Source organism: Lotus japonicus, chromosome 2 (assembly GCF_012489685.1).
Source record: "Lotus japonicus ecotype B-129 chromosome 2, LjGifu_v1.2".
NCBI classification, from domain to species: domain Eukaryota; kingdom Viridiplantae; phylum Streptophyta; class Magnoliopsida; order Fabales; family Fabaceae; genus Lotus; species Lotus japonicus.
The window spans coordinates 11,645,557-11,717,393 of NC_080042.1; the positions used below are offsets into that span (position 1 = coordinate 11,645,557).

At 41.0% G+C, this 71,837-nt stretch overlaps 4 protein-coding genes across 4 annotated transcripts; 2 read left to right on the top strand and 2 right to left on the bottom strand.

Moving 5' to 3' along the window:
- Positions 1 to 14,123: 14,123 nt before the first annotated feature.
- LOC130736057 (protein GAMETE EXPRESSED 3) lies at positions 14,124 to 20,209 on the top strand. The gene is made up of 10 exons (XM_057587910.1): positions 14,124 to 14,354; positions 14,914 to 15,039; positions 15,283 to 15,612; positions 16,616 to 16,862; positions 17,402 to 17,686; positions 17,777 to 17,863; positions 18,065 to 18,097; positions 19,136 to 19,195; positions 19,271 to 19,413; positions 19,532 to 20,209. Exons 1-10 carry the CDS (start codon positions 14,124 to 14,126, stop codon positions 19,967 to 19,969), a joined length of 1,980 nt encoding a protein of 659 aa, XP_057443893.1. The 3' UTR covers positions 19,970 to 20,209.
- Positions 20,210 to 20,725: 516 nt separating this feature from the next.
- On the bottom strand, positions 20,726 to 31,439 carry LOC130737588 (isoprenylcysteine alpha-carbonyl methylesterase ICME-like). The gene is made up of 11 exons (XM_057589402.1): positions 31,075 to 31,439; positions 29,654 to 29,730; positions 29,248 to 29,317; positions 29,080 to 29,160; positions 28,209 to 28,283; positions 27,642 to 27,743; positions 27,403 to 27,543; positions 25,998 to 26,063; positions 25,768 to 25,911; positions 25,219 to 25,309; positions 20,726 to 23,886 (listed from the first exon to the last, which is right to left on the bottom strand). Exons 1-11 carry the CDS (start codon positions 31,311 to 31,313, stop codon positions 23,725 to 23,727), a joined length of 1,248 nt encoding a protein of 415 aa, XP_057445385.1. The 5' UTR covers positions 31,314 to 31,439; the 3' UTR covers positions 20,726 to 23,724.
- A 9,467-nt stretch (positions 31,440 to 40,906) lies between these two features.
- LOC130736058 (uncharacterized) lies at positions 40,907 to 42,634 on the bottom strand. Its single transcript, XM_057587911.1, has one exon. It carries the CDS (start codon positions 42,632 to 42,634, stop codon positions 40,907 to 40,909), a length of 1,728 nt encoding a protein of 575 aa, XP_057443894.1.
- A 24,662-nt stretch (positions 42,635 to 67,296) lies between these two features.
- LOC130736059 (uncharacterized) lies at positions 67,297 to 68,169 on the top strand. The gene has a single exon (XM_057587913.1). The coding sequence runs from the start codon at positions 67,297 to 67,299 to the stop codon at positions 68,167 to 68,169; it is 873 nt and encodes a 290-aa protein (XP_057443896.1).
- The last annotated feature ends 3,668 nt before the right edge of the window (positions 68,170 to 71,837 follow it).

Here is a 71,837-nt window from a genome sequence, read left to right on the forward strand (position 1 = left end):
TGGTGGCTTATGCTTCGAGACAGTTGAAGACGCATGAGAGGAACTATCCGACTCATGATTTGGAGTTAGCTGCCATTGTGTTTGCGCTGAAGATCTGGAGACATTACCTCTATGGTTGTACTTTCACGATATTTAGCGATCACAAGAGTCTTAAATACTTGTTTGATCAGAAGGAGCTGAACATGAGGCAACGAAGATGGATGGAGTTCATCAAAGACTATGAGTTTACGTTGCAATATCACCCTGGGAAGGCGAATGTAGTTGCTGATGCTTTGAGCAGAAAGATGCATGTCTCGTCAATGATGGTTAAAGAGCTGGAGTTACTGGAACAATTTCGAGATATGAGTCTAGGTGTGACACCGTCTGAGGGAAAGTTGAAGTTCGGTATGATCAGAATTGCCAGTGGACTGATGGAAGAGATTAGAGAGCAACAACTGCAAGATGAGTTTCTGCTGGAGAAGAGGAACTTAGTGATTCAAGGGAAAGACCCGGAATTCAAGATCGGAACTGACGATATCTTAAGATGCAAGGACAGAGTGTGTGTACCCAATAATCCAGAATTGAGAAGGCTGATCATGGATGAAGGGCACAAGAGCAAATGGAGTATTCATCCGGGAATGACCAAGATGTATCAAGATTTGAAGCTGAATTTCTGGTGGCCAGGAATGAAGAAACAAGTGGCCGAGTATGTAGCTGCATGTTTGACTTGTCAGAAGGCCAAGGTAGAGCATCAAAGACCTGCTGGTATGCTACAGAGCTTAGACGTGCCAGAATGGAAATGGGATAGTATATCCATGGATTTTGTGGTGGCTTTGCCAAGAACACAGAAGAGACACGATTCGATTTGGGTGATTGTGGATCGTTTGACCAAGTCAGCGCATTTTCTACCAGTAAGAACTACCTACAATGTGGAGAAGTTGGCTGAGATCTATGTGGCGGAGATTGTGAGACTACATGGAGTTCCGACAAGTATTGTGTCTGATCGGGATCCAAAGTTTACTTCGCACTTTTGGGGAGCTCTTCATGATGCGTTAGGAACCAAGCTGAGGTTGAGTTCGGCGTATCATCCACAAACGGATGGGCAAACAGAGAGAACTATTCAGTCGCTAGAGGATCTACTACGGGCTTGTGTGCTAGATAACAGAGGAAGCTGGGATGATCTTCTGCCATTGGTTGAATTCACCTACAACAATAGTTTCCATGCGAGCATTGGGATGGCACCGTATGAAGCTTTGTATGGTCGGAAGTGTAGGACACCTTTGTGTTGGTATCAAGATGGGGAGAGTTTGTTGATTGGGCCAGAAATGCTGCAACAGACGACTGAGAAGGTTAAGCAGATCAGAGAACAGATGAGAGCTTCACAGAGCAGACAGAAGAGCTATGCTGATCAGAGACGTAGAACCCTAGAGTTTGAGGAAGGTGACCATGTGTTTCTACGAGTTACTCAGACTACGGGAGTTGGACGAGCTATTAAGTCAAGGAAGCTTGCGCCAAAGTTTATTGGGCCTTATCAAATCACTCGACGTGTTGGACCAGTTGCATATCAGATTGCACTACCGCCATTTCTTTCCAACATTCATGATGTATTTCATGTGTCACAGTTGAGGAAGTACATTCCAGACCCGACTCATGTGATCGTGCCAGACAACGTTGAACTGAAGGATGATTTGACCTTTGAGGCACCGCCAGTGAGTATTGGGGATAGGAGAGTGAAACAGCTGAGGGGAAAGCAGATTTCGTTGGTAAAAGTGATATGGAACAAGGATACGGGAGATGCTACATGGGAATTGGAAGATAAGATTAAGGAATTGTACCCCGCACTTTTTGCTGAACTCTGAGTTTCGAGGACGAAACTTTCTTTTTGGAGGGGAGTATTGTAAGACCTGAATTTTCAGAACAAGCTAGTTTCCGATTCACGCGTAGGATCAGTGTAAGCGTGACAGGAGTTTGATGTTTGAGGAAGATTAATGAAGAAGAAAGTTCAGGAATTGCTTGAGGAATGTTGCGTAGTTGTTTTCGGAGTTAGTGCGAGTCGTCTGCACACCTGCCTTATGGCGAGCGTGTCCAGAATAGGCTATTTCGCTCTTAAAGCAACGTTTTGAGTGAGATTTCGAACCCTCGGAAAATTTAAAGATTCTCTTTATTTTTCCATCGACCAGCGTTTCATTTCGGAACTCTGGACTGTACGCACGATAGGTTTCACTTTTCGGATGTCCGCCGATGCTAATTTCCTTGCTTCGAAACCCTATTTTCGAGCAATGGATGAAGACTTTTTCTATTCGGGACTTCTAACGAAGATTCCGTCCGCGTTGCCAGACTTGTTTCGACATTTCCAATCTTTCTTCTGTTGGAAGTTTTGTCGTCTGAGCATCACAGCAAAAAGTAGTTTTTCGGGGCAGATTAACCGACACCGCTTTTGAGTTTTTCGATATCGTTTTTCCCAAATCTTAGATGTTTGTTTTGAGTTCTGGATTTCTGACGCCAGAATCTCTCTTAGAATTTCTCGGTGATCGTGCTGCAAAAATCGGAATCGCGAAATTTTCATTTTCCCGCGATTTCGCCCGCCTATAAATAGGCGAAAAAGCTAATATCCTCTTCATTTTCACCATTTTGGCCGAGATTGTGGAGAGCTTGGGGGGAGAAGGAGATTTCGCGAAACCTTGACCAATCTTCGTGCAGTTCGTCCCTACTTATAGGTATCGAGGTAACTATCATGAATCCTGCCTCTGATTGTTGTTTCTGTTGCGTTTCTGAAGCCGTTTCTGTGCTCTAAGTTTTGAGCTTTTTCTAAAATTGTCCGATTTCTCTGATTTCTCGCTTGGGTTATGTTCCTTATGTTTCCCTGAGTCTAAAACCTCTGTCAGTAAACTCTGATTGCGATTCATTTGTCCAGGATCTGAAAAATTGACTCAAAACTCTTTTTGTCTCACATTTCGAAACTTTATTGTCGTAAAGACTTAATCTGACTTCGTGCCTTTAGGATTTGTTGTCACGGATGTCATGAGGATCGTTGCTGTCAAATTTGTTTTCAGAACTGATAACTTTGAAGTTTTGAGCCTTTATTTTGGACCAAAATGCCCCTGCGTAGTCGTATTTCGACCCGATTGTCCGAAAATTGTTCTGACAGTTTCTTTGCCTTAGTTTTACCCTAAAACTACCTTGTAAACTGATTTGATCGAAGAAAAAGAGCCGAAGCCCTTTTCTCCTTATGGCCGTGGGTTTTCCTAAGGGGAGGGAAGTTTTTCGGTTTCGAAAACTTGTCTTTTCGTACCTGATTGTCGTATTCTGAAGCTTTAATGCTTTGTCTATCGTTTATGTATTGTTTTGCGATCGAGCTAATCGATTTTGTTTGGATTCTGCTTTGTTTTTCTCCGAGGTTCAGTTGAAGGAACTTTGGAAGACTCAGAGCTATTGTTTGAGGAGAACCTTGATTTCGAAGCTGGAACAGCTCGAGGTTAGGGCAACTTACTATATATTAGCTATGAATGCATGATAGGCGTCGATCAATTCGACTTATGCTTTACTTTGATGTTGATTATGTTGATGAACTGATGTTGTGATGTTGTGCTTTGTTGGATTGTGCGTTTTGACGCGACTTCGGAGTGGAGATTCATTGATCTGGTGATCTTTGATGTTTCGGGTTGGATGAACAACCCTAGGCAAGTCCAAATGTGGGGTTTGAGACTTAGCCATATGTTGGAATTCTTAGACTTTCCCCGGGAAATGTATTTTGGGTGGTTGATCTTTGAAAACTTAGAATGATAGAGCTTTGAAAAACTAAAGACTTGGGAAACTTAGACTTTGAGAAATAAACTCATAACTTGACTAATTCGAATTGAAACAATTTTTATTAACGTTTAAGCATAGGAGAACTGAAGGGGAAAATATTTACGAAAGACGGGGAAAAGTCGACCTTTGCTGAGAGTTATCGGAATTGGGGGAAAGCCACTAAGGTGAGCTATGGTGATGATTGAAGTCACCGAGTACTTTAGTACTCTTGGGGAGTGTTGTGGAGCCGTGTTGTATTGACCGACACCTAGTGCTCTTGTTGTTTGGGCTGTGTTGTATTGACCGACACTAGACCCTTGTGTTTTCTTGTTGGAGTTGTGTTGTATTGACCGACACTTACTCCGAGTTGTGTTGTATTGACCGACACTAACTCATTGGGTTTGGTTGAGATTGGGTTGTGAGCTAGACACTTTCGTGGTAAGGGCGATTCGTTGTTTGGCTAACCACGTTGCATTCAATCGGGTGAATAACGGGAATGGTTCACCTGTGCATATCATGGTGAATAACGGGAATGGTTCACCTTGCATTAATGATGAATAACGGGAATGGTTCATCATTCGGTGAATAACGGGAATGGTTCACCAAGGATGAATAACGGGAATGGTTCATCCAGGATGGATTTCATCCAGGATGGATAACGGGAATGGTCCATCCATAGTGAAAATGCTTCACTTGTGGCGAACGGGAACGCGTCACAAATCCGGATTCATATTGTGCATTCACGCATACATTCATGCTGACTGAGACTGTGTGCTGTTTGTTTATTGAAGTAATGTTAGAGCCATAACATGCTAGGATTACTTATATGCTTATATAACAACTTATATATATATATATATATACCCTGTCACATGTTGTGTGTATATGTACTTATTGCTGTGAGTTGACCCTAGCGCCTTGGCTTTGTTTGTATGTTTGTCTTTGGGCGGTCGGCCTGCTGCCAGATGTCGATGGCCGACTGGTTCTCGACGGTCTCTCCCTCGGGGGGGATCAGATATGAGTTGCTGGATAGGGATGCCCCCACCGCTTGGGTGATCGATGTGGCTGGTCACCGGGCGACGTATAGGGGAAGGGTCATGGAGGACCGGACGGATGAGCGAGGACGCCTGACGAGCGGAGTGTTACGGCGTATGGAGCTGAGTTTTGACTTGCCGCCCTCAGTTCATTGTGGACCAGGCACTGGACATGCACCACCTGCACCACCTCCGACTTCACCTTCTGTTGAGGAGGACCCAGAGGAGATCGAGCCTGCTGCTGCTTCTACACCTGTTGTGCCACCTCCGGCTACTGCCATCGCTTCTACCGACGTGGCGTCGTCCTCTAGGCTCGTACAGCCGAGGAGGGAGTCTGTTGTCCCATCTGTCTCACGTCTCTTATCTTTCTCTTCACCGCACGGCTACCGTGTGGACCCCTTGATGAGGGTGGAGGAGGAGGATGTTCTCACAGGAGAGGTGGATGTGGAGACCGGCTCGACTAGGGCGGTGCGCAGGACAGTGAGGAGGGAGGTTATGGATTTGGACACCGAGATGATTACGGTGGATTCCGACTCTGACTCCGAGAGCAGTGGGGAGAGCTACTCGCCGAGCAGCGATGAGGAGGAGGATGATTGGTGAGCTGAGCTGGGAGGGTAGGTTAGGATTAGCGACATTTTTGTGTAGAGCTCTGATCGTCAGTTTCTTTTTGGGACAGGGTAGGTTCCGATGTGTGGCTTTTTGTGTGGTTCTTTTGAGGAGGATCACAGAGAGTCTGTCGGAGTATAGGGGTCTTCCTTTCAGGCCATTTTTGAGTGCCGACTTTCTCTTGGATAACTGTATTTTTGATACTTTTTCTCACAGTTCTGGTTTGTATATTTGCCTGCGGGCGTACTACTTTGGAGTCACTGCGGCTTCGCGTGACATGGAGTGCAGCCGAGGCTGTACAGATGTATATATATTTGTATATCGGTTAGTTTAGTTGTTGGGTATTGTCTCTACTTCTTTATCGCTTTGATTTAAAGGAAAGAAAAAAAAAATTACCTGTTTTTCCGCGTAAAGTTTATTTTTGGTTACTAAAGTGACACCTGGAAATCGGGTTGTTACACCGCTATTGCCACCGTCACTACCACCACCACTATTATCACCACCACCTACCATCACTACCCTTCGGCATCGCCACTGCTTCCACACCTCCCTACATTCTGCCACCACCGCCACCACTACTGTCATCGCCTCCACCACCACCTTCACCACTGCCTCTATAACATCCCAACTTTTGGGTGTCACAAAAGTAACATGTCCTAAACTATGTGCGGAAAATGCAAGTAATTATTTTCGTTTTCTTTTCCTTTTAAAACAAAATACTTGTCCAAAACAAGGACTCAACTCTAAAGCGTATAACATAACCTGATATACCATATATGTACAGCCCCCGGTGTAACCAAAAGTGTCACAAATACCTGCAAGTGACAGAAAGTGAGCCCGAAGGCAAATATGTACACGTTCAGTGCTTAGTATGTAAGAGTAGTTATAATTACATTTCTCCAAAGTGTGGGAGAGTCAGCCCAAAACGGCCTCCTCCATACCTCATAACGTCCAACTACTCTCTATGATCCCCTTGTCAGAGAACTACACAAAAAGCAAAATGTCGGGGACCTACCTTGCCCCAAAATATACAAATGACGAATCAGAGCTACAACTAATGACACCTACTCGAATCACCCAAGGAAGCGGGTCTCCCAACCCTCCTCCTCCTCACTAGTGTATTCATACTCGGTGTCGGAATCCACAACAATCACCTCAACATCCAAATCCATAACCTCTCACCTCACAGTCATGCTCACCGCCCTAGTCAAGCCCGTCTCCATGTCAACCACGTCAGTGAGAATGTCCTCCTCCATCACGTGAACCAAAGGTTTCATGCGATAACCACGAGAGGAAGAAGACGCACCCAAACAGATGGAAGGTGTGGCGACTGGCTCCGTCTTTGGCTCTACGAGCCTCGAGGAAGACACAATGTATGTAGGGTCGATGGCAGCAGGAGAGGTCGGTCCATGGAGTGCTCACGTAGCAGCGTCAAGCTCAGACGGATCCTCCTCCTCAGAAGACAACAGTGGTGAAGGGAATCACATCCCACGGCCGGGTCCATAGCGCACCAAAGGTGGCAGGTCAAAGCTCAGTGTCAATTTTCGTAACACTCCCTTCGTCAAATCTCCATGCTCGTTAATTTGATCCTCCATTAGTCTCCCCATGTAAGTCATTCGGTGACCGGCGGGGTCAGTCACCCAGGCGGCGGGGTCAATTCTATCAATCATCTCGTAGCGAATCCCCCCGAAGGGTGAACCGTCGAGAACCAATCTCCCAGTGCACCGACCGCCCAAACACAAACAGACAAACAAGGCAAGGTGAGAGGGTCAACTCACAGAATAGATTAGATAATACAACCAACATGCAAATATAAGGAGGTATATACATATATAGGTTCTTCATGGCCTATCCTAGTGTATATACATAGCATGTTATTAAGTCACCAATAACAATTCAATCTTCAATGCATCAAAAAATATAGTAGGTTCTTCATGACTTATCCTAGGGTGAATGATATGTCATGCAATGCTGTATTCAAAATGTTCCGAACAAATGGGTTGGGCACCATCGAGTCATTCCTAACACTGGCCTAGTGTTTTACCTTTTCCGCTCAGGTGTCACTTACAAATCCCTGATATAGTCGGATCAGCCCTAACCCCTCCAGGTTTAACCTTTTTCGCCCGCTATGCCGAAGAGACACTCCTGGTGTTCTTCAGTGAAGGCCTGATCCTCCGACCGTCTCAACTTCACCGAGGCTCGATCCTCCGATCGTCTCAACCCCGAATGTATGAATGATGTAATATGGTTAGCCAAACAACGTATCGTCCTCACAACGCAAAGTGTCTAGCTAAGAATATTGACTCCAAGAAAACCCGAAGGTTAATGTCGACTCTACGACTGAAGCTTCAACAAGCAAGAGTACTGATCGTACTCAGTGACTTCTCTCATCTTTATGGCTCATCCTCGTGATGTCCAAACAAGCTACTCAAAGAGTGAAAGAAAGTACTACCCGCACTTAATGAATTTTCTAGTCTTATTGGCTCATCCTCTTAATGGCCAAACAAATAGCTCAACGAGCAAACGGAAGTACTACCCGCACTTAAGTTTCCTCAACTCTTGGAACATCGACTTTTCCCGTTTTTCAAACTCATTTGCAACTCCTAAGTTTCCTTAAAGGGGTCTCATTGATTATTAAAAGCGTTCTAAGTTGAATTAGTTCATTATGAATTTTATTGTCAAAATCTGAGTTCCATTTATCTCTTAGTTTCAAAATTCTAACTACTCAAAGATTCCCAAAATCCCACCAAGTGTAATCCCCGGAAAAATTCTTGAACCTCAACATGGCAATAGCTCAGACCTCTTGTCAGAGCATGCCTAGAATTCCTCTCAAAACCCTGTCATTAACCTGACATAACTAGTGCTTCCCACACTCCGCAATCGCGTAAACATGCATTATCTCAAATCAGTACAATCCAATAGAGCATATGCAAAACATCATAAAACTCAGCATGAATAATAGCATATAACTTAGCTCAACACAAGTCATATCAACAGCCGAAGCCTCAACAATAACCAATGGCTGAAGCCTCAGAAAACGGAGACACGAGTCTCAAGGTTTAACAATGACCTAAGCCTCAGAAAACATTTTCCAATTCAACTCAATAATCAAAATTATAAACAATAAGCAAGTCGAAGTTATCGACGCCTAAATCATAAACTAGCAAGTAAGTTGCCCTCACCTCCAAATTGTCCAGCTTCACAATGTAGGGTTTCCTCACTTGCTTCCTCGCTTTCTCCCAAGGTTCCAAAATCCAAACCTTTGAGCAAACACAACATCATTCAATCAAAACAAGTCAATACAATCTAAACAGTATTAACTAACGTCAGACAAAGCTTCAAAAGCTCAAGAGTACGACAACCTAACACGAAAGGAAGAGTTTTCGTGAAAAAGAATTCCCCCCCTCCCTAAAGGTGCTCTCGACCACTCCGCCATCTTTAGGTTTCCGACGCCTTTTCTTCGATCTCATTTAATTCCTAGGTAATCTTAGGTCACAACTAGGGTAAAACAAAGCTCGGAAAAATTATAGGGTTTGAAATGCAAATAGGAGTATTTGGGTCAAGATTTTAGACTCAAAAACTCAAAGTTGAAATTTTGAAAAAGTAAACCGATAGAGTTTTAGACAATGCCTTTTATAGCAACTAATCATAAAGGCACTAAGTTAGGTCGGAACTTTTTGGTCAAAAAAGTAAACTCGGTGTGAAATGGGCTTTTGAGTTAGATTTTCAGATCTACAACGGTGAAAATCCGAGCGCACCGACGGTGAATATGGAATGCATGGAAGGTATATATGATGATTGAAAGAAGAAATCGAATTAAAAGGACATTTTTGCATAAAGCTCAGAACTTTGAGCACATAAAGACATAGGGAAAAGCATCAGAAAGAAGAAACATCGGTAAGAAGTAAGAAGGTTACCTCACTAGCAATCCAACGCAACAGAAATCGGGACAATCGGGCAAGAACTGAGAAATTTCTCTCCCTCTTTCTCTCTCTACCCGCGGGCTGTTTGGGAATAATGGGGAGGGTTTTGTGATTTTCCCCTTTTATAGGGTAGGGAAAATGAGGAAAAATAAAGATTTCGCAGGTCAGGTCATTTTGGTTCTTTCATCTGCTGATTAAATGTGAGTATTTGGCGACAGACTGCCAAAACTCAAAACGAGGTTCTTTAAATTGAAGAAAACGAGTCAAACGCAGTATGGATCAAAATACGCCGAAAAATTACTTTTTGCAGTTGGCGTCAGATAAAGAAACTTCCTTCTAAGAAAAGATCGCAAACGTTGAAAGAAATGAGACATCATGGATGGAAACTTCGTTAGAAGCTCCGAATAGAAAAACTTTTCATCCAGGGTCGTAATTAAAGTCCTCGAGAAGATAAAGTCTAGCTCCGACGGACTTCTGGGAAGCCAAACCTATTGTGTGTACAGTCCAGAGTTCCGTAACGAAACACTACTCATGGGAAAGATGCCCTGAGGTTCCTATTCTTCTAACGATTTTGAATTTCTCTTACACAGTACTTTAGGAGCGGAAATAGCATTTTTCGGACACTCTCAACTGTAGTCGTGTGTGAAAATGGCTCGAGCTATCACTTAAACTAGCTACAGTACTATCCTTAGTCATTTCCTGAACTTTCTTCTTCATTAAGTTATCCAAATTAGCAAACACTTGTTCAGGTTCCTTTCACGCTACATTGAAACCTAGGCGTGAGTTGGAATTTAATTTATTTAATCTATGTCTAAAAACCTAGGTCTTACAGCCTCCATCACAATCTACCACCGCCAACCACCAACACTGCCATTGCCGCCACCACCCTAGCACCACAATCATCGCCCACCACCACCATCATCACCACCACCCTCACAAAGCATATGATTGTATTAATTTAAACGACATGATAAATTATACAGTATACGACCAAACGTTTGATAATATTAAATTTTTATCAAACTTTATCCTTTCAGGCTTCGTACTATCAGATTTATAATATACAACATACTAGATGAGCCCTAATTTCTGGGTCTGAAGATGAAGGAATTGAGAATGAGTTTTGAAACTTTCTCTCTTAATTTAGTTTGGTCTTAAGTTAGGTTAGAGTTGGGGTTATTTAGGTTTAATTTTGTGTTAATGTTATTGACGAGGGAATGATTGAAATACATAAAAAAGATTAAAAACTACACATCAACCTCATTTGACACATAGACATGCCCCACAAGTCTCATTTTTTTTTTTGATAAGCCAAATTGTATTGAATAGGAAGTATAAGGGGTACTTCAACCCAATACACAAGAGAATCAAAAGCAAAGAAAAGAAAAATAAAACAAAAGCAAAGACAAGACAAACAAGCCACAAGACTAGAAAAGAGAGTCATAAGCTCCAACACACAGCAACAACGAACTACATAGCTTGGATGCAAAGCAGCGGATTGTTTAGTCACTCAAACCAAGAGTAGCAGAACCCCCTCCGTCTCACTTTAACCCACTGCCAAGCTCTCCACTTTACCAACTCTAGAGTCTCTCAAACATCCCGTTGCCCTCCATTAAAGATCCTGTCATTTCTCTGAAGCCAAAGACTCCACACTCCAGCAACCCATATAGAACTCAGAATTACATTTTGACTATTGTCTATTTTCTGAAACAGATGATACTGTAACTGTAAGACTAAAATCATATTTTACTTATTTAATTACAGGAACTAGGAACTAGAAATATGGTTTTTCTTTGTACAATAAACTAGAAATATAGTTAACCCTTCCTTCTATGATTCATCCTTTCTTTCTTTCTTTTGATAATGATGATTCATCCTTTCTGTTTCCTTCCATGTATTTTCCCTTCATTCCAAACGCAACATTAGTCATTTTATTTAGGCTTAATTGCACTTTTGGTCCCCCAATTTATGCCTTCCTGCGAAAATCATCCCCAAACTTTAAAATTAGCAAAAAACGTCCCTAACGTTTACACTCGGTTGCAAAATTGGTTTTCCGTCCAATTCCATCAAAAAACTAACGGAATATTCCTCAAAAAATTAATTAAAAAATTTAGTATATTTTTTTGAAAATTAAATTCTGTCAAATATGTTCATCTTTATCTTCACAATATTCTCCTTCCACTCTCCCTCTCTTCCCCAAACTGCAAGATCAGAAATCAATCTCTCCTACACGTGAACCACCAACAAAGTTCAGTCCAAGGAAATAAAATAAAAAACAAAGAGAAGAGATGAAACAGAGAGATGGTGAAACTGAGAAGAAGAAGAGATCAAGCAGTCGTCGCTCCAGATCTAACCGTCGTCGCTTCAGATTGACCCGCCATTGTTACAAATCAACAGTTGTCGCTTCAGATTGAGCCACCATCTCTCCAGACCGAATAGTTCTCTCTCTCGCTCACTGACCCTCTCCCTCTCTTTAAAAGCCACAACTCGGAACGAAGACCACCGCCACTCCAAGTTGCAAACCCTCTGGTGTGGTGGCGTAGAAAGAGGCGGTGGTGATTGTGGGGGTGGGTTCTGGGTTGGGGATGGGTTTTGGGTTGGGGGTGGGTTCTGGGTTCTTTTTTTGAAATCCTCTTCTCTGAATCCCTTCCAGATCAAATAAGGAGTTCATAATTTGAAATTTATTTGATTAGGATGCAAAATTTACTATAATTTTTCAATATCTTTGGTGTGGTTGGAAGGAATGATGAAGCGAGAGATCATGGTGTTTGGCTATAAATTGTTGTTGGAAGCCTTGAATCAGTCCCCGTACAGTTACACAGATGAGGGAATTCACTTTTGTGTTGTTTTGCCAAGAAGGTGAAGTTGCGGCATCCTGTACAGGGGTTCCAGGGAGGGTCTTCAATTGATGGTTGATTTGAGATCTGAAATTGATGTTTAGGGTGAGGTTGATGATTTTTTTGGTTTGCTTCTGGGTTTTCTAGAGAAGAATATGAAGAGGATGATGAGTGTTCTTTGAAGAAGATGAACATTCATCAATTTCTAGGTTTTTGTTATACTTTCTAATTTTTTTTAAATTTTTATCCCAGAATTCGTTAAATATTGGATGGAATTGGACGGAAAACCAATTTTGCAACTGAGTGTAAACGTTAGGGACGTTTTTTGCTAATTTTAAAGTTTGGGGACGATTTTCGCAGGAAGGCCGAAGTTGGGGGACCAAAAGTGCAATTAAGCCTTTTATTTATTATTTAGAGTAAAATACACTCACCCCCCTCAAGGTTTGCAAGAATGACACTCCACCCCATTGTTTTTTAAAATCTACACTCCACCCCATTTTTTATAAAGGCAAAATTTAGTGACGAAAACAAATTCGTCACTAATAAAAAATAATTACTAATTAGTTAAAATTTATATAAATTAAATGCATATACACTATCATACATCAATTTATGAAAATAATTTTACTGAATTAAATTTAAAAAAACCATCCACTCTGCCTGTTAAGTCCACGTCTCATCTATCTCCAAATCGTATTTCTCACCACAAACGGTCACCACCAAACCTTTGCTCCCTTTAACACGACGACCACCATCCCAGAATGTGAAACCCCATGGCACCACCATGCCTCAAAGTTTTGTTGTGACCTGAACCCCAGAACGTGAATCGCACATCCCCAAAGCCACTTGTTCAACTACTTGTTGTGAACTTCACCCCTTTAAGTTGTGAGCGAACACTTTGTTGGTTTAAGATGTTGTTGAATTTTGTTAAAAACGGTGCTCCACCGCATCGTTGGGTTCTAATAACCTCTGATCCACTTCATATTTCTTAATTTTGTTTCTCTATTTTCTTCACCACCCATTTGTGTTGCTTTTTGGAACGGGAGGCAGTAGTGGGGAATTTTCCGCAATGGGCGAAAGCCTGACGGAACAATGCCGCGTGGAGGTAGAGGGCCTACGGGTCGTGAACTTCTTTTCCAGGAGAAGAAGCAATGACGGTATCCGGGGAATAAGCATCGGCTAACTCTGTGCCAGCAGCCGCGGTAAGACAGAGGATGCAAGCGTTATCCGGATACAATCCAATTTTAAAAATTGGAGGTATAAATAGATTATTTTGATTAAAATTGAATTATTACCAAATATGAAAACACAAGCATGTTTCACTATGTTCGAGATATGGTTTGTCAACCGGTCATGTGTGCTATTGCAGAATTTGCATTGTGAATTTACGGAGGAAGAACGCGATTGAGAGAATGAGGAGGACTGTGATGTTTTCATTTTTATATTTATTGGATTATATTGAAAATATTTTTTGAAATTATTGATTCACAATTTAAATAATAACTAATTATTAATGAAGAATATTTTTCGTCACTAAATTGGCCTCTATATAAAATGGGGTGGGGTGTAGATTTTAGATAAGAATGAGGTGGAGTGTTATTCTAACAAAATTTGAGGGGGGTGAGTGTACTTTACTCTATTATTTATTTTACTCTATTATTTATTTTGTTTTCATAGGCACTAATAACTATCGAAACTTCCCACTAAAACTTCAAACTCTTTGTTCTCAACCTCCCCTCCCCTCTCCAGTGAATTGCTCCATTACCATCTCCGGCATTCGTCAACCACCCACAACCGGCGACCCACTCCGTCCGCCTCCGTTCTCCGGCAACCTTCCTTTTTCCGGCGAACCAAGCATTTCCTTCCTCTTCCCCCTTTGCGGTTAACAAACTGTCACCATGCTCACTTGATTGTTTCTCTCTTGTAACATCAACATAGTACTCACAATTTCTCTCATGTTTCTCAAACTTTCCCTCCTCGTATTGGCATTGCTTGCTGCACTGTCTTCTGTCTCTGCGCGTTATTGGCTTTCCAAACCTCTTATTGGAGATGATGATGGAAGGGTCTATGCTTGTTCTGAGAAGAGCTTTTTTGCTTTTGAAAGCAATGGTAGCATTGCATGGTCTCTTCATGTTGACTATAAATGCAACTTGGGTATCGCTCCTGTCCATGGTGGTCCTGGAAAGGTGAACCCCTCTTGTCTGAATGTAATTTTGTGTTGAATATGGTTACACTGTTATAAATGGAATGTGGGTATGGATTTTGATCTTCTGTTCTGCCCTTGGTGAGGGAAATGACACAATTTTTATGATGTTAAGGAATAACCTACTAGTGTTTTGTAGGATCGATTAGTTATTAGTTATATTAAAAAAATGTGTACTTTTCTCTCTAATTGAACTACACTAATGTTATGTTCACACCCAATTTTCATCCACTCTTAGAGGGAGAAGAAAGAAAAAGAGAGAAAAATGAGAGATATGGGAGATAATGTGATGAGAAAAGGAGTGAAATGAGAAGAAAAAAGAGGTGAAATTGAGATGGAAAAGAAATTGGGTGTAAATGTATCAAAGTTGATTGAACTATATCCTCTTATTCAAGAATGATTGATGATCCAAATCGCTCTGTTTTGTGTTTCGGTTACATGTTTATGTTGCTGTCTGTGGCTTCACATATATATCATTTTTCATAGATGAATATCATTTTTCTTTTGCATTTATAGTTTTGAGTTTTTGTGTTTGGATGAAGGGATTTCAAGGAGGTAGTATGGATTTTCGAGATGGATTTAATTTCGTTATGATAAAAGCCAAGCCATTGATGCCAGCTTCTTCACTATTAGTTCTTGTTTCATCCACTGATGCTCACCCTTTTTTGGTCAATTTGGTGTGGTTTTGTGTCTGTAAATTTACTTTATTTTGCTTGCTCTATTTCTGTTTGACAAATGAATTGACTGCTTCTTATCGACAATTCTAGGAGAGTTTGTAGTTCGTCATCAAATATGGGGTCCTTCTATTTGTAATAATATGGTAGAAACAATTGATCCATGCATATGATCCCACCTAGTGACAACAGAATATTGAGGATGTTGGTTATTTAGTCTTTGTAAGACACTTGCAGATATACTATGTAGCCGATAACAGAATATTGAGGATTAATTACGGATACATTGGAAATTCTGAGCCTAAAGCAGAAGTTTTCTTTGGCCCGGAGCAAGGTCAACAGACAGAGGCTCAAATTATTGGGCTCTCAGTAAGCACATTAACCTCAACTGTATTTATCAACATCAAGAATCAAGGGCTCTTTGGGTATCTGTCACGTGGACGTTTACTTTGGAGTGTAGGACCTGTACTTTACCAATTTGGCTACCGTCAAGGATGCAGAAAAAACCTTACAGATTGTTACTTCGCATCAGTTCCTGTGCTTGATCAATGCGAGGCTAATATTTATGTAAGGTTCCCTCATCCTTAATTTATTGTAACATTTATTTGTTCTTTGGCTCTAGCAGTGAAGTACCTGTTGGATAATGGTTTTTGGAACAATGTGGTGTTGATGCCTGCGAAAACGTTGTATTTGATATATCTTGATGGGGGTAGACATAGGAAATTGTGAAATTTTATGTTATTGAGATATGAAACCATTCATGTACTTTTACCTAATAGCTTAAGCTTTTCACAATAGTTAGTTCATTATATGGTATCAGATCTGTATCACTGGATAACCCTAGAGTTTGATCCGGTACATTGCCCACTTTTAAGGCCCAGGGCTTTTCATTTATTGGGCATGATTGATATGAAATCATTAATGTGCTATTAGCTAGTAACTTATGCTTTTAGGAGAGTTGATTCGCAACGTGTTACAGTTCATTAATATTGATTAAGAGTTTGAAACTGTAATTGACATGCGTCCTGAAATGGCAGCTGGCAAAGCTGTTACTTTTTGGGTTCGTAGTTTTTTTAGCTACTAGCTAAATGTGTAATGTGTAGTTTTTCTCTCTTAGATTGAATTGTTAATTTCCCAGGAATAATATGGTTTTTTAAAAGTATACATGTTCTGTTAGGATGCTAAATCCCAACAAGTAAACAGTCAGGAAAAACACCAAAAGACTCAATGTAGATTGCTTATTAATGTGTGAAAGGGAAAATTACAGAGAAGGAATGGTATTCCAATCCTGACCAGAGCACTGCTCCTAAGGAAGCTACAGCTTCCTTTCCATGACTCAATTTAGCTCAAAAGATTCGATAACCTCTCAACCTCTCTCTATTCTCCTTATAGTATGACGTTGCAACCTTTCTCACTCTCTCTCCATTCTGTTAACCATCTACCCTGCTATTCCCTTCCTACCCCTTCTAGAATAAACTCTCCAAACCCTTGGCCCACTTGGTCCATAATGAATCAATGCATCCTCTGGCCCATTTGCAGAACCAGTCCTAACATGTTCTTACATTTGCAGATTGCAAACACAGAAGGAGAGCTCTATTGTTTGTCAGTTCGTAGCCGCCACTTTAGATGGATACAGGATTTTAGCTCATTAGACACGAACTTCACCGTAACTCCAGGAAACAATGGTCATCTGTATGTTACAGTTCCAGCGAGGGCTCTTGTACTTGCACTGGATGTATTTTCGGGTAATATCTTGTGGCAGGGAAGTATTGGACCATTAAGCAAAGTTGACTGCACTCCAATTGTAGACTCTAATGGTAACTAATTTTCTCTTAGCAGATTGATCATTGATTAGTATTAACTTTTAAGATTCATTGCAGAAAATATAATTTCGTCATGAATTTTGATTTGTTTTATTTGACTCTTTCAAATGTATAGGCAGGTCAATTTTATAACAAATATCCGTGAAAATTTTGTAAGGGAAGTTAAAAAATTTCTTGGCTTGAAGCAAATAGATTATTTAATGGTACACTGTTTCTTCTCACCTTACCTTACTTTCTTCATTTAGGACTCCCTTGTGAACTCCTCTAAATACATAAATTGAGACCTAAATCAGAATTTCATATTATTCTATGATAAATGCAACAGTCGTATCTAACTTCTCTTCCTAGAACTTTCTGATCCATCTGGACAATTTATCCATAATTGTGCAGCATCATATTGCTTCATAGTTGCCTTTGGTATTTTTAGTGTTTGCGTGTAATGTATAAATGCTTGCATTAATCTGAAATATCTACAAAACCAATTATTTGTGGTACATAAACAACTTAATTTACTAACTCCCATGATGTAACAGGATGGATATCTATTGGTTCATTGGATGGATTTCTTTACTCATTTTCACCAACTGGGGTTCTCAAGAAATTCTCAAGAAAAAATGCAATGAACTCTATAGTTCAAGTTGGCCCTTTTCTTGATTGCTCTGGATTTGCAGTCTACTGTTCACAGATAGAGATGGAAGGAAAAGTTAGCCATACAATTGGTGAATACACTGTTGTTTCGGCAAGTCGACCAAAAGCTGCAATGTTCACTATGTTGGTTCCTGCAACTGGGTCAATCTATTGGTCCGAAGGCTATCCCGGTACATGTTTTCTTTGTCATTTCCTTATTACTCTTAGTGTTGGAAATAATGCCTCAAACTATCTAATTTCTGAGTGGTTTATTCAACCAGGTCAGCTCTTAACTTCAATATCCAAGAATGATCTAAGTCAGTTTATCGTGAACGAGGAGATTCTTCTTACTTTCCTTGCTGCCTCAAGTAAGAGTACACTCTCTTAGCTAATTATAATTGAACATTTGCCTGTGGCATTTTGCTGGAACCCGGAAGATAATTATTCATTTAAGTAACGTACTGCATAGCTCAAAAGATCCTGGAAATTGTACTTTTGGAAAATGTGTGTTTTTAATGAAGTAGTTTGATTGAATGAACTAACGGGCATGGTCATGATATTCAATGCAGAGATTGGCACCCTGCTTCAATGCCGCAGTGCAGGTACAGATAATTTCAACAACTACCTTTAGATAAATAATCAGGTTTTTAACCTCTTCTACATTTAAAAATCTGAAATACAGCTGTTGTATCATGTATCAGTCTTTGATCCTCAAATGCCATCTATTATTGATGAGAATTCCTTCTAGCTTATTATAAGACTATGCTTGTTTTCTTTCTTGATACTGGAAAACCAGTTAAGTATTTCAGGCAATATTTAAAAAAAAAAAATTTAAATACTCTCTAGTTGATAACATTTGAATGTCAGGCAATTGTATTTCTGAAATAATTGTTGGTGTGCATAAAATCCCAACATTTAATTGCACACCAAAATCAAATTGTTTTTCTCAATATTCGGTGAAAATCAAAGGACCAGCTTAAGAAAGCTGAAGGTTCCTGCTGTCCTCTCAATAGTCCTATAATTTTGCCTAAAACTGAAGGACTAAAACTTATTGAGGATTAACAGCCCCTCAGGGAATTTCAAAAAGATGAGGTGAATCCACAAATGTTGATTTACTCCAAAACAACTTTTCCAATATATCTAGAAGTCAAGGTACATTGAAAAGTCAATGGGAATGGCTTGGTTCTTTTTCCAGAATGCATATTATCTGCATATGCATAAAATAATTTGCAAAAAGACAGTATCTTGGCTTAGTGAGCATTATGTTAGAAATATAATATAAAAATGATTCATCTGTCTTATCCAGCTTAAACTTTTGGGATAGTTAGTTCATGACATGATATTAGAGTCTCTATGACCAAGGGGTCTAGCTTCGATCCTTGTTGCCCTCCATTATTCTAATAAAAAAGTTGAATATAAGCAGGTAGGTAGGCCTGTGAATTGCACACATTTCAAGCCTAATGAACACTTGTGTGAGGGGGTGCGTTAGAAATATAATATAAAAATCATTTATCTGTCACCCAATAGCTTAAGCATTTGGAATAGTTGGGTTATGACATGTTACTTAAATGCATGCAACTCTCTTATTGTCAAATGTTACGACAAGAATTTTTTACATGTAATTTCTCATCACTTTATAGGCGAGAAGCTTGCATCTAGCTGCTCTCAAGCAAGGACCAAGCTTGTCACAATCTATACAGGTAATGTACTACACTGTAAGTTAATAGAATGTGGCTACATTTTGACGGTCGAGTATAATTTTATGTTTTACGTAGGTAATGAAAGGGCGATAGTATTGTTTCTGCTCTTTGAGTTTGCTCTCTTGGTGGTACTAATTGGACTTGTAAGATTCTGCTGTACATTCTGGGCAAAAAGGAAACTCAAAGATCAAGGCCTTGGAAGTTTCCTTGCGAAGCGAGTAAGCTCTAGATCCTTGTCTTTATTCTTCTCCTTCTCCTTCTCCTGATTCTTTATGTATTACTTCACCAAGTAAAAATGTACATTCATAATTCACTTTTACCATTTGGACCTTTCAGTGCTCTCTTCATCTTCAAAAGAAAGCTTTAAATAGGACAATTTCTGAACTTGAGCAGAAAGCTGCAGAGAAAGCAGCAGACAATGACGTTTTTGAAAAGTTGAGTGATGTAGTAAGAAAAAGGGAATGCATAGAGAGGAAGCTCTCAACCAGCTATAGTTTGGGTAGGGACAGAAATGACTCACAACCGAAATCTATACTTCCTTTACATATTGGAAAAACAAAAAACTCATTTCAGGGTGCAAAGCAGAAGATGACAATGTTCCACACATTAAGTGATGCATCGTCCAGTGAAAGCAGCACTGAAGGAGAGACTTGTGCACTTCAAGGAGTGGATTCATCAGCCAAAGCCAAAGGGAAGACAACTATGGTAGAAGAAGCTTCAACCTCAAGTGATGACGAGTATCATAGAAGTCCTTTAGAAGAACAACATAAATGAAACCAAAGAAAAATGTTTCTCTTCAAAAGTGATTTAATCACCTTCTTGCAATCAAAATTGTGGCGAGTCTTTCAAATATAGGAGTCAGTACCAATTTTTATTTAGGGAGAAACTGGAAAATCTAAAAAGATCATATATCTTTTTTGTTCATCGTATATTTAAGATGTATTTATTTTGTAAATGGCCATCATGTAAACTTTAGTCATTAAAAGCATGAAGAATAAGGATCGTGAGAGTTCATAGTTTTTACACAATAAGCATGGTTGTGGGGTAACCTCTATTCATGATGTGAGATTGATCCCCTTGAAGTTACTCTAGAATGTTCTTGATCACATTGGAGAAACTCTTCTATCTCCCATTCCTTCTATGCTCTCCTTTTAGTGATGGCAAATATAGAGACATACTTTTATAGGCAGAGATAAGGAGAATGTTTTTAAGTCTTTCATCATGCGTATAATGCTCCCATCAAGCACTATATATAGACTCTCTTCCAAGAGTCTCTTTGTTTCATGCAAAAGGTCATTTCCCTCTATTCAAGAGTCATGTCTTTTGTAAGAACCATGTTCTTTCATATAAAGTCATATCTCTTTATTCAAAAGTTATGTCTCTTCACTTAAATATCAAACAATACATTCATTCATTTAATTATTAAATCAAGTATTCAATACATCACATGAGAAATTTCTTACATTCTCCCACTTGGCTCATGTGATAAAACACAATTCATGATTTAATAAACATCAAACATAATGCGCATAACCATAATATATATTACATATATTCATTACATCATAAATCATAATTAAGAATAAAAATTAACAAGAGTCATGGTGGTTGTACATCATTTGCTTGACATAGTCCCTTCCATGTACCTCTATACTAGCATTCTTCCTAACATGACACATTAATTGGGAGTACGTAATATGTTCTATAATAATGTCATTTACAAAGAAAAATTCTATTTTCAATATCATTCTCACATGTGTACATAAGTATGAAAATAGATAACAATCAGAAACTTAAATACTAGTTAGCTTAAACTGTCAAACATGCATTATAACTTTATCAATAACATTAATGTTCAACATTCACTAGTAGACATAATGTCTTATGAATGCCGTTTCAACCATGTTGTGATAAGCAAGGTGATGCTGCCAAAAGAGAGTGCAAGGAATCATGTGAATGGGCAGGCAAGATATTCTCTTTACAAGATTTTGAAGAAAACCAAGGTGAACCCTGCTCACTTGATATGATATTACTTGATCAAGTTCTTGGAGAAACCACCAGGGAACCTACCGTTTGGGTCCCTCATTTCAACTATGCTGGAAAAGAAAGAACTTTTGATTCCTTATCTTGACACTGCCCATCGTCTGGATGATGACATCATATGGCCTACCCCCCATCAAGCTTGGAGATGTGAAGAAGATGGAAATTGACTATGATGACTCTGCTGTTCCTGAGAAACTTCTGCCAAAGAAGAAGAAGACCACCACTGTTGAAGGAAAAGGAAAAGAGAAGATGACTGCACCGTCTGATGATGATGAACCAACCGTTCAACAACCACCTCAACTGCCACCTAAGCAACCTCAAACAAGTCAGCAAGCTTCAAGGAGGACGATGCGAGTTACAGCTGGAGGAGCACCACTCTTCATGCATCAACCAGTGTCTTCAAGAACTCGCTCTAGCCACTCGTCTCCATTGATTCAAAGAACTTCAACTCTTCCTGAATCTACTGGAAGTCGATTGAAGAGAAAATCCACTGCACCTCCAATGCCTCCTGCGTCTGGACCTGGCTTTCCCAAACGGAAGCTGATTGTCAACAATGGCGAAGACGATGAGGATGAGAATGATGATGTAAGAATTTTTGATCTCAACATGGTCACTACTGAGTCGTCTGATGATGAGAGAACTGTCTCTCAACTTTTGGTGAAAGAAAAGTCCTAAGTACAACCACCGTCTGCTGATCAACTTAACAAGATCCAAGCAATGACATCACCTTCAAGTGCTAGCACTGTCCTTGCAGCATCTAAGGTTCGCAAGAGGCGTCTTCAGACGTTGGTGCAACAATCTGTAAAGAGAAGGAAGATTCAACCGTCCACAACAACCTCTGCATCTAAGCCATCATTTTTGCAGTGTCTTGCTCAACGGGTTGCACATTCTGAGTTTGGCTATGCACTGCACTCATGGACCTTGGCATCTGGACCCGGAATAAGCTACACTTTGTATGCTCGCAAGGTCATTCCACCAGTGCCTGAAATTGACTACTCACAGTGGAAGATGACTGCTTGTAGTTCTTGAGCTTAGAATCTTTCTACTATCACTCTTGTGAGAAGAGAACTTTGTAGAAGAAAACGATATTGAAAAAGATTGTAGGAAATGTCCTTGATAATACTTGAGTTAGGAGAAGTCCTTGATAATACTTGTAAATGAGAAGTCTTTGAGAATACTTGTAAAGGAGAAAAAGTCCTTGATACTTGGTGGATAGTAAAATATTGGTGAAACCAAGGACTGGACGTAGCCCTATCGTTTAAGGGGGTGAACCAGTATAAAAATTGTGTGTCTCTATCGTTTACTCTTATGTTTACTTATCTGCTGCACTAAACAATTGCGGAAAAGTTTTGAAAATAATAATCTTCTGAAAAACCAAGTCTTATAACAGCACAATTCAAACCCCCTTTTTTGTGTTATTTTATTACATCTCAGTTGTGGCATTCATTTTGTTGAACATACGACATTGAGAGGTCTTTGATGAAGGGTATGGATCAAGTGTAGATGGGAAAAGGTCTTGCTACAGGAAAAACAACAAAAACAACGCACAATTTATGTGATTTTCTTCAAGCATGATGAGCATTGTTAATATCTAGAATAAGTGAGTTAAGCTTGGTGGGAGGGGGGGAGGGGGAAGGAGGAGTGGGAGGTGGGGTCCTCCATAAGTCTATTTTTACTACTGTGTAATGGAAAAGTTAAAGTGAAAGACAATAAACAAAACTTTTGATATTGGAAAGATGAAAAACCAAAATAAAAATTCCTAAGCGAAAAAAAATAAAAATGGAATTTTGCAGAGACAAAAAAGTTATTTAAGCCTATATTTTATGCTGTGAATACTTTGAGTTTTTTCCATTTTTTAAAGTTTTTTCAGCATTATTTTATTTTTTTATGAGTCAACCCAATAAGTTGGAACTATTTTTTTCTTCATTGGGCCTACTCGCTCAAATATGAGTTCGGCTATGACTTTCAACCCAAATAAGAAAACGGGTCAGTTCATCTTGACCTACTTTTTGACGGAACAATAGCGAGTTGGACCAATTTGTTCACCCATCCCATTTTACCACTCCTAAAAATAAAATGAAATAGATCTAAATGGAGGCTTTAATCATTTCTAAATACTCAAATAAAAGTATGGTCATTTTCCGAAGCACAAAAACATAAAGTATGATCTCCAAAAACTGAAATTGTTAGAAATATTAGACTCCAAGAGTAAGAAAACGAAATAAATGACTCGATGAATGAAGAGTTTGAGACGTATATACATGCAATAAAGCCCATGGGGAAGTTCACGAATAAGAAATACAATAATACTCGATCAAAGACCCAGAAAGTTATACGCGTGCTTCGGAAATTCTTCTATAATTTTTTGAACGTAAATTCTTCTATAATTAATTATAAAACTAATATCAATTCTACAGTAAAATTTCTGTGTTCTGTGAGTTCCTTCAGAAATAATTTTGAGAAAAAAAGCTCATCGAAACATGCAATTAGAAGGGGCTGATCTTGCGAGCCAACTTCAATAAAATTTCAGGAACAAACCGTCTTCTTGGGGGTGCAGTTGCATCTTTTGCAAGGGCATCATTATCATTGGCATGTACGAAAGCAACCACATGATCAAATAGATCATCTTTACCACCTCGGAGTGGATCCTGTTTGAAAATTACATGCTTGTTAGACAATACAGAAATATAGAACATGGTTGAACTCTAACAAGAATTACCAAGCACTTGAAAAGAAAAAAAGAAAAATCATAATATAGACACAGCTTTTCCCAATTGAAGCCCTGCCTTCAGCCCAAGTACAAAAACAATATTTTTAAGAAGTCACTGATCTTTAAAAGGAAAAAAGATGATTTGACACCCTTATTACACCCACACATCAAGAGTGATAGGAAGAGAAAAGTGAGAAATAAAAGATATGATTTTTGACGCGATTAGAAAAAAAAGAGATAGGAAGAGAAAGTCGTGTGTGAATGAATCAAACCCCATCTACAGAATTGTTAGGTCATCATCAGTCCCCTCTCAGTGACGGAAAACTTAAAATCATTTAACGATGCACATCAGTGGCTTGTATAGTTGAGAATGGGCAAAGAAACTTAACAGATGTGATTTATGGATTGCTTGAGTGATTTGCATGCTTATATTTTGATACATGAAGAAATTGAGCTATTTCCAAAGACCCTAATGCTTCCAATACTACATTCAGTCCTACAAATTCCAATTATATCAATTACTGTCATCATCTTGAACACTACATTAATTGCACGATATAAATCATTCGACGACATCATAATGACTTAATGAAGACATCTTTTAGTTGATCATAGGAATTGAAGAATCTAATGTGATGGCTCCAAATGACCTAACTTAGCCTTACGAGCTAGCTTTTGAGGTAAACTTAAACCCTGCCCAAATTCTAAGATGCTACTAGAGCATTCCCCAGATATATATGGAGCTTAAACTCCACCTTCACTGCTGACCCCTAGCTGCCTTCATTGCGGTCCCTTAGCCACCTTCACTGTGGCCAACCTAGGCTGCCGTCATTGTAGCCTTCGATTTACAAAGGCAACACTCCAAATGTCCACATCTTGGGTGTGAAAGTGTGTGTTATGATTCCACATGGACTAGAGATATATGGCTAAAGTAGTCCTTATAAAAAGGTTTGAAAATTCTAATCTTACGAGCTAGCTTTTGGGATATAAGAAATCTCATCTTGAAGTTTTAATCCCCATCTCCCTTTTTTTTCCGAACAATAGACCTTCTTAATGGGGGGAGTTTTAAACAGTTTACCAGCCCATAAACTTTTAGCGCTGCATATTGACTGCATGGGCTCATTTCACAGCTTAACTTACAGGGATAAATGAAACACCAAATTAAAAAAAAACGGCATAATACACAGTACTTGAGTCTATTATTTGAGTGAAAGTTTACAAAACTTTTAAATTGGACACAGAAAAGAACTTGGCATAAATTTTAACTTACTTGTAGAAACAAATCCGTATGTGTTTTCCCATCATACAGAATCAGGTCAGCTCTTGCCCCTGCCTTCTTAAGAGCATCAGCAAACCGTTCACTGCAAACAATTACTTATTAATATGCATAACTGAAACAAATGCCACTGACGATTTGATGAAAATAAATGAGTCTAGAAAAGAAAATTATCAGACTGAAGCTTTCATTTATAAGATTAAATTACTGCATCTATTGTGGTGTTTTGTCCATACTCCATAAATACTGGGGAAATTAAAGGATGATTCAAAATGTCATTTGAAGCTATTTAATTAAATGGTAACTGATGGTAATCAATCAAACACTGCCTAAGTTGTTGACGATAATCTTATATAAAAGAGGAGAGTTATGTCACGTAGTTGACAGCCAACTTAAACTTTGTCAAAAATTAAGGACATAATAGTGACTAGGTTTTACTCAGAATGAAAATACAGCTTAAAAGTTTATGATTAAAACCTTTGGTAGTTTCCTTTGCAGTAAAAGAATGCAACACATCAATGAGTTTCAAGTCTACATACTAACCTGGCAATTGACGGTATGGAATAATCACCAGTTCCATGAAAAAGAATTATAGGGGGCAGGAGAGGAATGGAATCCTTGATACACGGATCTTGAATTTTGATTTCAGGCGAAAATTCCTTCAAAGACTCTTCACCTTCCATTATGCTACAACGATAATAACAGTTAGAAGGAGGGAAAACAATTTAACACCTCATCATAGATGTAATGAAACTCAATTATTTGGAACACACCTTATAAAAATGGAACGATACAAGCCACGATTGTCAAAGTGATCGACTAAATCCAATAAATTGTATCTGTAGAGATGTGTTGAAAGGGTTAATAGATAATCCTTCAACATATATAAAAGCAACTTATCAGGGAACATACTTCTGAAGCACAGTTGAAATGACCAGTCATCAACAAAAAAGCCTAAAACAACTCTCTTTTGAAAAAAAAAATCCCTTTGGCTTGAAAAACACAAAAATAAAATGAAAAAGATCATGGAAAAATATAAGAGACCAAACATCAAGCCAAGAGACTCCACCAATTTCCCATCACTTAGAGCATATAGATTAATTAGTTTTCTTCCTGTGCAATTAGTGGGTGTTTGTTGGACATCACCATGATTATTAGAAACCAATAGATCAATATTTGTGAAATGGCCTTCATCTTTATTCAATACTATCACAGCCAAAAAGGATTCACAAATATTCAATCTCAAGATATTGGGCATAGTTGGCTTGCGGGCCTGAGTTTAGTTTATTTCTATCTTTTATTTTAGGAGTTTATCTTTTATTTTAGGAGTTATCGTTATAGTGTTAGTATATTATATATAAAAGTTCTCTCATTAGGTTAGAGGGAGGATTTGATTATTGAGTATAGTGAAAGCTTTTCCATTGTAGAGAAGGACTTTCCTTCTGAGCCTTTCTTTTAATATTAATGAATCAATTTTCTTTTTCAGAAATTACCAATCTGCCCTGCTTAAATTGGATTGACTGTTATTAATATATCAGTTTCCTGTCAGTTTTCTTATGCTCATGAATCAGAATGATGTAACTGTGCTTTCTCACAAACTAATATTTCAGATAGTCTTTTAAAATATAAATTCTTTTAAATTCGCTCAAGAGTTTTTCATGGTCTTAATCTACCTACATTGGGCTGTCCTCTATTTGATAGACTCTTTTCTCTAGAACATCTGTTGGTCTTCATGTCAAATGTTCAAACCATAGTAGCTGTGTTGCTACAATATTTTTACGATAGGAAACACTTCTTATTTCTCTCTGATAGATATACTTCTGGTCTTATCTTTTATAATATGGCCCCTTACCCAACTCAACATGCTCTTCATTGCAAATATCTAATGCTTGTTGGCCCTTTATTGCCCAACATTCCCATATTTCTCTTTCTTTGTCTAATTTTCCTCATATTTAATGCCCCTTATAGGTCAGTTTCTCACTTGAGAAACTAGAACAGTTATTCCCCAACTAGGTAGTCTAATGGCTGCATGGTATAACTTTCCACTCAGCTTAGTAGGCATCTTTCAATCAAAAACAACATCAATAGCATAAACTAAAAAGATCTTAGACATGTTGAAATTGATCGTTTCCACATAATGCAGTACATGCCCATGAGACTCTAGCCACAATGTCTTACCCTCCAGATAAACCAAAATAAGCTTTTATTTGGGAAATACTCCAAGACACACCGTCTTCTTTTCGAGATTCTCTTGTTGCTTGGTTCAGTAAAGCACAAGACGAAATATGCGCACCAGCAGATTGCCCCATTAGATAAATCCTATTACATAATTATCAACAAAAGGGAAAAGATCAATCTCATTGTTGAATGTCTGAAGATATGATGAAAAGGAATAACATATAGTAGTAGCATGTCACCTATTAGGGTCGCCTCCATAGTTAGCTATGTTGTTGATGATGAATGAAATTCCCTGAGAGGTGTCATTTACCATGTCACTGATGGTTCCTTGAGGAAAATTTCTACATTCACAAATACATGCAGATTAACTAAGTGCTAAATATAGCATAAACATTGCAAATTAAATCTAACAAATATTTTATTTTACCCTTCCCCAGAACCCGCTCATAGTGGGAGCTTTAAGGCGCCGGGCTGCCCTTTTTTTCTCTTGGTTCAAATAGTATAGAAAATAAAGTTTAATTACCTTGGAACAACTGTATAACGTTCAAAGCTTTTAAGCATTAACATTTGAAAAATTAACAAACAATTCAACTAAGATAAATGCTACTGAACACGATTAAGTGAAGGAAACAGTTTGAGGCAAACATCCTTATGACTTATGAATAGCCCGGACTTAATGTCCTAAACATGTAATAGACTATAAAAAGCACCCAATTTGTCCAACAGAATACCTCAAACATAGAGCAAGTCGGACCAAAGGTAAATTGTAGACTCAATCTTGCACTTCTTGAACTGAGACCAGGTACCTGTAATCGACGCATGCCACTATAATGTCTCTCTCTGCCAACTGTAGTCCTAAAAGGGAGCCCCATGCTTTATACCTAAATCAATCCAACTGAAATCATTAAATATTTAAAAGATAAAAGATAGATGAGCTTAGGTATAAATATATATTTAATACTAAATTATTGTCATGTCATATTTCTTGAGACCAATTACTTTTGGCATGAGAAACTGAGAAAGAATTCAGACTGACTGTTACATCAACCAAGCCAGTGTCTGAATATTTAAAATTCAATTTATATCACCAGGCTTGGTATACTTCTCAATTGAAGCAGTAATCAATCATAACTCAATTAATTATTTAGGCCCCTTGGACACCAAGAGTTCGTTGTATGTCTCAACACAACATCTATAACATCGTTATTTTCAGTTAAGACTTAAAGCACAGATAACACTGCTTGTCACTTAAAAAGATATATTATGGTATGTCCAACAATATAGGTATCATTGCACGATAGCATAGACAATAAAATTGATCAAAAGAGTTATGATACATACACAATCAAATCATCTATCACATCTTTATTTTCTCTCTCTTTTCTTCCTATCTCTCTCTTTTTCCACCTCTCCAGACCTCAAACATGAGGTGTGAAGATATAATTATTGTGATCAAAATATATTCTTAAAGGTGTCTTCCGAATTCTAAATTGCAATCTATGGTCAGTTGATGAGTAGTTCCTTCTTTATGAAGTCAGCAGCCATGTGCTATTGCAGATATGGAACGGCTAAACATGAAAAAGGAAGTGCTATCACAATGAATAAGAATCAACACCATAAAGAGTAAATAAACATATGAAATCAAGCAAAACCACATTTATATTTCAAACCACTCACCCAATAATCCATGCTCCCCCAGTTACAAATATCAAAACTGGCTTAGGTTCACTGATTTCAGATGGTAGATACAGATCCAACCTACAAAACCATAATTTACAATAATATTGGGCTCAAAATATATTAAATACCAAATCACGGGATAGATTTATCAGTGTTTCAATTTACCTGTTTCTAGGCTGATCTCCATAAACAATGCTTCGTTTTACCTTACTTGAGAAGAAATAGTAATATGCAACTGCAGAAAGCCAACAATAAGAGCGAGAAACAAACAACAAAAGAGACATTTTCAACTAATATGGAAGAAGAAACAAATTTTGTCTGTGAACCCTTTCCCAACTGGAAGGAGAGACAGCAGCATGCAATATGTAAGAAGAAATTACCAGGATGGGCAATAGGGGAATCAGATCATGATAAAGCAAGATTATCATCGGTCATATCATTGAGTATTTCAAGTAAACAGAATGCATAAGGAAATATATGATGAGGTAGCCAAAGTAAATGTGGCTTAACATTCACCATTATTGAAACAAGGAATGAGAAATGCAAAATTGTATTGGAAGTTGGAACAGACCTTGCAGAAAACCAGGCATAAGTAGCATGGCATAACATACAAGGGCAAGTACTTTCGTGATCCAACGGTAACCAATCCTGAATAGAGTATCAACAGAAAATCAGACATGCCACAAGTTACATATCAGACCAAAATTTATGTCACAATTTCAAGAAGCAACATCAGCATACCCTTTTGAATAAGATGCCCTAATTCTTTTTATTCTGCTTTGGTTGTTTCAGGAAGAAATTCTCTTGCAGCATTTAAGGAAAATTCAGGAAAAATACCTATGAATTACTTAAATTTTCCCCAAAATTCTTTGATACCGATTTAGGATCAGAAACAAAATTCTTGTGCTTTTATGCGGGACACAATTTCTTTCTGCAAATTATATGTGATACCTGTGTTACTTTTCCTATCACAATGAAAAAATCTAAAACAACAGTAGCAGCTACTTATTTAGCAATCAATCCAAACAACACTAAAAAGAATTTCAAAATAATAAAAAGCAAAATCTTCAAAGTTCAAAGTAATCATAGAAATAACATTGTCCCCCAAGGATATCTCAAGTGGTAAAAGCTAGGGGACATATGGGTTGGGGAGGGGGTGTCCAATTATCAATTTTTGGAGGGTGTAATTTATCTTTCCAATGTATCAAAAAATCATAGAAATAGCATTGAAAACAAATGAAATCAAAGCGGCAATCAAAAACTCGCACTTATACTGCATTTAATTATGACAGTAGCAGCTACTACTTATTAGCAATTTATCCAAACAAAACAATACTAATTCTTTAAAAAATAATGAGGAAAAATATTAGAAATTGGGAGGCCTATACTCAACCACAAAAGCTAGCTCAAGAGTTGAGGTTTGCACAACCCTTATAAACACTTGATTGGCCTTATCTCTAGCCAATGTGGGACTTCTAACACACCCCCTCACGTGCAGGATTGAACAGACTGGAACGTGGGAACAACAACGGGTGGCCCAAATATGGGAGGTCTCCACACAACAAATGGATCTAGAATAGGCTCTGATACCATATTAGAAATTGGGATGCCTATACTCAACCACAAAAGCTAGCTCAAGAGTTGAGGTTTGCACAACCCTTATAAACACTTGATTGGCCTTATCTCTAGCCAATGTGGGACTTCTAACAAAAAAACAACATCTTCAAAGTAATTTGGTAACTTTGAGTCACTACACAGCCTAATCACAGAAACAAAATTGAAAAAAGAAGAAAAATCAAAGAGACAATCATAAACAAGCACTTACACTGCATCTACGACAGTTATAGCTACTTTATATTGGCAATTTATCATCTATATACTTATAGAATACTCAAATTAATTAGTAACTTGATGTCACTGTGCAAAGTAATCACAGAAATGAATTTGAAAAAGAAACAAAAAACAGAGATTATGAAACTTATAAGAGTGTACCCGAGATATTGAAGAAGCGTGAAGGTGAGGCGAGTAATCAAGTAGGTCTCTGCGGCGACACGTTCGAAATCTCTCTTGAAAGAGCGTTGCCGAACAGGACGAGGCCGAGGACTGTTTCTACCGGCAACTCGCCGCTGCTTCTCACGGTGGTTGTTAGAAACGGAGTCTGTCTCTGCCGATAGCTGAGGCTCAGCGTCGCTCGCCGGAAGCATACGGCGGCGATCGGAGAGTGAGGCCATCGCCGGTAACGGTGTAGAAATTGGAGATTGGAATTTGGAAGAAAACAATAATAAAATAAATTAATTGATTGGTATTTGGTGCATGCCTCGATTCGAGGAATGCGAATATGACTATAGCGAGAGGCAGGGGTCGCTTACGTTTAATCCTGTCAATAAATAAAAAATACTACTATTCTTTAATTATTTTTTTCTGAAGCACAAAAAATATAAAAAGTTGTATTTTTTTTATAAGGCATGAAATATATTGAAAAAATATATTTATTTATTTATCTTAAATATTATTGGTCCATTTATTATTATTGTTATTTAATCAAACTTTATCTAGAATTATTTAGAGAGTAAAATAAGAATAAGAAGACGTGATTCTTTTGAAGTTCCTTAATTGGTCTTTTGGAGACACATTGCGGCACTCATTGGTTGATGATTGGATTTGGTGTTGCTTGCTGGATGTTGAGTTGGTCCATTTCAAAACTCACATCCATTGGTTGTAATTTGTTGTGTTGGGACTTGGGACCGCCAATTTTCTATTTTTTTTATTGTAAAATATACTCAAGGCTAGATATAGGGATGAGCATCGGGCGGGTTCGGGTGACAAAAACGACTTATGTTATAAACCGAGGCAAGACATTAACACACCGATCCCGACCGTTTTTGCTGTCGGTTATGCCGGGTGGCGCATTTGTCGGGTGGCGGTTTCATCGGTTGGGTCCAGGCGGTTTCCGTCACTGTTGAGTTTGTAGGGATCGGGGGAGAGAGAGAGAGAGAGATAAGGAAGATCGTGTCGTTGAAGCACACCACAGCCTGGTGGGTCTCTGATGAGTTATGACAATCGCAAGAGGGTTGGAGCTCGAGGTTAGAAGAGAAGGATCAAAGATGAAGAGGAACCAAGATCGTGAAAGAGCTCCAACCAATGACCCAGGAGGAACACTACCATGACCATCATGATGAAGAGGAACACTACCATCACGTGGAGACCAGAGAGAAATTGAATGAATGGCTTCTGCGTTGTTGTTGCTTTTTTGTGAAATTGTGAGACTTTGGTGTTAATTTATTCACATATCTGTTAAATTTGTCCTACACTTTTAAGTTTCACTTTTCAAAATTTTAGAAAAAAGAGGAGCAGGTGGTAGGTTGGACTTTGGACAGGCTAGGACTAGCTGAATAGATTGAAGAATGACCGTAGCAGGCTAAGAGCCTAAGACTATGAGCTAGACAGCACTCTCTACACACATATATAGTCACTACGCGGTCGGGTGCGGGTATTGAAGAAATCTTTTTACACAACCTGCACCCGCCCAAACCAAACTGATTCAAGCCGTTTTCTTTGAATTTTTAACCCGTGACCCGCCCAAACCCACCCGAATGCTTCATTTCACTGTCGGGTAGCTCGGGTATGGGTCGGGTGTCGGTTTGGTGCTCACCCCTAGCTAGATATATGATTTCAAATAGCAATCAAAAAGAGTGTTTTTTTTATAAGCATTCAAAAAGAGTGTTGAACATGGAAAATAAAAAATTTGGTATAATAATTGCCACATGTCTCTTTTTTATTTGACAGACCAAATGCGGGCACCGCGCCCATATTTTCCCACGAGGACCACAAAAAACAAAAAAAATCACTCCATGCAAATCTTGTTCTCGCAGCCATGCTTTCCAACGTTCAACCAATTAAAACTTAACTACTAGCATGTAAGAGTTCAGCAATACAATTGCAATGGTTCACGTTTATTCGTATATTTTTTTAATAAGTGTTAGTTTTCAGCTCACATGTGTTATAAGACATTTTTAACTAGAAAACACGAATTTCAATGTGTAAATGTGAAAGTAACTTTTTAGGGATCGTTTGGTATGCTGTGTAGTATAAAACCTGATAGTATAGGTCTGATTGTATTAGGTCTGATAAAATTTTAATACTATACAACATTTGGTCACACATTGTATAATATGGTAGTGACAATAGTGGTTGTATTGGAAGGTGATGATGGTGGCGGTGGTGGTGGTGGCGACGACAACGGTGGTAGTAGTGTGGTAGAGCTGGAGACAATGGTGATTGAGGGTGGTGGTGGTGGCGGCGGCGGCGGTGATAGTGAAGATAACGATGACGGTATCAACGATGGTGGCAGCGGTGGTGGTGGTGGTGGTGGCGGTGACAGTGACAACAATGGTGTAGGGCGGTGGCGATGACGGTGGTGCAGGGTGGTGGCGGCGGCGGCGGCGGTAGTAGTGTCGGTAGCGGTGATGGTAGCAATGGTGGAGGGTGGTGGCGACAGTGGTGGTGGTGGCGGCGGTGGTGATAGAGAAGATAACGTTTATGGTATCAACGATGGTGGCAGTGGTGGCAGTGATGGTGGTGGTGGCGGTAGTGGTGGCGACAGTGGTGGATTAAATAATCCATCATTTTAATGTATTAGAGGGGATTGATGTATAAGCTTATACCATACAATGTGAGCACCAAATAATGAATAATTCCATAATGTATTGTATAAGCTTATAATATCATGCCTAATACGGTGTACCAAACGAGCCCTTATATTTATTGTATTGAAAGTACTTTCAAGTTAATTTCAACTTAAATTTAAACACACATTTAAAATGATCTAACATTCCTTTTAATATATGCATGTTAGAGTTTTTCGATGGATAAAAAATATATGCATGGCAGGTTTGTTTCTAAACATGAAGATCTTTAAACATTCTCATAACTGTTTTCTCTTTTTTTTATTTATTTCCATTCTAACCAAAGAAACTTGCAAAACCATTTCTAAATTTTTAAACTCAAAACTTTTAAAATAAGGTGGCTTCTAAGGTGAAAGAGCAAGATAGATCTTTCACTCATGAAAGAGTAAAATGACTTGGTATGGTAGGTCACTGCTGTCCTTCCCCAATACCAAATTTGTCATAATTACTAGAATATCCTCACTTTCTCCTTTCCCAATCCTCACGACGTTTCTGTTCCAACCCACTGCTCTCCTCCTTCCTCATGCACTCACCCTTTCAATCTTTTTCCATGGTTCACCATTCCAATACACGAAGCAATTAATGATGAACCAGAACCATGGAATTTGAATTTTTTTTATCTTCCCTTGTCCCCACCCACTACTCCCCTCCCTTTTTATGGTGATTTGATTTCCCTTTTCACTCTTTGAACCATGTGGGTGGGTCTATGTTGGGGTTTAGCAGCAGAACTGGGTGGTCTCACGGTGGTGCATTTGGGGATTTAGCGCAGGGCGGTGATTTGCCTACGACGTGAGGTGGTGTGGTTGTTGTGTTGTTGTGAACAAACGCATATGCATTGTTGATGCTAGGAATCTTTAATTTATGCTTCTGTTACAAATTGTTGCCATGTCTTCTGTTCCGTACTAAAGCTTACTTAAGTATAAAGGGAATATTCTCAGTAAACCCTAGCAGAGCATAAATGGAAAGATGATGTCAAATAAGGTAATATTCAAAAAGGTACCTAGTACAAGCCGAGGACCCCCTTTTATAGTGGGTGTGGTCCTTATTTAGAATATTCTTACGTTTGGGCCTCACAAACGAGACTCAACTCTCTATGCAAATAAGACAAAAGAGGAAAGAATCTAACAGCTGGCAAGGGACCACAAATCAGGCAAGTGTCCCTTCGTTCTCCTGATGGTCGCATGATATCCAGGTCAGCGAAATCCCGCCAAGCTTCTAGAGTGTCCTGGGTGGGCAATAGGTTGAGGTAGGCCCACCCAGTCCACAAGCCCACAAGACACGAAGCTCGATGACAATGAGTTGAAGTGTCTTACTACATCTTCTAGCTCTTCGGAATAGGATATGAATGGCGCCAAGTCCTCAAGGTGTTCAAGGCAATTACATCCCACCATGCTTCTACAGTGTTCTGGGCGGGAAATAGGTTGAGGTAGGCCCGCCTAGTCCACAAGCCCACAAGACACGAAGCTCGATGCTAATGAGTTGAAGTGTCTTAATCTTCAAGCTTCTTTTGCCTGCCACCAATGGCGCTCGCCATCATTTCTTCTTTTCAACTTGTATTTTCACTTCTTGGTTTTGAGGGTCAAGTAGCGGTTTTCCGCCGCTTTGTTAATCAAACGTCAATCACTTCTTTCCTACTGACACACATTTCCACATTTTCCAAAAAATTTGCCATCATTAGCAATAAATACAGTTGTCCTGTACGCGCGATTTGAGGGGATGCCTCGTTTGGTGAAAACCTAGGATCGAGGGGTGCCGTTTCAGTTTTCAAAATCCTCTCTTTCTCTTTCTTACCCGACGGTTCACACTCCTTTTTCCACTCATTCTCTCTCCTTTTCACTTGCCTATAAAACCTCTTCTCTCCATTCTTCTTCACACTTTCTCCGGTTTCAGACTTTTGTAGTTCTTTTTCTCTCAAGCTCTTCTAGTTCCCGGTTGGCTTTGCTTCGGCCGTCGTCATTGCGCGGTGTTTCTCTTTAGCCCACGTCCTTGCCACGTACTCGTACGACCCTCTTTCCGGTTAGTCCCTTTCCTCGCTTTCTTTCGTTGTACTTTTCATCATCTATTTCTTCTTCTTTCTTTGCTCTGTTCATCTTCTCCTTTGCATGAAATTCCCCAGAATGTCATTAAATAGTAACAGTGTTTCTACCTTTGAAATGTCTTCCCCCTCAACGAATGAGGAAGTTTCCTCGCCATCTGTTGTTGTAATTCCGGATACCCCCACCATTCAAGATGAGTCCGGCCCCGCCGGCTCTATTGACTCTATTATTTCTTCTAATGAAAATCTAACCTCGCCAGAGTGGCGTTCCAACTTGAATTTGGTTGAAGACAAATGCCTATACCACTCGGTTCGGGGCAGTATTGGGAGCATAAATTCTCACCGATTGAACGCTCAGGGGTTCACAAAGGTGAATCCCGCCACCGAGTGCAATGATGATTTACGTTTGAACATTTTGCCTTGTGGCGATGATGATTTTGTTACCCTTCGAAATGAGACATCAGATGAGTCGCCTCATTTCTTTTATGTATATGGCTATCTTTTTTCTGACCTCAACTAAAACTTCTTTTTTCTCCCTTTATCTGCCATGTTTTCACCTTTTTGAACGTGGCGCCGTGTCAACTTCTTCCCAATGCGTGGGGTTTTATTCGATGTTTTGAAATTTTGTGTGAACACTTGAGCATCACACCAACATACCCTTTATTCTTTTTCTTCTATAAATATGTTACCACCAAGCCCACCTTTGTCAAGTGGATTCGTCTTCTCTCCCGCAAGAAAATGAGTTTATTCAGCCCTCTGAAATGTCATTACAAAGTTTGGCAACATAAATTCTTTAAGGTTGTAGAATCGCCGGAGATAAGTAATCTTTTCCGTGATTCCAAGAATTGTCCCCTTTTTCCTTTTATTGGACCAAAAATCCTCGCCGGAAAATCACTGTTGCATTTGAAGCCTTGGAACTTTCCGAGCGAGGAATCACTACTTATCTTCAATCGTTGCCCAGTTTCTCCGGCTATGATTTGATTAAAGCCGCCAAGAATGGAACCGTGGCTCTATTTTTAATTAATAATTTTTTTTTTGCGTATCTAACCTTGTATTTTTTGTGTAGCTGAAATGGGTAAAGGCAAGGCTGATACCAACGCTTTGAGCATGACGACTTATCTTGCTCAAGCCGCGGCTGAAATTGAAAAGAAGAAGGCGGCTGAACTTGCGAAGAAGAAGAATCAGGAGTCCCGCCCTTAAGGCAAGTCTGATGCTGGTAACGAGCGGGATCCCAAGCGTCAAAGGACTTCTGGCGCCTCTGAGAAAACCGCCAATGAGATAATTCTTAAACAATCAACACTTGGCCAACCTGGACCAACTCCCAAATCCAAACCTGCTGTTGAGAAAAAAAAGGGGATGCTAATCCCCCGCCGGCCCATCAAGATCCAAATGTTGTCGTTGCTCTTAACCGCCCGGCAACTCCTTTTGTGCATGCACGCTCGAGTTCAGCTGTTGGAGGCGACCTTCCTCCCATGCTCTTAAGTTTGAGTGATCCACACTTCAACGGTCTAGACTTTATGAACTGAACTTTTGATAATCGGCTTCATAAGGACGTTGTGAGTTAGGGCGCCCTAAACATTGCTGCACTGGCCATCCACCATGCACTTTCTGCCGCCAGTTCTGTGGCGGGGATGGTCCAATATGTTCGTGACATTCATATGGGAAAATCCCGCCTTGAGAAGAAGGTAAATTAATGGAAGGCCGTTTGTGACAAGCTGAAGAGTGATGTCGATATTGCCAGCAAACGTGCTAATCTGGCGCTAAAGACAACTGAAGATCAGCTCGCCAAGGTTTCAGAGCAGTTGTCCACATCTGACTTACTCCTTCAAAAGGAGAAGTCTTTGAGGGATACAATTGACACCAAACACACATCTGCTCGGATGAAGTGTAAGAAAATGGCTGGCAAATATAAGCGGTTGAAGGCCTCCATTCCTGGGCGTGCTTCCTACCAGTTTGCTCAAGGTTTCGTCAAAGCCAAAGAGAAACTAAGTGTTGTTGAGCCTGGTTTGGACCTTTCCCGAATTGGATTTTCTGAAGGAGATTCAAGATGGCCAAGTTATTGGCCCTGATGATGTCGATATTGAACTTCTTCCGAAATTTGATTTCGAGAGCGAGTTGGAGGAAGAGGGTGATGAAGATGATAATGATGATGGGCGGGACCAGGGTTTGAACAAGGATACTGATGCTATTGACCAGACTCCCGCTTGATTTCATTTTACGTGTTTTTCATTGTAACTGGGCCTTGCCCGTCCTTGTATGGACTTATCTTTTTTTCTTGATTTTCTTTTGTTTCCTTGTACTGGGCATCGCCCAATTTTGGTAATATGTAATGCGCCTCGCCCCCTTTTGTTTTAATGACGAATGAAGTATTCCCGGTTTTCGCAGTTTTTTGCTTACATGAATGAAGTTTCCATTTGTTATTTCCATGAGTTGTTCTCTTTTAGCTATTTTCTTACTGAGACTTGTGCTCGCCATTGGTGAGGCTTGTTGGCTTGAGTTTTACCTCAAGGCTTAGGCACATTTTGCTGGCGTTAGTCGTTTTACGGACATGACTTGGTTTTTAGTGGCCACTAGAATTGCGAAGGCTTATGCTTATCTCAGTGGCGATGCTCTCTTATTGAAAGACTTACTCGTGGTACCTTGTACCTTGAGGCGTTTTACACCTTTAGAAATAATAAGTAAGATTGGATAGTTGAAATAAAAATCAAACTTAGAAAAAATTTCATTAATTTTTGAACTTGGGAGCCATCGTCCCTTCATTTACACTTGCCGCATCATTAAAAACCTTGTTAAAGGAAAAAAGAGAGCGACTTATTTTTTGTTTTCTTTTAACTAAAATATTGCCTCAAGTGCGAGGCGTTCCATGTGCGGGTGATTCTCCCGCCATCTAGTTTTTCCAATTTGTAAGCTCCATTCCTAATGTCTCCAATCACCCTGAAGGGGCCGTCCAATTTGGAGAAAGCTTGTTGTGTTTTGTGGTTATTGTTCTCTTTCGGAGCACCAGATCTCCCGCCTTCATTGTTCTTGGTACTACTTTTGTTGCGTATTTCCGGGAGATCCTACCCTTTCCCGCTTCATTCCTTAAATGCGCTTCCCTTTGTTCTTCAGGTAACATGATCAAATTTGCAATCAAACTCTCCCCATTTTCTTTTTCATAGAGCCTAGGTACTCGCCAGCTTTGATTCTCAACCTCCACAGGTAACATGGCGTATGTCCCATCTGTCAATCTGTATGGCGTTTCTCCAGTGCTTGTTTGCTCAGTTGTATTATACGCCCATAGGACGTCGGGTAGTTCTTCAGCCCACAAACCTTTCGCCTCATCCAACTTCTTCTCAAACCTTTCAAAATCACTTTGTTAGCTGACTCAGCTTGTCCATTAGTTTGGGGATGTTCCACTGAAGCAAACCTCATCTCAACTCCAAGATCTGCACAAAATTTTCTTGTTAGATTGCTAGTAAACTGAGTTCCATTGTCCATCACTAACGCCATTGGGACGCCGAACCTACACACTATTCTTCGCCACAAAAAATTCCTGATTTTGGAGGCTGTAATGGTCGCCAGAGCTTCTACTTCTATTCATTTTGTGAAGTAGTCCACCGCCACTACTATGTATTTCATTTGTGCTTTTGCTACTGGGAATGACCCTAAAATGTATGTTCCCCATATCATATGGCGAATGGCCATGGCGCCATCATTGTTGTTAGGTGTTCTGGCGGGGCTTTGTGTAGCTCTGCAAAGATTTGACATTTGGTACATTTCTTGACATATTATAAGCAATCTTTCTTCAATGCTAAAGACCCCCCCCCTATGATACTGGAGCACACTCCTTCATGAACTTCCGCCATAATATCCTGAGTTTCCTTGATGTCCACACATTTGAGTAATGGTGACATGATCCCTCGCCTATATAACTCTTCGCCCACCATATTGTAGAAGATGGCCTCTCTTCGTTTCTCTCTTGTGTTCAAGCTGTCATCCTTAGGAGGGTTTTTGAGAAACTCTATGATTGATTCCATCCATGAGGGCTCCCCTTTTGTTATTGCTTTTACTGCCTTCATTTTTATTTCAACTAGATCAATGCTCGGGTGGGGAAGGGTTTCTTGTATCACGGTCTGATAATTTCCTAATCGGCCTGTGATAGCCAATTTTGCCAAAACGTCCGCCCGCTCATTTTGACTTCTTCGGATGTGCTCTATCCTTATTTCTTTAACCACCATCATTAGTCTTTGCATAATTTCTAAGTATTTGGAAAGTTGTGGGTCCTTAACTTGATATTCTCCCTTAACCTGTTTGACTACCAACTTAACCTATTTGACTACCAACTTAGAATCCCCTTTGATAAATAATTTCTGGACTCCTAACTCAATGACGAGTCTCAAACCAGCTATCAGCCCTTCATATTATGCTTGGTTATTGCTTGCCCTGAATTCAAACTTTAATGGTTGTTCGATTGTCATTTTGTTTGGGCCTTCAATGGTTATTCCAGCCCCACTACCGTTGTCGTTTGAGGACCCATCAACATATAGGATCCACTCGCCACTTGTCCAGTCACCCTCAGAAGGTGTCATTTCAGCGACAAAGTCAATTAAACTTTGGATAGTCACGGTCCCCCTTGGTTCATACCGAATGTCATACTCTGAAAGCTCAACGAACCAACTAACTAGTCACCCCGATAAATCAGGCTTCTGAAGCACTTGTCTCAATGGAATATCAGTTTTGACCTTTACCTGAAAACTCTGAAAATAGGGCCTTAGAGGAAAAATTTGGATTGCCAGGGCCGCCTTTTCAATTTTCTGATATCGCACTTCCGCACCTTGTAAGGTGTGACTAACAAAATACACAACCTTGTACTTTTTGCCCTCCTCTTGAAGCAAAACTGTGTTGACCGCCGAGTCAATGACCCCCAGGTACAAGATCAAAGGAACATCTGGGATTGGCTTGGACAAAACCGGCGGTGTTGCCAATAACTCTTTCAACTTGTTGAATGCTTGCTCGCATGATTTAGTCCATTGGAATGTTGAATTCTTTTTCAAACATGTAAAGAACAGAGCAGCTTTATCGCCCGCCATGGGCAAGAAACGAGATAATGCAGCCAATCACCCTGTTAGTCGTTGCACTTCACGAACACTGGTAGGGGGCTCTTCATTTCTAGGATAGCCTTGCATTTGTCTGGATTTACTTCAATTCCTCTAGATGTGATCATAAATCCTAGGAACTTTCCTCCTTGAATTCCAAAAGAACATTTTTCAGGATTTAATCTCATGCTATACTTCCTTAACTGAGCAAATGCTTTCTTCAAGTCGTCGCAATGTTTTGTCGCCATGGCCAACTTTACAATCATATCATCTACATACACTTCCATATTTCGCCCCACTTGATTTGCAAATTTTTTGTCCATTAGGCGCTGGTAAGTGGCTCCTGCATTCTTCAGACCAAATGGCATAGTTCTATAGCAGTAGTTAGTCTGATTTGTCATAAACGCCGTGCTTTCTTCATCCGGGCGGTGCATCATGATTTGGTTATAACCTGAGTAGGCGTCCATGAGACTTAAAAGTTCATTTCCTGAAGCTCCATCTACCAACTTGTCAACATTTGGAAGTGGGTAAGAATCTTTTGGGCACACTTTGTTCAAACTCGTGTAATCTGTACACATTCTCCATTTTCCATTGGCCTTTCGTACCATGACCACGTTTGCCAGCCAAGTCGGATATTGTACTTCTCGAATAAATTGAGCTTCAATTAACTTTCGTGTTTCCACTTGCATTGCTTTGTCATTTTCCTCGCCCATCCGCCTACTTGCCTGAACAACAGGCTTCGCCCCAGGGCGAATGGCCAACTTGTGCGTGATTATATTCGGGTCAATTCCCGGAACGTCTTTAATCGCCCAAGCGAATAAATCTAGGTTCTCTCCTAACAAGGCGATCAATCGAGCCTCCTGCTCTCCAGACAATCCGCTTCTGATTTTTAGCACCTTGTCTTTAACCTTTGCCGCTTTTGTTTCTTCAATGGGCTGAGGGCGAAGATCTTCGGTATCGTCCCTTGGATCCAAAGTGAAGCCTTCATGAGGAAACATTTCAGTGATTCTGTGACTTTCTTTGGCAGCCTTCCGTCCATAGAGAGCCACACTATTGAGGTAACAATCCCTCGCCGCTTCCTGGTCTACGCGCAAGATCCCAATTTTGCCATTGCACACCTGATACTTAATGGTCAAGTGGGTAGTGGAAATTACTGCACACAATTTGTTGAGTGTATCACGGCCGAGCAATGCATTATAGTTTGCACGACACGCAAGGACAAGGTACTTGACTTGGAATTTTTTAACAAATTCCCCCTCGCCAAAAACAGTTGGGATTTCCACATATCCCCTTACATTTACTCGATCGCCCGTGAAACCGACCAAAGTTCCAGGATATGGCTTCAAATTTGACTCCTTAAGCCCTAGCCGATTGAATGCATCGCCATAGATGATGTCTGCGGAAGATCCTTGGTCCAAGAACACTTTCTTAGTTTTGTAATTGTTGACCCTGATTGTTACCACAATGCGATCATTATCATGTGGAATTACATGTGCAAAATCCTGCTGAGTAAACGTGATTGGAGAGTGATTCAACCAACACGCTCCCTCATATGTTTTGTGCACAGAATGGACCGCCGCAACATATGTTTTTCTGGCCTTACTAGAAAGTTCTTCACCGCCGAACCCTCCTGTAATGGATGCACATTCCCCAGATGGTTCCCCCAACTCTTCAACCACTTCTTTGCTTTTTTCTTTTTTGTCTTGAACCACCTTGGCAGGTGATGACCGGGATTTATATGATGTTTTTAGGGTCATTTCTTTGTAGGTTTTGAGTCTTTTTGTTGAGTCTCATGTAGTGTTTCATGCATTCTCATGCATTTTTACTTTTATTTGTGCATTTGCATTAGTTTATTAATTTTGTAGTTTTATAAGGGCTTTAGTTGCATTTTATTAGAGTTTAGGAGTCTTAGGTAATTTCCACTTGTTTTGGAGCCTTTGTGCAAAACTGACCTTTAAGTTTCTTGATATTTTCCTCAAGCTTTGTCATCAAGTTTTCAGGTTGTAACGGTTGAAGAGGGAAGGTCTAGAGGCTTGGAGACTTGAAAGAGGCTTTAAAGTGGAGTAAAAATGAAGTTCAAGGGGTTTTTGGGCGAGCAAGGGCGCCTGAGCGCCAGCTAAATAGTAGGTGTTTTCTGCCAGCATCTGATGCTGGCGCTTGAGCGCCCTGGTGGCAGAAAACACGCCCCTTTTGCTTATAAATAGGATTCTAGTCATTTTCTTTCGTATCTTTTCATACTTTGTAAAACTCAGAGGTAGAGGGACATCTAGGGGATTGAGAGAAAGCTTCCGAGCTTGTAATTCAGGTTCTTAGCCAAGCATGGCTTGGCTAATCTCTCTTCTTATGCTTTGGTTTTCATGTAAGACTTTTCCTTTTTAGTTATCTTAAGTTCTTTCCCACATGTTCTTCTTCTTCCCTTGAATCTCATTTTCTGAATTTCAATCTAAACTTGTATGCATGCTTGCTTTATGCTTTTCTATAATCAGAACGGAAGTTTGTTACAGATTAGGGAACCGATTTGGGATTACCCCTTCTATCTTGGCTACTAGGAATAGAGGAAGGGTTGGGGTTTGTTGGCTTGAACTTTGTAATCTTTATGCTTCAAACAAATGTTTAAGTACACAAGGAATTGAGCTTATCTTTTGGTTTGAAAGAATTATCTATGCGAGGCATCAATAGGTAGTTGCTTAGGCTATAGCATCAAGGAGAGATTCATGAGTTCATGTGCTTAGAATGATGTGCTTGAATTGACTAGTTGAACAAGAACCCAAAGCATGTTATTTTCTGAGTTGTCTTTTTATTTTCCTTTTTCTTTATTACTACTTCGACATATCTCCTTTTCAATAAAACAAACCTTCATACTCAAGACTTGAACTGAATTTATTCACTCACAATCCCTGTGGTTCGATATTTAAAACCTGGTGGATTCGCACACTTGCGGATTTACCAACAAGTTTTTGGCGCCGTTGCCGGAGATTGTTTGTGATTGTGAGTTTGAGTTACGAGTTTGAAGTATAGTCTACCTAAGACTATAAGTTAGGGTTTAATGGGAGACAACCCATGTTTTTTTTCAGGTTCATGTTTTTGTTTCTTTTGTTAGTTTTTCAGGAAATAAAAGTGGAGAACACTTGGAGGCACTCAAATAACTTGGAAGGAGGTTCTTTTCTTATTCTGAGTTTTAGTCCATGCATTTTGAGCATATTTTTCTTTTATAGATTTTGTTTATCCTTTTTGATCATGTATTGTTATATAGAGTCTTTTATACCTTGGTCTTTATGCCCTTTACTCAAATGACATGTTCCCAAGTCTTGCTCACTCACATGATGCTGGTTTTGAAAATGTTTTTAAGTGGATACTTTGTGCTTTCTTTTGGGGAATGATTGTATGTTTGGGAAAGAGAGGGGGAGATTTCAATCTTCTAAGTGATGACTTGAGGGTAGAGTTGATGTGAGTCCACAAGGGTCCATCTTTGACCCTTCACTATATATTTTCCCTAGAGGATCCTGACTCACTTGCACTTCTTGGTTCTATGTTTCATTTCTCTCACCCTTGAGAGTAGCTCTATGAGACTTGCATTTGTGAGACTGGTAGGTTTTCTTGGACTTCAGAATTTGTTTTATAACATCTTTGTCCCTAGTCGACCCTTTTGTGCTTTATGGAGATTCTATTGGGCTGGATGATTGGTCGGATTCAATGGGGAGTTGTGGTCTTAAATCTTAATGGAGCTAGTTTATGAAAAGTGCAATTGTCTCTTGCCCCAAGGAAAAAATTGAAAAAATTCAAAAGAGAAAATGAACTCCATGGCATGGTGGAGTTCCAAAAAGAAAAGAAAAATGAACTCCATGGCAAAGGTGGAGTTCCAAAAAAAAGAAAAATTCTGAAACAAAAGGGGGTTGAGAGACTTGTGTGCTAAGCATCAATTGCTTTAAGCTCCGGTTTTCATGAAGGACCACACTCGATTTTATGCAGCCTTAGTCTTCGTTAGGGATCACCTACCTTGTGCTTTACCTAGCCGGCATTATAACCCTTTTCAAGTCTCATTGAATAATGCATTGTCAACTTTAGTTACTCTTGAGTGCATGATTCCCAGAACCTAAGAACTTGCTTGTGTGCTCAGTGCACTAAATAATTGTCTCATGCTAGGATGTTAGCTCCAAATGTTTCTCATAGTGGACTCTAATTCTTCTTTGTCTAAAATTTGCACGAAGTTTATTGTTGAATCTTTCTCTTGGAACTAACTGCATTCACTTGATCCCCCGGTTTTCTAAAAATGTATCCCTCTTTTTGCATGTGTGTTGGGAGTAATTCTTTGTGCTTGAGGGCAAGCTAATCTTAGTGACGCTCGAGGGTGAGCTGTCGTTGAGTATAGTGGTGTGATGACCCAGATTTATATGATGTTTTTAGGGTCATTTCTTTGTAGGTTTTGAGTCTTTTTGTTGAGTCTCGTGTAGTGTTTCATGCATTCTCATGCATTTTTACTTTTATTTGTGCATTTGCATTAGTTTATTAATTTTGTAGTTTTATAAGGGCTTTAGTTGCATTTTATTAGAGTTTAGGAGTCTTAGGTAATTTCCACTTGTTTTGGAGCCTTTGTGCAAAACTGACCTTTAAGTTTCTTGATATTTTCCTCAAGCTTGGTCATCAAGTTTTCAGGTTGTAACAGTTGAAGAGGGAAGGTCTAGAGGCTTGGAGACTTGAAGGAGGCTTTAAAGTGGAGTAAAAATGAAGTTCTAGGGGTTTTTGGGCGAGCAAGGGCCCTTACGCGCCCCTGTCTGGCGCCTGAGCGCCAGCTAAACAGTAGGTGTTTTCTGCCAGCATTTGATGCTGGCGCTTGAGCGCCCTGGTCTGGCGCTTGAGCGCCCTGGTGGCAGAAAACACGCCCCTTTTGCCTATAAATATGATTGTAGACATTTTCTTTTGTATCTTTTCATACTTTGTAAAACTCAGAGGTAAAGGAACATCTAGGGGATTGAGAGAAGGCTCCTGAGCTTGTAATTCATGTTATTAGCTTGACTAATCTCTCTTATTATGCTTTGGTTTTCATGTAAGACTATTCCTTTTAAGTTAACTTAAGTTCTTTCCCACATGTTCTTCTTCTTCCCTTGAATCTCATTTTCTGAATTTCAATCTAAGCTTGTATGCATGCTTGCTTTATGCTTTTCTATAATCAGAACAGAAGTTTGTTATAGATTAGGGAACCGATTTGGGATTACCCCTTCTATATTGGCACCGCATTTGTCTGACCAACAACTCGTAAAATATTGCTCAAAGGAGCATTCAGCTTTGTTAATGGTGTCGTGTTTTGTACAACGGCAGGTTGTGTCGCTTGACCCGGCGATGCACCTTGGGCATTCCTATGCCACATGTTGCTTTGAAATCCTTGCTTTGCATGTTGATAGGGTCCACGCCTTGGTTGGCGAGGGGTTTGAACTGGTCTTGAATCATTTTACTTGCTTTTGGTTTCTCAGATGACGTTGTGCCTGGTTGGACACCCTTGCACAAATCTTCCCGCTCTTTCTTGGTTTGATCATCTTGCTCTATCAAGATGAATTATTGTACTCTGGATCTTAAATCCATCATGTCTTGCGCTGGACGTCTCGTGAAATCGGGATTTAACGAGCCCGCCCGAAGCCCATTTTTGAAAGACGCCACACACACATCAGGGTTGTCATCTTCCAGTTGAACGACAATCTTACTGAATCGCGCCATGTAGGTCTTGAGCTTCTCACCTGGTTGCTGTGTATGTTGATCAAATCAAAGATAGTCGCCTTAGTGGTATGGTTCGCTGAGAACCGAGTCAGAAACATGGTAGACAAATCAGTGAAGTTATCTATAGAAAAGGGTGGTTGCTTAATGAACAATGTCATCGCCATGCCCTTAAACGTTGATGGTAATAAATGAAACTTCATTGAATTCGTCGCCCCACCAATGACCATTTTCGTGTTGAAATACCTCAAATAGTCCATTGGATCAGAGTCGCCAGAATATGTGTCCAACGTCATTGTGTGTAAGTGTTCTGGTTTTTCTACGGCCGCCACTGTAGGCACAAAAGGTTGAAATTCAACCACGTCCTCGGTGTCAAAGCGCTGACCACGACAGACATCTCTCATTTGGTTCAGATACTCCATTTGAGCTTGCAACTGTTCGTTCTGGCGCTGAACTTCATGTAAAGTATCTAAAACATGTTTCAAAGCTACTGGAGTGATGCCTGTGATCACTTCTTGGTCCTTCATAGGTTTGTTTGCTTTCACGCCTTCCAGATATACGTGTACCGGCGTTGGAGGACGTCGTCGGACACCTAGATCTAACTTCGCAACCAGATTTGAAGGTTTGTCCGGAGTGGGTACTGTCGTCGGGGAGGCATGCGATTGTGCCGCCACCGACTGAACACCCTCTGAAGAAGCCTGCTGCTCTCCTTCAGAATGTATCACCTGGTTGTTTTCTGGATCCCCACCCCGGCCGCCGTGCCGGCCTCCACCTCCATCAACTGTAACCCTCAACTGTAATCCACAAACGACGCCAATGTTTCGTACTAAAGCTTACTTAAGTATAAAGGGGATATTCTCAGTAAACCCTAGCAGAGCATAAATGGAAAGATGATGTCAAATAAGGTAATATTCTCATTGATGATCAAAAAGGTACCTAGTACAAGGTGAGGACCCCCTTTTATAGTGAGTGTAGTTCTTATCTAGAAACGAGGCCTAAATCTCTATGCAAATAAGACAAAAGAGGAAAGAATCTAACAGCTGGCAAGGGAGCACAAATCAGGCAAGTGTCCCTTCATTCTCCTGATGGTCGCCTGGTATCCAGGTCAGCGAAATCCCGCCAAGCTTCTAGAGTGTCCTGAGCGGGCAATAGGTTGAGATAGGCCCGCCTAGTCCACAAGCCCACAAGAAACGAAGCTCGATGCCAATGAGTTGAAGTATCTTACTAAATATTCTAGTTCTTCGAAATAGGATATGAATGGCGCCAAGTCCTCAAGGTGTTCAAGGCAGTTACATCCCGCCATGCTTCTACAGTGTTCTAGGCGGGAAATAGGTTGAGGTAGGCCCGCCCAGTCCATCTTCTAATCAATCCTCTACTCAATCTTGGATTTCAATCCAACTGCATATTACAATCCAAGTGGGATTTGATTTTGTTGGAACTGTTGTGCATATTGTGTTTTGGTGGCAGAGATGGTACAATAAGGTGGTGACGACAGCGGTGGTGGGTAGGGTTAGTGTGACAACGACCGTGTTAGTGGTTACAGATGGAGGTTGGTGTTAATGTTTGTTGGTGAAGAAGAGGGTAAATTTGTAAAAGACGAAGATAACATTTATGGCGTAATTAGTTTTTTAAATTAATTTAAGGGTAAATATGTAATATCCTGTGGCAAAAGAAGGTCTTTCATCTATGAAACCTATTTGCTCTTTCATGCAATAGGTATTTATAACAGGTTGCAATTTTTATTGTTATAAATACCAATATATACCCAATGAACATATTTGTGGATACGTACATTTTTTTTACCCCCACTGTAAGGAACGTGATGTGAGATTCCTAGAGAGAATGAGAGCGTAATCGCTTTAGAGAGAGAAAGTAACTGAATTTCAATCTTGTTATTTCTCAAATGAGCTAAGAGTCCTTTATAATTCGTATTCATCCCCTATTTTTAGATGTGGAGTTGGGCTTGGCGCCTTCAACCCTTCCTAATGGGCCGGTTGGGCCTCTGGGAGGAGGCCCAAGTCCCTGGTCCGCTCGTCGCCCTAAGCTGGCGGTCCTGGGCGAGGGACCCTAGGGTCTCGCCCAGTCCACAAGTCCACAAGACACCGAGCTCGAAGCATGAGAGCTAAGTGTGTCTTTAAGTTGAAAAACTAAGGCGACGGTCATGAGAAGCTAATTAATGCTAAAACTTAGGGTCTAATAACGAAGAACAATGACCAACATGGCTGGGTAATTAAAACTTTAAAAATTAACATTTTGAATTTCTTGCTACGTTCCCCTGGCGGCTTGAGTCCACAAGTGGGCTTGTGGCGATGGCGCTTGGTTTGCTTGCTTTGTCACCGTTACGTGCGTACTCTAACTTGTGATATTCTGATGCGCATATGGCTTATGACACGTGGCAGTCGAGGTCTGCAAAGTCTCAACTGTCCTACCAAAACATCCCCTCGAATCCCCATAAAGCCTGACAGTTTGGATACTGGACCAATTATCTTCAACCGCTGCAGTTTTCCACTTACTGTGTCGTTCCCCCTTCCCGAAATCTCGCAACTGCAATCATTTTCCTCTGTTATGGGACACGATCTCCCACCTTTCCTCCGCATCTCCCAACAACTGCCCCCAGCTTCCCTTTACACGTTCCCCCTTAATCATCACTCCCTGCTTATAAAGACGCTGCTCCCCTTACCCTTTAATCCTTTCATAACCACGACCTTTTGCTTCCTCTTTCACACGCGAGCCCCCTGTCATAGATCATTGCCTCTGCCTTCACAGCTTCCCACGCGCCACCCTATTTTCCGACGAGCTTTCCTAGCGTCAAAATAATCTCTACTTCCTATCCCCTTTTCGAAATGACATCGAAACGCCAAACTAGAAACTCCAATCGCAACGTCATCGTCGCCACCCCTTTACGGTGTGTTCCTCCTGTTGACCCGCCCCGCCTAGGGGAGCTCCACTCGAAGAAAAAGACATTGTTGCCTTCCGAACGAGGACCTGGGAGTCCTTGCCAGTTCCCGCAGTAAGAGCCCTTCCTGCCGGGACGATGCCTAACCAACTGTCTAGCTTGGAGGAGTGGTCATCTATTTGTGAAATTTCTTCGGAATCCGGTGGATTTTGTCACGAGAAACCCTTTGACAACCTTATGTACTACGAAATTTGCTCATCCTTTGAGCGCCCTTGGCTCCGTCCTCAAGACAATCACGTGGGTGATTCCCACTTCTTCTATGTGTATGGGTACATGTTCACAAGTTTAGGAATTAGGTTTCCCATTTCTCCTTTTATTTGCTTCGTGCTCCATAGTATCAATGTCGCTCCAAGTCAACTTCACCCCAACAGTTGGGCCTTTTTGCGATGCTTCGAAATCATCTGCGACGCGATCCAGCAAGAGCCTGAACCCTCCCACGTCTTCTATTTTTATCGCGTGTCCGCCCATCTATCGCCGCCACGCAGCTGGGTCTCCCTGGAAGCAAGACCTGGACGTCAGCGCTTCAACCCTTTTTGGTCCAACTTCACCGTTGATCTGGCCCAAAAGTACTTCAGGGTCATAGTGTCCCATAAGTATCCCGAGGTTTTTACCCAGAGGGACGGCACCGCCCGATTCCCCTTCTACTGGACCCAAGAAGTGCTCCAGGTTGTTGATCCACCTGAGGATTCCCTAACCCCCGAGGACAAAGTTGTCATGAGCTTCCTGGCTAGACTCCCTGTTCTAGACTGTGCTCATGTGATTGGTAAATTTTTCCCTTGTTTACTTCGTATTTCATATTTCATGTTAACTCATCCTTGCTGTTCTTTACTTCAGGAAAAATGCTCCAGGTCAGTGAAGATCTTCTGGACGCTTTTGGGAAGAAAAGAAAAATCTCATTTCCTCCTCAGGTTAATCTGAAGGGCGACAAGACGTCTTTGTCGAAGGTCCAGGCGAGTGGGAAACGATATCCCGGCGAGGAGACCCCTCGCCCTTCCCCCAAGAAATCGCACCTCACTACTGTTGCATGATGACCCGGGTTTAGTAGTGTTTTTAGGGTCATTTAGTAGTTTATTTTGAGTCTTTTTCTTGTGTCTCATGTAGTGTTTCATGCATTGTTACTTTTATTCGTGTTTTGGCTTCATTTAAGTAATTACATAGTTCTATAGGGGTCTTTCTTGCATTCTTATAGAGTTTATGACTTGCATTAGTTTTTCCATTGTTTTGTGAGGACTAAGGTGATTAAAAACCCTTTGAATTTCTTGCTATTTTCACTTGTCTTGGTCCTTTAGTGCTTCAGTAGATAATTCATGGAAAAGGAAGGTCAAGATGCAAAAAATTGAAGGAATCATTCAAAGGAGGGGTTACAAAAGCTAAAAAGTCACCAGAAACGTGTGTCTGGCGCTCAGGCGCCCATGCCTGGCGCCTGAGCGCCAGCCCTCCAGAAGCCAACTGTGTGTCTGGCGCTTGAGCGCCCCAGGACAGCGCTTGAGCACCCAGACACGCCCATTTTGCCTATAAATAGGATTCTAGTCATTTTCTTTTGTAATTTTTGATATCTTTTTGATACTTTATAAAATTCAGAGGTAGAGGATCATCTAGGAGAGTGAGAGAAGGCTTCCAAGCTTGTGTTCAAGGTTCTTAGCCAAGCATGGCTCTTGCCATGCTTGGCTAATCTCTCTTCTTTTACTTTGGTTTTCTTGTAAGACTTTTCCTTTTAAGTTATAATCTTAAGTTCTTTCCCACATGTTCTTCTTCTTTCCTTGAATCCCATATCCATGCTTTATGTTTCAAGTTAGAACATGTGCTAGCTTTATGCTTTTCTATAATAGAACGGAAGTTTGTTATAGATTAGGGACTTGTTGTGGGATTACCTCTTCCATGCTTGCTACTAGGAATAGAGGAAGGGTTGGGGTTTGTTGGCCTGAAATTGCATGATATAAAACCTCATATAAATGACTAAGTACACAAGGAATTGGGCTTAGCTTTTAGTATGAGAGAATTGCTTATGTGAGGAATCAATAAGTGAGTAATTAGGCTATAGCATCAAGGAGAGATTCATGAGAACATGTGCTTAGAATGATTTGCTTGAATTGATTAGTTGAGCAAGAACCCAAAGTAAATCACTCTTTCTTTTCATTCTCTGTTTCATTTCTGAATTTATATTTTCTTTTTCCTTATTACTACTTCGACATATGTTTGCCTCAATAAAACAAACCTTCAAACTCAAAGTTTGAATCAAATCTATTCACTCACAATCCTTGTGGTTCGATATTTAAAACCGGGTGGATTCGTACACTTGCGGATTTACCAACAAGTTTTTGGTGCCGTTGCCGGGGATTGTTTGTGGTTTTTGGTTTGAGTTACGAGTTTGAAGTATAGTCTACCTAAGACTCTAACTTAGGGCTGAATGGGAGACAACCCATGTTCTTTTTTTCTTTTGTTCCTATGTATCAATTTAACCGATTCGTTCTTGTTCCTAGTGCTTGTTGTGACCTGATCAATTATAACATGATTTGAGGTTTTGAATTCTGTGAACCTGACCTAGAATGGATCAGCTAGTGAATTTAATTTTAATTAGATTCATTGCTCATGAGTTGATAAGTTGATACATAGGATCTTCTTTTTCTGTTTTACGTTTCTTTTGTTAGTTTTTCAGGAAATAAAAGTGGAGAACACTTGGAGGCACTCAATCACTTGAAATGAGGTTTCTTTTCTTACTCTTAGTTTAGTCCATGCATTTTTAGCATATTTTTCTTTTATAGATGTTGTTTATCTTTTTTATCATGCATTTTTTTTAGAGTCTTTTATACCTTGGTCTTATACCCTTTTCACAAATGACACGTTCCTAAGTCTTGCTCACTCACATTATGCTTGTTTTGAAAATGTTTTTAAGTGGATACTTTGTGCTTTCTTTTGGGGAGTGATTGTATGTTTGGGAAAGAGAGGGAGAGACTTCGGTCTTCTAAGTGTGGTCTTGAGGATAGAGTTGATGTGAGTCCACAAGGGTCCATCTTTGACCCTTCACTATATAATTTCCATGGAGGATCCTGACTCACTTGCACTTCTTGTTTCTATGTTTCATTTCATGCGTCCTTGAGTGTAGCTTTAGGAGACTTGCATTCTTGAGACTGGTAGGTTTTCGTGTACTTCAGAAATTGTTTTATAACATCTTTGTCCCTAGTTGACCCTTTTGAGCCTTATGGACATTTCCTTGGTATCTATGTCTAATGGGCTGGTTGTTTGGAGGATTCAATGGGGAGTTGTGGTTCTTAACTCTTGATGGAGCTAGTTTATAAAAAGTGCAATTGTCTCTTGCCCCAAAGAAAAAATTGAAAAAAGTCAAAAGTGAAAATGAACTCCATGGCCCGGTGGAGTTCCAAAAAAAAAGAGAAAAAGAGAAAATGAACTCCATGGTGTGGTGGAGTTCCGAAAAAAAAAAATCTGAAACAAAAAGGGGTTAAGAGACTTGAGTGCTAAGTATCGATAGCTTGAAAGCTCCGGAATTCCAAGTTGGACCACACTCAAATTTTGTGCAGCCTTAGTCTTCCTTAGGGACCACCTACCTTGTGCTTTACCTAGCCAACATTACAACCCCTGTGAAGTCTCATTGAATATTGCATTGTCAACTTTAGTTGCTCTTGAGTGAATGATTCTCAGAACCTATGAACTTGCTTCTGTGCTCAGTGCACTAAATAATTGTCTCATGCTAGGATGTTAGCTCTAAATGCTTCTCATAGTGGACTCCAATTCTTCTTTGTCTGAGAGTTGCACGAAGTTGATTGTTGAATCTTTCTCTTCGAACTAACTACATTCACTTGATCCCCCTGTTTTCTAAAAATGTATCCCTCTTTTGGCATGTGTGTTGGGAGTAATTCTTTGTGCTTGAGGGCAAGCTAATCTTAGTGACGCTAGAGGGCGAGCTGTCGTTGAGTATAGTGGTGTGATGACCCGGGTTTAGTAGTGTTTTTAGGGTCATTTCGTAGTTTATTTTGAGTCTTTTTCTTGTGTCTCATGTAGTGTTTAATGCATTATCATGCATTGTTACTTTTATTCGTGTTTTGGCTTCATTTAAGTAATTACATAGTTCTATAGGGGTCTTTTCTGCATTCTTATAGAGTTTAGGACTTGCATTAGTTTTTCCATTGTTTTGTGAGGACTAAGGTGATTAAAAACCCTTTGAATTTCTTGCTATTTTCACTTGTCTTGGTCCTTTAGTGCTTCAGCAGATAACTCATGGAAAAGGAAGGCCAAGATGCAAAGGAATTGAAGGAATCATTCAAAGGAGGGGTTACAAAAGCTAAAAAGTCACCAGAAACGTGTGTCTGGCGCTCAAGCGCCCATGCCTGGCGCCTGAGTGCCAGCCCTCCAGAAGCCAACTGTGTGTCTGGCGCTTGAGCGCCCCAGGACAGCGCTTGAGCGCCCAGACACGCCCATTTTGCCTATAAATAGGATTCTAGTCATTTTCTTGTGCAATTTTTGATATCTTTTTGATACTTTGTAAAATTCAGAGGTAGAGGATCATCTAGGAGAGTGAGAGAAGGCTTCCAAGCTTGTGTTCAAGGTTCTTAGTGGTTAATCTCTCTTGTTTTACTTTGGTTTTCTTGTAAGACTTTTCCTTTTAAGTTATAATCTTAAGTTCTTTCCCACATGTTCTTCTTCTTTCCTTGAATCCCATATCCATGCTTTATGTTTCAAGTTAGAACATGTGCTAGCTTTATGCTTTTCTATAATAGAACGGAAGTTTGTTATAGATTAGGGACTTGTTGTGGGATTACCTCTTCCATGGTTGCTACTAGGAATAGAGGAAGGGTTGGGGTTTGTTGGCCTGAAATTGCATGATATAAAACCTCATATAAATGACTAAGTACACAAGGAATTGGGCTTAGCTTTTAGTATGGGAGAATTGCTTATGTGAGGAATCAATAAGTGAGTAATTAGGCTATAGCATCAAGGAGAGATTCATGAGAACATGTGCTTAGAATGATGTGCTTGAATTGATTAGTTAAGCAAGAACCCAAAGTAAATCACTCTTTCTTTTCATTCTCTGTTTCATTTCTAAATTTATATATTTTTTCTCCTTATTACTACTTCGACATATGTTTGCCTCAATAAAACAAACCTTCAAACTCAAAGTTTGAACCGAATCTATTCATTCACAATCCCTGTGGTTCGATATTTAAAACCGGGTGGATTCGTACACTTGCGGATTTACCAACATTGCATCACCCCCTGGCTGGGAGAGTACTCTCGCTACCTCCACAGCTTTCTATGAGCCTGAGGAGACTCTCGAGGCGAGCCAGCCCGGCGGGCCTCCAAAGGTGACTCCAGTTTCTTCGCCCAACGTCCGGGGTGATCCTATTGACAGATCTTTCCCTGGCACGAAGGTTATCTCGCCATCTCCTGGTCAAAACTTATTTCCATCTGCCAGTGTACCGCCGCCGAGTCATAATCCCGCCTTGCCCTCGGGCTCTGCAAACCAGGAATTGCCATATTCCCTATCCTTGACGCCATCGCAAGTTGTGAGGATGGATGAAGTGGTCAAGCAGCAGGGTTTGGACAGAGTTTCAAAAAGCGCGTTGGCGACAATGCTCCATGCTTTTCACCGCTACAAGCGGTCCGCCCAGGATGCCGGGGCGTTGCGATCAGAGGGGGTGCGCCTCCGCGCCCTCAACACTGAATTCGTTGAGGAGCGCAATGCACTCCTTGCCCAACTAAATGGCAAAGAAGCCTCATTTTCCAAGGAGCTGGCTGAGCAGACTAACTGTGCTGAGGTTAGCTTGGAGTTTCGAGACAAGAAGATTTCGGAACTGGAAAGGGCCCTTGCAAAACTCCAGCAGGAGGCAAAATTGGAGTCTGACCCGAAGGAAGATTTGGTGCCCTCGAAGGATCAAGCCATTTCTTCAATGGGCGAGGAACTTGAAACCCTCCGTGCCGAATTGGCGAAGAAAAATGAGGCTCTGTCTGCAACAAAGGCCTAGGCCCAGTCTGACGCGAAGGCCTTAGAAGAGAAGATGAGGTCAGATGTCGTTGCCGCCGCCGTCTTCGAGCGTGGTCGTGGATTCTTCCTCGCCAAAAACCAAGTTCAACGCCTCCATCCCCAAATTGATCTCAGCCAGATGGGAGCATTCAAGAAGGTGACTCCCGCCAGATTGGTCGGTCCCGACGATCCTCCCGGTTTTGTCGCCGAGCGTTTCCTGAATGAAGAAGATGTAGAGGGGAACGAAGAATGTTAGCAATTTTTAAGTTGATCTTATAGTAACGATCTATTTTCCTGCTATCTTTTAATGAAAATTCCAAGTTCCCTTTGTGTTTTGCCTTGCTATGTTTCTCTTCCCCCTCCCCTTTTTTTTTTATAATTTCAATCTAGCTTGGGCCTTCCTTCTCCACCAACGCTATACCCATTATGAGCCTTGGGCGCGCGTATCATACCGAGGAAACTCTTAGACTGTGAATAACGCGAGTCACCCTTCTTATAGAGTCCCAAACTCCCACGGAGGTTTATCGTTGACCACCGGCCAAGAGCACTTATGACTTTATTACAATTCGCCTCATCTTTCAAGGAAAACTCCTCGAGAAACCGCTTTGGCAATAACTCCTGGAAACTGAACTTAGTGTATAAATGGCAGTTAAACCATAATAGTCTTTGACGAGGAAATCTCATTCTGTTTTTGAATTCAAGCATCACAATGGCATCCTTCGAAAGTTGCAACAGTGAGCTGAGGAAGAAAGCCTCTGACGAGGATCTTTTCATCAACGTTAGACATCCAGAGAATCCGAGCGTCTATCAACTGACCAATCAGTTGCTAGGCATGGGCCCAAACCCAGAGATAGACATCAAACTCAGAGGATTCCTCGTGTTTGTGGAGGAGCTTCAGGATCTGTTCCAGCGGGAGCTGGATAATTATGCCGCTATTCGAGCGGTGGAGGCTTCGCTGGAAGCCATGGCGGAGAGTCCTATGAGGCAGGAGGTTCTCCAGAACTTGGTCCGATTGGAGTACAAACAACACCGTCTAGGGCTTGAGAAAACAGAGTTTCGTCGTCAATGTAAAGTTATGAGAAGAAATCCTCCATTTTAAGATGTAATGCAAATGATGCGAATGATATGAATAAAAAAGTTTTATTTTTATTTTTTATGAATGCCTCTAGATGTTTGCTAGTATGAATGCGTGAGCAAATAAATAATGAACGGAAAAAACGAAAATGAGTGAATAGATAAATGGGCGAGGCGTGCGGTCCGCTACGAATTTCGCCTTTCGTTTCTTCGCCGTTTAGCACGTGTTTTCAGTGCTTGATTCCGAGTTTTGCGTGAGTAGCTTTGAGAGTGTGCCATGTATAACTAGGACTTTCGCTCGGTATTGGACCGATGACTTTGTTCACAGGCATATTTCCCGTAAGAGCAGGTGTGGCCCCACCAGCCTTATTAGGCGGGGTCTTATAGTTGCTCGGGGCCCAATGACCATATGGGTTGCCCGAGACTTTAGCCTAGTTAAAAATGCTCGCCCGCGTTTCGGGAAGACTTGACTCGCCCATATTTCGGGGAGGTTCTTTGGATAAGAAGCTTATCCTCACACGTCGCCAAGGGTGGCTACGGTCAGCGCCAGACTTTCCGGAGATATCCCAGACATCAAGGTCGTGTTGGGATCGCCACCTTCAGGGAATTTTTCCCACCGAGCTACCGTTTCAGTTTAATTGTTAGGAGTATTGCTGAGAATTTCCTTTTGTATTTGATTTTGTGGAAAATTTTATATCGAGGGATGCCTCGTTAAAAAACTCCTGTGACGGAGAAAAAGAGTGCATCTTTATTTTTGGTCCTAGCTTTTCAGTTGTTTCTTCGCCATGCTCCTGCTTTGTGACTGGCTCCCTTGATCAGAGTATCACGCCCAACACTCCATCCTCGTCGCCCTGTTCGATAACCCTGTAGTAGAAAGGAATTTTCCCTTGTTCACCCTCCCGCTCGGTGCAACGGGCTGACTTCGTTGGCCTCTTACTCTCAACTTCTAGCTGCTTGCATATCCTTTTATCCTGTCGGCACTGTGACCGGTTACCCTTTCCTTCTGCCTCTCTCTTTTCCCAGGTCCGACGAATTTCTCCTTTGTCTACCTCTAGTCCCGCCCCCTTTTCCTTTTCTCTCGCCCTCCGTGGAGGTTTTCTGAATGCGGGTAGCCCCCAGGGAGTTACTTCCTTTTGCTCCCAACTAAAGAGGTCAATGTTGTCTTCTACCAACTTATCCAGGCGCCCCTCTTGCTCGGTGGTGAGCCTAGGTTCAATCGCCAGTATGCCCCTATTGGTTGCATCCATGTCCCAGTTCTCCCGACGCCGCTCGTTATCAACACGAACAAAGGGTCCGTCTCGCCCTATCTCCTGGGCTCTCTCGCCCTGACTTTCATCTTTCTTCAACCTTTTTACTTTTCCGCCGTCCTCGCCTACTCGTGTCGTTCTGGCTCTGTGTAATCAGACTCTCTTGTCCGCCTTCAGCGACCTCAATCTCATGACACCTGTGTGCTTCGCTAGCCCCCTTTCTACCATACAAGTTAAGGCAGTTGGTGTAGCGTTTCTTCGCCCCTTTCTAATCTACCGCTATTTTCCCTATCCCTCCGCAGAGTAGTGGATATTTTACCGTGAGGTGGGTCGTTGATATCACCGCACAGAGGCGATTCAGAGTGTTTCGTCCTATGATGACGTTATATGCTGCTACAACCTGTAAGACCAGATACCTTACCCTTAGGAGCTCAGCGTCCTCGCCCACTCCAAAGATTGTGTCCAAATCCACATATGCGCGCACCCGAACCTGCTTTGCCGAAAAGCCTACCAATTTTCCTGTATATGGCATCAAATCCCTGTCTTTTAACCCCAACTGTCCAAATGCATCTCCGTAGATGATATCTGCTGAGCTGCCTTGGTCCAACAGCACCCTCTGCACATTGAAACCATTGATTCTTACCATTACCACCAACAGATCATCTGTATGGGCCTTGATTCCTTCAAAATTTGCTGACGATATTACTATATTTGGGTGTTGGCACCCAAATGGAGCTGGATATTCCTGTATCGATGCTACCACCCTTACTCGCTTCCGCCTCGCCGTCGATGTGCTGTCGCCCTCGTCAAAGCCCGCTGCGATTGTATTGGCCGTTTCGAATGACACCCCGCCTTTGTCATTGACAGCTTCCTCCGCTTCCTTTCCCCTCGTCATATTCATCTTCCCTTTACCTGCAATTGGCGCTCGCCTCCGACTATCACGTCGGTCCCCGTTTAATCCGTGACCTGTCACCCGTGGTTGTCTCGCCCTGATTAGCTGCCTAACTTGGCCCTTCATCACTGATAAATAGTCACTAGTGTTATGGCCTTCCAAGTTGTGATATTCACACCACTGGAACCGGCCCTTGACTCCGTGCAACGGATCGATTCCGCATTTGCCATCCTCGCCCGTTTCCGCAACTGTCGCTTCCTGGAATGACTTTGCCAATTCCTCACTCGAGTGCCACCCCGGTCTCCGTCGCCGGCGAGAGTTAGTTGTCTGTCGAGGACGCTTACACTCTATGCTCTCTCTTCCCAAACATAGTAGCTTTCCCTTGAACTTCTTAATGAATTGGCTAACTTCCTTAACCTCTCGCACATTACTTGCCTCCTTATCCTGTATCCGTTTCCTCGCCAGGGACACCTTTGCCACCCTCGCGCGTTTCCTCTTATGTGCATCGTCCTCCTCTTCTAGGATGTAGTCTCTTGCTCGGGCGCGAACTTCCGTCATTGAGCGCGCTGGTTTCCTACTCAGCTCGCAGCTCAGCCTTCCTACCATCAAACCGCTTTTGAAAGCGCACACGCACGTCCGAGACTCTTATTCCTCGAACTTCGTGGACGCAACACTGTACCACTCCATGTACTCCTTCAATGTTTCCCGCTCCCTCTGCCGAATATCGAATAGATCTTCGATCGTTCCTGCAGAGAACTGGACAAGGAATTTGGACGAGAGGTCGCGAAACCTCGCTATGGATCCTTGAGGCAGAGTCATAAACCAAGCCATTGCCGCACCTCGAAATGTAAAGGGAAGCATACTGCACTTCACAGCGTTAGAAGTCGTGCTCACCGCCATCTTCTCATTGAACTGAAGCAAATGATCTTTTGGATCGGTTCGCTCATCGTACGTTTCCAGCACAAGGTTTCTCATGCCATCCGGTAGGGTCACCTCTCTTTTCGCTACTGAGAACGGCTCGACTTTCGCAGCAGCTGCAGCCTCCTTCACCTCTTCATTCCACTACCTGAGGCGGTAATACTTCAATTCTTCCTGCAAACAATCTTTTTGCAGTCTCACGTCGCTAGCTTGTGACCGTCGCGCTTTTTAGCGGCGCAGTCTCCCTATCCTTTCGTAGCGCGGTGAGGATTCGTGCTTTTGCTCCATTTCCTCGCGATGCCCTTGGCGGTGTGGCCTCATCAAGATCTATCAGCGGATCGAGAATCCAGACAAAGAATCGAGAACCGAAAATCCACAAGCCGAAAATAATGTCCTCCGAAAATCGAACTTCACTCAACCAGATCACAATCCACGTAGTTTGGGAATCGAAATCTACCGATCTCCACAGACGGCGCCAAATGTTCGATCCATGAACATTGAGATGAGGTGTAGTACCTAGAGTGTAAGGAACGTGATGTGAGATTCCCAGAGAGAATGAGAGCGTAACCGCTTTAGAGAGAGAAAGTTACTGAATTTCAATCTTGTTATTTCTCAAATGAGCTAAGAGTCCTTTACAATTGGTATTCATCCCCTATTTATAGATATGGAGTTGGGCTTGGTGCCTTCAACCCTTCCTAATGGGTCGATTGAGCCTCTGGGATGAGGCCCAAGTCCCTGGTCCGGTCGTCGCCCTAAGCTGGCGGTCCTGGGCGAGGGACCCTGGGGTGTCGCCCAGTCCACCCACTAAATAAAATTTTGAAATTTATTTTGGTGGTTTCTATCTCTTTTAACTTGAAAAACATTTAAGCTTTGATTATCTCTTTTCATTATTTAACTAAAAAGCTATAAAACTTATCTATTAAAACTTGATTTCTTGTGCTTTCCAATCTTCATGGTCTTTCAGTCTTTTTCTTCTTTGCTAATGTGGTTGTCTTCATCAAAACCTAGCCAAGGTATAAGGAGAGGCTCTTCTTTACAATCTACCCCTTTTCTAAGTGTCTCTTGTTATTTCTTGTATGCATTTAATTTCGCCTATCTTGTATAACTCCCCTTTTCAATTGCAATTTAAGTCTTCGATACCCTAAAAACCATGAACATGACCCACCTTACTCCTCTTTTACATTATCAAAAAGAATAAAAAGTAGTAAAATACAAGGCAAAGCAATATAGGGAAAGACACATTATAACAATTAACGTACCAAATGAAGAGATACAATAGCATACAATACTCTTCTTCACAATGCTAATTGAAAGTGACAATCTTTTTAGGTTTAATATAAATTTTGGTCCCTCACTTATCACGATTTGACAGTTTTGGTCATTCTTGGAATATATTAGCATACAACGTCCCTCACGTTTACTAATCGTTGCCATTCTACTTGTGCTTTGAACAACCGATCTTGATATAACAACGTTAGCATTTTGGTTTTCAAGAAAACCTACAAAAGACAATCGATGGCTCTTTCTAGGTACACAATTATCTTTGGCTCCTTTTAGATTAGTTCCTTTTTCAACCCACACATATTCTCCCTTCGGTACACCATATATTCTAATCTAACATGTATTAGGAGTATGACCTTGAAAGTTACAATAAAAGCAAGTAGGTTTCTTGTAAAATATTTTCTTCTTAGGAGCATAATAAGCATTTTGGTTATATGTCTTTCTAGGTTGAACATTATTATGTACCTTTTTTTTTACCATTATTATATGTATTACTTGATTCTACAAAAAGTGTCTTCTTAACTTCACTAGATATACCACGGCTAGAATACCAAGTCCACTTCTATCATTACCATACATTTAATTACTTAGTAAAACATCCAAATCATTTGTACCTTTTCCATAGTTGCTTATGACTTGATTTAATTAAACAATCTTTGATTTAAGCCTCAAGAGTTGTACATTTATCACAAGTTTAGCAATAATTTTGAGTACATACTTTGGATTTAAATTTATCTAACTCACCTTGCGTGCTTTTAGATTTACTTTCTAAAGATGTAATGATATTCTTTTGTTTAGCACATAATATAGAGTCTTAAGAATTCATCCTGGAATTCATCAAACTCATCTTGTAATTCATCATAAGAAGGTGTGGACATTTAGACTTAAGCTTAATCTTGCCCAGGCTCCATAAAAATCATGGCTCCGCCACTGGTTGTGCAATCGAAACTCGAAGTAGAGTCGCCGCCTAATGTTGCCAATGAGTTTAATCGAAATGAGATTGTGCGTGATCCAAGTCGTAGGAAACAAATTAATGAGTATGCTCAAATTAACACAAGATCACACAACCAAAACAACTCTCAGCAGAACACAAAGGCATAAAGCTGCTGAGATAACAAAGAGTATGAACTCAGTATAAACCCTAATCACACACACGAAGCACGCCTAGCAATTAGGTCTTGGGTCTTCATAAGTAGTAGTCTTTCAGGCCTTGTCTTCGATGAGCTTGAAAGTACAAAGAGTCCATACACAAATAAGGAAGTTTGTTTCACTAAAACCAGCAACAAATCTGCATAATATCTTCAAATCGAGTTTTAAGTTGCAGATAAAAACTTCCACAAATAACTTCAAATCAAATCCTCTTGAACCGGATTTGATTACACTTGATATATATCTTGACGACGCATAAAAGCTTCTTGAATAAACCCTAACTTGGTTAACACGTAAACAATCCAAAACTTCATAGTTAAATCAGCCAAGTACACAGTATGTTCCCAAGGACAAATGTCACAACAAGATGTTACAACATTTTGTCTCACATCTTGGCACACATAAAACATTAGCTAAAATGTAGATAACTATAAAAAAGGAATAACAATCTCTAACCCCATCAGCATTCAATTCCTCCCCAGAATTTTCAGGAATGGGGGTTTCTTGAGGGACAGATGCCTCGACATCGGGCACAACATCATGATCGGAAACCACTGGAGAGTCTTCTTCATTGATACTTGCAGCAACCTTATGGATGGCTTCATCTTCATCGGAGGCGACATCATCTAGATAAACATGCGAGGAGGCATCTTGATGTAGCTGAGACTTGTACAGCTTCCTTGCCGGTGTTCTTGCTTTTTTCTTCGATTGAGATATGGATCTCGGAAGATTGGAAGAAGTTGATTGCGATGATCCACTCTTTAGTCCAATACATTTGACACCGTACTTGTTCTTGATAGCCTTGACATCTACAAAGTCAATATTTCCTGATGCTTGAGACATGTTGAGAAGAACAAAAAGTGAACAAGAAAATTTGAGAGTGATTGACAAAGAAGTAATGATTTCAGAAAACAGAAACACAAGCGATTGAGAGGTGATGGCGATTTTCCCATTAGAGATAGTTATAGGGCAGTTGATTGATGATGCAATAGTCTCTTTGTTGATGTCAAAACGACAGTTAATGATGTTCAATTGAAAACTAGCTGTTAACAACCTGTCATGTGTTAATTGCTACAACTCCTCAAATAAGAAAATCCCTAGACTTCCTCTTAATTTGTCAAATGTGCTCGCATAAAGGGGTTCGGTAAAAATATCAGCCAATTGTTTATCAGTTGTAACATGATCCAAAATGACAAACTTACCCTCTATCAAATCCCTAATAAAATGGTGCCTTATATTGTAAGACCCTACTTTGAGGAATAAAATTATTTATTTTAGAATAAATGATAGAATGTGACTTGCTTGTGAATTGTGAATTTTCCTTGATGCATTGGAGTGTATAGTATGATTAATATTGAAATGATAATACTCGGGGGTTAGGAAATAATTATGTGTAAGGTCAAGGACTCCAAGATAAGTGATTTTGGGTTGCTTGAGGGCCAAGAAGGAGGGCCATACTCGAGTATGTGAAGAGGAGAGGAAGGAAGACTTGTTTTTGACTAGGAATGCATGAGTTAAGGGGAATATTGAGGGATTATTACTCATATTCATGGCTGATCAGTTTTGTTCAAGGGAATAAAGGAGAATAATGAGCCATAAATGCATTGTCTCCATTCAAATTAGTGAAATTTGTGGATGTCCTTGCATGACCTAGTGTGGCCGCGGGTATAGGGGTAAAAAAGGGAGAGTTTTCAACCTTTTGAGAGACAAAAAGGAGCTGAGTGAGAAACCCAAACACATACCCACCCTCATTTTCCACACACATTCAGAAGAAAAAAAAGAAAGAAAGAAAGAGTAAGAGAGTGAGAGAGAGCGGCGACTAGAGGAGAGAAAGAAGAAGAAGAAGGAGTGAAAGCAAGAGAGATCAAGAGAGAAAGGAGAAGATCAAGTCAAGGCTGAAGGTGCAGCAAGGAGAGGACTTATCCCTTCATCTATTCCATCACCATTCTTTCATCCTTTCATTCCCAAAAGCTAGGTAAGGGTGGATCTAGTGGGCAGAGTCTAGGATCAAAATGATGAGGGTTTGCATGATTTACATGGTTATTGTCTGAATTTCATGATGATGATGTTGTATGTGGGTTGGGGCTGATCTTATGCTTTAAGAACTTGATATGTGCTGCCTTAAACATGATCAAAAGTTGATGCCATGATCACTTGCCATTGATGCCAGACTTGACAATTTTGCCATGATTTTGCCTAGAACGAATTATGTGATGTATCATATGCTTAAGGATGATTATGTTGACGATTAACATGATGAGTTTGCTGCTGTATGTTGGCCTAGAGAATGGCCAAAATTTTTTAATAAAAAAAAAGAGAACCCTAGAGCATGGGTGCTCTCGGCTACACCCAAAACAAGGGTTTTGGTGGATTTATCTTTAGTCTTTTGGTGCTATTGATTATTTCTGATTGCTACTAGAATTTTTACCAAATTTGTGATGCTTGTATGATGATATGCTCAATATGTTAATGCTTATCAAATGACCCCATGTCATATGTATGAATTCCCTGATTATTCACTAGATTTTGACTAGATTTTCATATGATTTAGCATGAAAAATGATGCATGTTCAGTTCTGGATTTTTGTGAGAATATGCTTGATATTTTTGGCTGGACATTGGCTTGTGATGTTGGAATGGAAGAAAGGAAGAGTTTTGAAAACCCTTGAGCCCTTTAGGGTTCGGCCGAGCCACTTTCGTGGTTGTCGGCGAGTTTTCTTTCTTTCGATTCATGCACAAGTATATGTGATAGCTTGATTGATGAGTTTTCCATGATATAAGTACTGGTATGCATGCGAATATGATTATGTGTTTTGGTATAGCTTATATGCTGCCTGATTTGGATATTGCCAAGAGGTCGCTCATGCAGCTGTAATTCCTTTTGGTGCTGTGATTATTTCTGTCGTTTATGTTTCAGTATTCGATGATATAAGTTCTAAGACTCTAAGTTGAATTATTAGAGCCTTGAACAAAAAGAAATGAGAACTTAATCGCTTGCAAGTAGAACGTGATGAAATTGGAACATAGATTTAGTGATGACTATGGACCATGAGAACGATGGTGCCGTTAGAGATAAACAGTTGCTTGCACGCGAGGGTGTTTGTGGGTTGTACTGTGTGTCCCCACGTGATGAGGTTGACTGCAGTCCCTCGAGATTATGGGTTGTACTGTGTGTCCCCTTGTGACTTGGTTTGTACTGAGTGTCCCCTTGTGATTGTTCATCTGCGGATGATCATGATTTGGCCATGGTGTTGAGGTGGTTGTGTGGATGGTTAGGACGTTAGTCTAACTGAACTTAGGTGACTAACTGAGATGAGACTTAAATATTTTCCATCTAAATCTTATTATTTATGTGATATATGATCTTGCTATATGTGAACATGAGATTTGACCCTTGCAATGTTTGCTATGTGTTTATTTGGGGGGGGGGGTAGATGGCGCTGACCCAGACTATGGTTTATGCCCACTCCTGGGTGATAAGACTGAATGATCAAGATGGCGATCGATTTTGGACGGTCGACGCGTCCGGAGTTCGCAAGATTTACGTCGGCGACGTGGCACTTACAGACGAGACAAGCAAGGCAACATTGTGGAGGAGCAGTTGATACGCGGAGGGATAATTGAGATGCCCTATCTACCGGCAAGGTTCCACTGTCCGAAGGATGAAGAGTCTAGGGTTTCAACGGGGGAGACAGATCCTTCTGAGGAGACGACTGCGGAGTCTCGAGCGCATGAGGTACCAGCCTGGTGGGGGCGTATTGGTGACTTTCCAGCCCCGCCTCTAGACTCACTTCCAGATCTGGATGCCGGTTCTCCGTCAAAGAAAAGACAATGTGGGTGGCTCGAGGAGTGATTGATGTTTGTCTTGTTGGGGGTAGAGTGACACGTAGTTCTGAACTATCCTTTATTTGCTTCATTTCCAGAGATTATGGTTGTATTTTTGTTTAGGGCTTTAGCCCGAGGTTTCAACTCTTGTACTGTTGGATTATTTATTGCTTTTGATTAAAGAGTTGCTTTATTCAGAAATGTATGATTTATTTATTCCACAAGTTTAAAAACGTAAAGTTTTCAAGAGTTTCACAATAATTGAAACTTTGTCATTAATGCAAGATTAATAAGTGAATCGACGAAAACTCTTTACGAAAATACATGTGATTGGTTACTGTGTGACACTCGAGAAATCGGGGCGTTACATTGTGGTATCAAAGCTCCGGTTGAGAAACCAGAGCATTAGGGTTTTGGGCACACGAGTTGAACTCGTTGTTGTTTGTTTTTGATGAGTTCTAGGTTACCGCGGTGAGATTGGGTAGACTTGTTTGCTAAGATGTTTGCTTGGCTGTGAGATTGTCTGAAATTAGTATCATTGTCGTGATACTTGAGATTAATTATTTATTGTATATTTAGTTATTCCTTTTAAATGGGGGCACTGACATTGGGTTGTGGTTCTATTTCTAAGTAGGATTTCATCATGCCACCGAGACAGGACCCAACCAATGCTCAGCTTGCTCAAGCAATGGCATAGCTGGCTTAGGTAATGACCCAGCAGGCTGCCACTACTGCTGCCCAAGCCACGACACATCTTCAGCGGGAAGCTGAAGAGAATACAAGAAGGGTTGAAGAGGATGCCAGAAGGGCACAAAGAGCTGAGAGGGAGCTGGCACAGGACCAGATCCGCATGAAGAGCGATTTCAATCGTCATGGACCACCTAGGTACCATGGCGAGGTTGAACTGGAGAAAGCAGATTTATGGATCCAGAAGATTGAGAAGATATTTGAGACTCTCCGCACTCGTGGTGCTGAAAAAGTGAATCTCGCCGCCTTTATGCTGAAAGGTGATGCCGAGTATTAGTGGAGGAGCGCTAAGCAGCTGATGACTGCCAACAATGAGGCTATCACCTGGGAGTCTTTCGAAAAGGCTTTCATGGATAAGTATTTCCCTGAGACTGCTCGGGAAGAGATGGAGAACCAATTCATCAGGTTGAGACAGGGGACAATGATTGTAGGGGAATATGCTGCCAAGTTGGAGGCTTTGTCTAAGCATTTCCGTTTCTTCCAGACGCAAGTGGATGAGGGTTACCTCTGCAACAGGTTCTTGAGGGGTCTGAAGAATGAGATTGAGAAAGTTGTCAGGCCGCTTGGGATCAGGGTTTATCAGTAGGTAGTTGAGAAAGCCCAGGAAGTGGAAGCAATGGAGAACAGACAGAAAGGCTGACCTGATAATGGGGGACCAGTCCGCTCAGGACAGAGTCAACCAGAAAGGTACAGTGGTCAGAGAGGAGGTTGTTTGCTTCAAATGCAACCAGAAAGAGCACTACGCGAATGAATGTGGTAAGGAGATCGTTTGTTGGAAGTGTCAGAAACCAGGGCACGTTGAGAGGGATTGCCCCAATACCGTAAAGGGCGAGCCGGTGCTGAACACTGCTAGAGGAAGGCGACCTTCTGCTCCAGGTCGGGTGTTTGCAATTTCTGGCGAACAAGCTGCAGTGACAGATGATCTTAACCAGGGTACGTGTGTTATCGCTGGAACTTCATTAATGGTGTTATTTGATTCTGGTGCTACGCACTCATTCATTGCTGAGGAGTGTGTGAAGAAATTAGGATTGCTTACTGTTGACTTACCGTTCGATTTGGTGGTGACGACCCCTGCCGCCGATCGATTAGTTACGCGCACAGCATGCTTGCAGTGTCCGTTGATCTACGAGGATCAGAAGGTCTTTGCGAACCTCGTCTGCTTAGGGCTCAAGGAGCTCGATGTGATTCTGGGGATGGATTCGTTGACACAGTATCACGTTCTCTTGGACTGTGCTAACAAGGCCGTTGTTTTTCCAGATTCAGGCGTTACGGATTACTTGAATTCGTACACCTTGGGAAAGAGTTCACCAGCCTTCGTGAATTCTGTTGTAGCGGAAGCGAAGAACGACGGCGATGTACGCAACATTATGGTGGTACAAGACTTTGTGGATGTATTTCCAGAAGATGTGCCCGGATTACCGCCAGTAAGAGAAACAGAGTTCTCTATTGATATCATGCCCGACACGGGACCAATATCAAGGCGCCTTATCGGATGGCACCGGCAGAGTTGGCGGAATTAGCAAAGCAGTTGGAGAATCTCTCTTCCAAGGGATTTATCCGACCAAATGTGTCGCCTTGGGGTGCACCAGTGTTGTTGGTGAAGAAGAAGGATGGGAGGTCCAGACTTTGTGTAGACTATCGACAACTCAACAAGGTGACAGTGAAGAATCGTTATCCGATGCCTAGGATAGACAGCTTGATGGATCAACTTCAGGGTGTTGTTGTTTTCTCGAAGATAGATTTGAAGTCCGGATATCACCAGATCAGTGTCAAGGAGGCTAATATCCAAAAAACTGCATTCAGAACTCGATACGAGCATTATGAGCACCTTGTGATGCCGTTCGGAGTTACCAATGCACCTGCTGTATTCATGGATTATATGAACCGTGTGTTCAGACTATTCTTGGACAAGTTCGTGGTGGTGTTCATTGACAACATTCTGATTTACTCGAAGAGAAAAGAGGAACACGAAGAGCATTTACGTCAAGTGCTGGGGGTATTGCGGTAGAAGGAGTTGTATGCTAATGGCTCCAAGTGCGAATTCTGGATGGAAGAGGTGAAGTTCCTGGGTCACGTCATATCAAGTCAGGGTGTGGTTGTTGACCCTAGCAAAATTGAATCGATTTTGTCATGGGAACAACCTAAGACAGCAAGCGATATCAGAAGTTTTGTTGGACTTGCTGGCTACTACAGAAGCTTCGTAAAGGATTATGCAAAGTTGACTTCACCGTTGACTCAATTGACAAAGAAGAATCAACCATTTGCATGGACGGAGAAATGTGAAGAGAGTTTCCAGGAGATGAAGAAGCGACTGACTACCGCACCAATACTAGCCTTACCTAAGGAGGGTGAACCATACGACGTTTACTGTGATGCTTCACATAATGGGTTGGGTTGTGTAATGATGCAAGAGAAGAAGGTGATTGCTTATGCTTCGCGACAGCTAAAGATTCACGAGAAGAACTATCCTACGCATGATTTGGAGTTGGTTGCTATAGTGTATGCTCTCAAGATTTGGAGGCATTACTTGTATGGCAGTACGTTCACGATCTACAGTGATCACAAGAGTCTGAAGTACTTGTTCGATCAGAAGGATCTGAACACGAGGCAACGAAGATGGATGGAATTTCTGCAGGACTATGAGTTCGCTCTACAGTATCATCTGGGGAAAACCAATGTTGTAGCTGACGCTCTTAGTCAAAAGGCTATACATGTATCCTCGTTGATGGTCAAGGAATTAGAACTGTTGGAGGCATTCCGAGATCTAAGCTTGGATGTTAAGCTCACGCCAGGAAAGTTGTGTTTCGGAATGGTGACCGTGTCGAGTGGACTCTTGGACGAGATAAAGTCGAAGCAAGAGACCGATGAAGGACTGATTGAGTGGCGCAAACTTGTTACTCAAGGAAAGGCACCGAAATTCACTATCGGAAACGATGGTATATTGCGTTGCAAGGGACGAGTTTGTGTACCCAGTGACGCAGCTATGAGGAGATTGATCTTGGATGAAGGCCACAAGAGCAGATTGAGCATTCATCCAGGAATGAACAAGATGTATCAAGACTTGAAACTTCATTTCTGGTGGCCTGGGATGAAGAAACAAGTAGCTGAATACGTGTCGACATGTCTGACTTGTCAGAAGGCGAAAGTGGAACATTAGAAGCCAGCAAGGAAACTACAATCGTTGGATGTCCCTGAGTGGAAGTGTAACATCATCTCTATGGACTTCGTGACGGTGTTTCCCCTAACACGAAGGAGATTTGATGCAATATGGGTAGTGGTTGATCGATTGACGAAGACTGCTCACTTTGTGCCGATCAATCTGAACTACAAAGTGGAGAAACTAGCAGAGATCTACATCGCTGAGATTGTTCGTCTGCATGGTGTACCGTCTAGCATTGTGTCGGACAGAGACCCGAGGTTTACCTCACGTTTCTGGGGAGCTTTACAGCAAGCTCTGGGAACCAAGTTGAGATTGAGTTCCGCTTATCATCCACAGAAGGATGGGCAAACCGAAAGGACTATTCAATCCTTGGAGGATTTGCTAAGGGCTTGTGTGTTAGATCATCAGGGAAGCTGGGATGAGTTGTTGCCGTTGATTGAGTTCACCTACAAAACAGCTTCCATGCGAGCATAGGGATGGCACCTTACGGAGCTTTGTATGGTCGTAGGTGTCGTACACCCTTGTGCTGGCATCAAGACGGGGTGAACTTGGTCGTTGGGCCTGAAATGGTTCAACAAACCACAGAGGAGGTGAAGCGAATCCAGGAAAAAATGAGGATTTCGCAGAGTCGTTGGAAGAGTTACGCTGACAATCGAAGAAAAGAGCTAGAATTTCAAGCTGGAGATCATGTCTTCTAGCGGGTTACCCCGATGACAGGTGTCGGAAGGGCGATCAAGTCGAAGAAGCTTACTCCAAAGTTTATTGGACCGTACCAAATTACTGAGCAAGTTGGACCAGTGGCATACAGGATGGCATTACCGCCATTCCTATCCAACATTCATGATGTGCTTCATGTGTCGCAACTGCGGAAGTACATGACTGATGATTCTCATGTGATTGAACCTGATGACATCCAGCTAAAGGATGACCTTACGATGGTGATGCCACCCATCAAGATCGTCGACAAGAGCACGAAACACTTGAGAAACAAGGTGGTGTCCTTGGTGAAGGTTGTGTGGAATCAAGTGACAGGCGACGCTACATGGGAATTAGAAGATAAGATGCGGGAGTCACATCCCGACTTGTTTGTAAACCCTTAAGTTTCGAGGGCGAAACTATTTTCAAGGGAGGTGGTATTGTAAGACCCTACTTTGATGAATAAAATTATTTATTTTAGAATAAATGATAGAATGTGACTTGCTTGTGAATTGTGAATTTTCCTTGATGCATCGGAGTGTATAGTATTATTAATATTGAAGTGATAATACTCGGGGGTTAGGAAATAATTATGTGTAAGGTCAAGGACTCCAAGATAATTGATTTTCGGTTGCTGGAGGGCCAAGAAGGAGGGTCATACTCGAGTATGTGAAGAGGAGAAGAAGGAAGACTTGTTTTTGACTAGGAATGCATGGGTTAAGGGGAATATTGAGGGATTATTGCTCATATTCATGGCTGATCAGTTTGTTCAAGGGAATAAAGGAGAATAATGAGCCATAAATGCATTGTCTCCATTCAAATGAGTGAAATTTGTGGATGCCCTTACATGACCTAGTGTGGCCGCGGGTATAGGGGTAAAAGGGGGAGAGTTTTCAACCTTTTGAGAGACAAAAAGGAGCTGAGTGAGAAACCCAAACACATACCCTCATTTTCCACACACATTCAGAAGAAAAAAAGGAAAGAAAGAAAGAATAAGAGAGTGAGAGAGGGCGGCGGCTAGAGGAGAGAAAGAAGAAGAAGAAGGAGTGAAAGCAAGAGAGATCAAGAGAGAAAGGAGAAGATCAAGTCAAGGCTGAAGGTGCAGCAAGGAGAGGACTTCTCCATTCATCTATTCCATCACCATTCTTTCATCCTTTCATTCCCAAAAGCTAAGGTAAGAGTGGATCTAGTGGGTAGAGTCTAGGATCAAAATGATGAGGGTTTGCATGATTTACATGGTTATGGTCTGAATTTCGTGATGATGATGTTGTATGGGGGTTGGGGGCTGATCTTATGATTTAAGAACTTGATATGTGCTTCCTTAAACATGAT

What these genes read in the sequence shown, in the direction of transcription:
- LOC130736057 (XM_057587910.1), top strand. Translation starts at nt 14,124, where the DNA reads ATGTTTCTCAAACTTTCCCTCCTCGTATTGGCATTGCTTGCTGCACTG. An exon ending in CTGATGCTCACCCTTTTTTG is followed by an intron (nt 15,040 to 15,282) that starts GTCAATTTGGTG and finishes AGACACTTGCAG; the next exon opens with ATATACTATGTAGCCGATAA. An exon ending in AATGCGAGGCTAATATTTAT is followed by an intron (nt 15,613 to 16,615) that starts GTAAGGTTCCCT and finishes TTACATTTGCAG; the next exon opens with ATTGCAAACACAGAAGGAGA.
- LOC130737588 (XM_057589402.1), bottom strand. Translation starts at nt 31,313, where the DNA reads ATGGCCTCACTCTCCGATCGCCGCCGTATGCTTCCGGCGAGCGACGCT. An exon ending in TATTTTGGTTTATCTGGAGG is followed by an intron (nt 26,064 to 27,402) that starts GTAAGACATTGT and finishes ACATCTCTACAG; the next exon opens with ATACAATTTATTGGATTTAG. An exon ending in ATACGGATTTGTTTCTACAA is followed by an intron (nt 23,887 to 25,218) that starts GTAAGTTAAAAT and finishes ATTTTCAAACAG; the next exon opens with GATCCACTCCGAGGTGGTAA.
- LOC130736058 (XM_057587911.1), bottom strand. Translation starts at nt 42,634, where the DNA reads ATGACCCTAAAAACATCATATAAATCCCGGTCATCACCTGCCAAGGTG.
- LOC130736059 (XM_057587913.1), top strand. Translation starts at nt 67,297, where the DNA reads ATGGGGGACCAGTCCGCTCAGGACAGAGTCAACCAGAAAGGTACAGTG.